Source organism: Olea europaea, chromosome 15 (assembly GCF_002742605.1).
Source record: "Olea europaea var. sylvestris chromosome 15, O_europaea_v1, whole genome shotgun sequence".
NCBI lineage: Eukaryota > Viridiplantae > Streptophyta > Magnoliopsida > Lamiales > Oleaceae > Olea > Olea europaea.
The window spans coordinates 12,477,202-12,549,290 of record NC_036251.1 but is presented as its reverse complement, the minus strand read 5'-3'; the positions used below and the strand labels follow the sequence as shown (position 1 = coordinate 12,549,290).

The 72,089-nt window shown below is 35.2% G+C and overlaps 4 protein-coding genes across 9 annotated transcripts; 1 reads left to right on the top strand and 3 right to left on the bottom strand.

Annotated features, from left to right (window-relative positions):
- Positions 1-13,163: 13,163 nt before the first annotated feature.
- Positions 13,164-13,877, bottom strand: LOC111411254. The gene has a single exon (XM_023041803.1). It carries the CDS (start codon positions 13,875-13,877, stop codon positions 13,164-13,166), a length of 714 nt encoding a protein of 237 aa, XP_022897571.1.
- A 20,507-nt stretch (positions 13,878-34,384) lies between these two features.
- Positions 34,385-35,675, bottom strand: LOC111410210 (protein PELPK1). 2 transcript variants are annotated; one of them, XM_023040455.1, is made up of 2 exons: positions 34,957-35,675; positions 34,385-34,890 (listed from the first exon to the last, which is right to left on the bottom strand). In XM_023040455.1, the coding sequence occupies exons 1-2, from the start codon at positions 35,611-35,613 to the stop codon at positions 34,627-34,629; spliced, it is 921 nt and encodes a 306-aa protein (XP_022896223.1). In that variant the 5' UTR covers positions 35,614-35,675; the 3' UTR covers positions 34,385-34,626. The 2 variants fall into 2 exon arrangements, with proteins under 2 accessions (XP_022896223.1, XP_022896222.1); XM_023040454.1 differs by having other exon boundaries at positions 34,385-34,895; positions 34,962-35,675.
- A 2,133-nt stretch (positions 35,676-37,808) lies between these two features.
- LOC111410208 (probable ubiquitin-like-specific protease 2A) lies at positions 37,809-48,523 on the top strand. Of its 4 annotated transcripts, XM_023040453.1 has the most exons (17): positions 37,809-38,162; positions 40,036-40,319; positions 40,405-40,489; positions 40,578-40,642; positions 40,928-41,116; positions 41,194-41,269; positions 41,618-41,729; positions 42,940-43,080; positions 43,333-43,533; positions 43,614-43,669; positions 43,752-43,845; positions 44,667-44,757; positions 46,167-46,286; positions 46,913-47,143; positions 47,284-47,325; positions 47,764-47,992; positions 48,105-48,193. In XM_023040453.1, coding segments are annotated over exons 1-17 (2,352 nt in total). In that variant the 5' UTR covers positions 37,809-37,828; the 3' UTR covers positions 48,107-48,193. The 4 variants fall into 4 exon arrangements, with proteins under 4 accessions (XP_022896221.1, XP_022896219.1, XP_022896218.1 ...); XM_023040451.1 differs by having other exon boundaries at positions 37,811-38,162; positions 47,764-48,523; XM_023040450.1 differs by lacking the exon at positions 47,284-47,325 and having other exon boundaries at positions 37,811-38,162; positions 46,913-47,185; positions 47,764-48,523.
- Positions 48,524-50,060: 1,537 nt separating this feature from the next.
- Positions 50,061-53,613, bottom strand: LOC111410207. 2 transcript variants are annotated; one of them, XM_023040448.1, is made up of 6 exons: positions 53,177-53,607; positions 52,987-53,082; positions 51,283-51,323; positions 50,991-51,108; positions 50,632-50,712; positions 50,061-50,392 (listed from the first exon to the last, which is right to left on the bottom strand). In XM_023040448.1, the coding sequence occupies exons 1-6, from the start codon at positions 53,381-53,383 to the stop codon at positions 50,336-50,338; spliced, it is 600 nt and encodes a 199-aa protein (XP_022896216.1). In that variant the 5' UTR covers positions 53,384-53,607; the 3' UTR covers positions 50,061-50,335. The 2 variants fall into 2 exon arrangements, with proteins under 2 accessions (XP_022896216.1, XP_022896217.1); XM_023040449.1 differs by lacking the exon at positions 50,061-50,392 and having other exon boundaries at positions 50,662-50,757; positions 53,177-53,613.
- Between the last annotated feature and the right edge of the window lie 18,476 nt (positions 53,614-72,089).

Here is a 72,089-nt window from a genome sequence, read left to right as displayed (position 1 = left end):
ATTGCCTTAATAATAGAGAGGGGTCTTCAATCTATATTTTGGCATTTCCGTCCATGATGTCAATTTGACTCGTTGAATCGGGCTGCCAGTGGCTCAGGCAGGAATCTACTAAGCCAAGGCTCGAGACAAGCCCCATTTTAGGGAGTCAACCCGAGCTCGGCTCATCAGCTCAAGCCATTTTTGACTAGTGAAAAGCTAACCCTAATATATATATAGTGTAGCTGCCTGCAGGTAGTAGCTCTTGCATTTAAAAGGTAACAACATGCTGCTTTTAAAAGGTAGTGTGTTTTATTTAGAAAAATGAACAGGCTCAATTCTATAATGCCTGAGTCGAAAGCTCATATCAAGACTAAATTTTTTGGTCGAGCAATAACTCGGTCCAAAAAAAGCTCAAATCATTTTTACTCGGACTGAGTCCGAGCCTCAAGTTTTGACTCGATTTGTTAACATCCTTATTTCAGCCTCTAATTAGTCATTTATATAGCATTGCCGTCAGTTTACGGAAACCATTAAAAATGCTGTAAAAATATGAACTGTGTTTCACGTGTTTATGGAGGGACAAAATGGAAAACATATACAGTGGGGATTAAAACTATGATGCGGCATTTTTATTTCTTTTGAATATCATGTCCTCTAAATTAATTGTATTGATGCTACATCTATAGTTTAATTATGATAGTTACCTTTGTCGTGACTAATTATTTTGTTCATAGTAGTTAGTACCTTGAACGTTCTAGAATGCACCTATTAAATTAAGACTATGTTTGAGCCACATTTTTTCAAAAAATTAACATTTTTCAATAAAATAATATTACACGCAAATCCAAAACTTTTCTTTATTTTTTAACTATACATTTCCCATTAATACACTATTCAAAAATACATTTTTAAGAATATAATGTGGCTCAAACAAGGGCTTAACTTATGATATGTATTAATGAAATTAAAAGTAAATTATATTATTTAGTATTATTAGAAAGATTTAATATACACATGCATGATTGGAACCATGACCTATTCCTTATGTTAAGCAGTAATTGATTTAATTAATAGCAAGTCAATATTTTTGGCGTTCCCTTTGGTAATATAGCAAAGTTGGATGAGTATCAATTAAAAAAGAATTCACGATTTTACTAATTTAAAACCTCACGTACAAATCATAAATTACCTGTAAGGAATTTTTATTAAGGAAACATTATGATAATCAGTACATGTCATGTTGATGATGCATATTTTATAATGAATTGGCAATGAAATTATATTTTATGATGTAATGGACTTTTGTAGAATCATGAAAATAGCAAAAAAGTTTCCTGTATTTAAATATATGAGTTAAGTGTGATAATTGTTGTTCGGTCACTTTAATGCATTATTCATAACCTGTTATCCTATATTTACTTGTACAAGGAAATAAAATCAAAATATTTATCTTTTTCATTTTCGTAGTACTTGGAAAATTCTAATCACGAAAGCTTCTGTTTGAAATATGGGATTTCATAATTAGTGAAATGTTATTAATAAATATTCATCATTGTTTCAATAATTGGAGAGAAAAGGCGATAGAATATAGGGAAAATTGTAGCAGCAATCTCGAATCTTTTCATTTTTTGCAGGCTTTACCCTAACTTTTATTTCGTGCCAGCTTTCATAAATATGCACCTGAGGTCCAGTTGAGCCGAAACCGTTCAAAACACTGTTAGTTGACTAGGAGAATTAAAGAATTAACATCCAATAAACTCATTCAAAACATCGTCCAAAAATATCATCCAAAAAGGTATCAACATTCAATAAAATCGTCACGTTAATACGTAGTTCAAGGAATTTTTCTAGTCAATTGACGGTGTTTTGGACGGTTTTCGTCCAAATGGACCTCGGGTGCATATTTATGAAAGATTAGAGACATTCGCTGCTAGAAAATGAAAATTAAAGTAAAGTCTGTAAAAAATGAAAATGAATATGATTGACTAGGGTATTTACTACTTGAGCTTTGGTAACTAGCTACTTGTTGGACCTTGCGAACGTGCTATTTGTTGGATTGGGTCATTAAAAAAAAAATTAAAAACTTCTAAAAATGACAAATTCAGTTCCAAAGTCGAGAACTCACTGTTCCGATTCAAGTCAAGATTTGACACGAAGCAGGTTAGTTTTTATTTCTATTTTTTTTTATATTTTGGAATTGAATCAATTCCAATTTAAGAAGTTTGATTCCGGTTTAAATGTTATTTCTCTTTGCTCAAATATCATTAAAAAAAATCAAAAGATATAAACATAAAAAATCGAGCTATTTAAATTTTGTTTAGCTACTTTTAGAATACCTTGGACGTCATCTTGTCGACTAAATTAGCGCATATTAATCGAATAATTTAAATTATTTACTTCTGGAATTTGAATACAACCAAAATCTCTAATCAAATCATAATTATTCCTGTTAGTGGACTAATTAGTCATAAGTGCAAGTATTGTCTCAAATCTGTCAATTGTGGATTTCCCAATAGTATCAAAATTCGACGGTATCAATGGTCGGAAGTGACCGAAAAGTTTCCACAAAAGTAACCCAAAAAACTAAAAAAGTGTTTTTAAACTTCAGTGACCGTTTCTACAAGTTTTTAAACTTCGGTAACCGTTTCTGAAAGTTTTTCAACTTCAGTGACCTTTTTGAAAGCACTCCGAAACTTAAGTGGCCATTACTAAAAGTTTTAAACTTCAATGAACGTTTTGTAATTTTCGCGTAAGTTTAGTGACCGTTTGTGAAATTAATCCGATTAAGAAATGTTGGAAAATGGTTATTATTAGTGAAATTGATCAACTTTGAGCCCAAATTTTAGTGGGACCCTACTTGATTTTAACGGGACGTAGTATATTTACGTTCTATTTTGCGAGATGATTAACATGATATATTTATTTATCGAAAATCATTTAGAATTGAATGAAATATTTAATTTCAAAGTAACCCACTTGAAAGTATGAATTAATGAAGAATTTGATTTATTAAAAATTTGTCAAACACTTGTCCCATATAAGAAAGTTAGAAAACTTTGGTATAGTTTATATGATGGAAGTTTGAGAATTGTGTTTCAACTCCAAGAGGTACCAATAATCTTTGGAAGGAGAGAGACCTATATCCTATCGATTTCGGTCATGAGCCCACATAGGCACATTGTCGTCGTTCGGTCAATCGACTCAGCTCAATTCGACACGAGCACATATCTGAGTCCGCTGCGAGTGCAGGTGGGTCATTGCACTTTATTAGCATTTGGACAATTATTTGAATTTTTTTGGCTAAATTGTATGAAATTTATTTTGATTGGCTTATTTTTAGGTAATTTTTTGATTTGGATGGTCTGTTAACCGACTTAACAGATTCAGTATTGAACTAAGCTTTTTGTTCGAGTTTGGAGGCTGTTTGAATGGTACGACTGTTCTGAAAAGGCTTAGAGTAAGTTCGAATGACCACAAACAAGTTTATAAATAGCCTACCTCACTGCCAGAATAATTACACAATTTTCATTGCAAACATTTTCTGCTTTAAATCTCATTCTCCCTCTCTCTCGTTTTGATATTTTTCTCGAAGTGTAAAATACTTCTTGAGTTCGTTGGAACTCCTGTAAATTGTTGTGTTGCTTTTGTAGAAGACGAAATTCGTTCTATATTGAAAAATGATTGTTGAATATCTTTAGCACCCGTGAAGGCCGAAAATTCGTTTTAAGGATATATAGTGAAGTCGGTGGGCTCGAATTAATTTTTTTATCCTATTGATCACATTGTTAGCTTGTGCAAATTACGTTAGAGTAATTCTATCAGTATCTATATATTCGGATTATTTGAAGGAGAAACTTATACTAGAGAAACAACAATTGGGCGTTCCATAAAATATATAATTATAATTAGTTGTTGAATTTGACTTAGATTAAAATTTAAATTTTAAATTCTACTAAACAAGAGCATAATTTCACTTAAAAATAAATAAAATGTAAATATTCGAAAATTATTTGATGGTCTTTCAAAATCCAAGATTTTTGAACGATTTTATATTCGAAAATCATTTCATGGTATTTCAAAGTCCAAGGTTTTTCATAGAAGTGAATCTTAAACTCAATTTTCCAAGCATAAGAGTAAAGTTTTTAACAATGAGGAGTAGGGGAACTAGTTGCAAGAACTGTAGAGATTGCGTTGGTGAGGGTAAGGAGTGATGGCGCAGGTAGAGAAAATCCTAGTACCATTGGCGTATGGAGTCACTATTTAATTGGCATGTATATTAAATAGCTGAAATACATTATTTAATTGGGATCAGTAATATGCATGTCAATTAAATAGCGAAACTGAGTATTGAATTTCTATATTTCAGGAATATTAAAAATTTTCTCGGGACAAGTGGTGAGAAGGGCAAGACGTAGAAAATGAAGTTTTTTTTTTCCTTTTCTTTTTCTTTGTGTATTGTTTTTTAATTGTTTGTCACATAAAAATAATATAGAATTCTCTAAAAAAGTTTGTAATAGTATTTTATTTATTTATTTTTTGGAAAAATGTGTGATAAAAAATAGGAAAAGTTTGAAGTTTAGGTGTAAAATCATATTATTGAAAAAATGTGTGGTTGAAAATGAGTTTAAGGAAAATAAATTTTTAAATAATGAAGGGCTAAAACTTTGAGTTTTTAACAGTCAATTTGATGGTTTCCTTTAAGTGAAGATCTGGTGCAATAGAAATGATATATTGGGTACTTAAATTCAAAAATTACAGAATGAGGGTTTTTTTACTATTAAATCAAAAGTGGAGACTAATGCTACAATTTTCACTAGATGCTATAATAGATTGATTGACGTCCGAAGAACGTTCAACCAAAAGAACGAGTCACAATGTGAATTGTAAGCCCCCTTGTCTAGTAACAAGGTTTTTGGACTAGAGCACAAATTCTAGCCTACCTTAGATTGATCCATCTATTCTTTTGGCCATGTAATATTACAATTTCATATTTACGAGCTCATCTTCATAAGCTTCGGTTTGACCTTCATTTTCTAAAGTTTTTTTTAACTCTTTTTTAGTCATACATTTCATAGGATCTTATCATTTTTTCAACCACTCGTTTTATCAATTTTATCTAAATATACTAAGCCCACTTTGGTTTGGATTAAAATTCAATTAAAATCTCAAATAAAAGTCAACAATTAATTTTAACCACACATTTTATGGCACTCACAACTTTTCAATCACACATTTCATCATCTTTTATCAAAATCTACTAAAAACTGATTTTATCAAAACCAAACATAGGTTAATACTTAATATTAGTTAACTGAATATTATTTAAATCTTAGCCCTCATTTGGTGTAGTTAAATATCAGATAGTTAGTAAATTTTGATAAAAATTGATCAAATATGTAGTAAAAAATTGTGGACTCGATAAAATGTATGGTTAAAATTAATTATTGACTTTGACTTAAATTTTTATCAAAATTATTATCGACTCAATTATAGATAAATAAAAGAACTAAAACTGTCTTAGTCGCGGCATTCTCGTGTTTTTGGACTGCATCAGAAGTTTACTATGAAATCTTGCATGAAATAGTAGGAGAATTTTCCTAACATAACGTACAAAGTTTCACGACACTAAAAGGGCTTTACAAAGCAGAATTTAAGTTCCAAATCATAAACATATCAGCAAAGAAATTAAAACAAGAAAATACGCGTCACAGAAACAATAACCCAATATTATTAATATAACAGAAAACATAGATCATTCTTAATCATCAGTAGAAAACACGAGAACGAAGAAGATAACAAAGATACAGCAATACATGCACACATTTACACCATCATAATTTAAATTGTAACGTACTCAAACTATTTATTTAAGTAGATAAGAAAGCTACAATCTTATTTTCGAGTCATGTCGAGTACTGAAAACAATGCCTTCATGGACTAGTAGTTGCTGGAGGTGGAACATTTGGAAATGGAACATAAGGAACAGTGGGCCGACCGGTGGGAGGGAAAGGGAACGGAGGATATGTAATTGGTGGCAAGTTGGGGATAAGAGGCGCGAACAAACTGGGATAATTTGATGTTTGTGCCAAGTGACGAGGTCGACCTGCTGATACTTTGTCAAGACTCGACAAAGATAGAGCAATGAGAAAGAAGAAGATGAACCACTTGTATGAAGCCATAATCAATAGAAAATTAGGCCTTGTAACTTGGGATTATAAGCAAAAATAGCAGTTGAGTGATTTTTTTTTGTAGTGAGAATGTAAGGACTGGAGAGCCTTTTTATTGTGTTTGTTTGATGAGAGTGTGGTACAAAAAGGGCCCATATTGCATTGAATTTTATGATAATTTCAACTGCTCGTGAGTACACTTTTAGATGCCGTCAAGTTGGTTGTATATTATTGAAGGGTTTCTAATTAGGGCACATTTAAGATTGTAGGTAAAATTGTGTACGTACCATGTTTCGATCAATAGGAGCCGCTCAAAGCGACTGTCTTGATCAGATGTGTATATACACTTGAATCATAGAGTACTCTCTTGTATTGATGATATTTTGGTGATATCGAAACTTTCTATTTCTATAATATTTGTAAAAATTTATGTTAATTTGAATAAAAATTATAAAAGGTACTATTGACAAGAAGTTTTCGAATGTTGTGAGAATCATTTGTTTTTATAAGAAAAACAAACGATATTGTTCATCGATTTAGTATTAAAAATATAGGGATTAATAGAGTCTCTTACTTTTTCACGTCATGTTGAGGGTTTTTCACACAAAAGAAAAAATTGGTGACTTTCTTTGTTATTAATTTATTTCATTAAAGTGATAATTTAATTTTAGAAAATTGCTGATAAGTGCATTTTCTGCACTTATCCAAGCCTATTTACTAAGCTTTTGTATCGTTTTAAGTTTTACTTAATTGAGGTTAATTTTATCTTATTTCAATTTTGGACCCATTTCTAAGCAATTGAAAAAGAAAGAAAGATCAATTGGACATTAGATGGAAGTCTGGAGACTAATATGCATCTGAGTAAAAGTTGAAGGACCAAAATCAAAGTAATTTAAAGTGGATGACCAAGATGGAAAAAATAATGAAGAAAATGGCCAAAAAGAAACTTCTTAAAGTTTTTATAGCAGGGCACCGGCCTAGTTATATGCCTAGCCCTTAACTTCAATAACAAGGGCTACCTAATAGGGTCGTTCTACCTTGCCAGGCCCCCTCTGCCAGAGGTCTTACAGGGCCTCACACAAAGGCAGAGAGGGTCAGTTTTTTTTACAATTTTTTTTTTTTTTGCATGTGGGTCCGACATGGGCCCACCTCATTGTGAGAAACATGTACAAGGTCTGGTAAGCTTCACCCTGGTAGACAGCATTACTCTACCTAATATGCCGCGGCAGCCCCCTTTCCTATTGGGCACCCTCCTAGGCCAATTCGGCAAGATAATTTTATTTCATTTGAGAATTTCAATCCAACAAAGAAGAGACTTTTAGGGCTCCTTGAAGACAAGTATAAGTACCAACTCACATATATAGGGAGAGAACTGATTATAAAAAGAATTGAAGAACACATCAAAATTGAATTTCAAGAATTTTCGGATAATGAACAACTTTTATTTATTCATTTTTGCTATTTTGTTCACAACAAGTTAGGCTAAACAAATATAGTGCCAGGATTACGATGAATCTTGTATCATTAATATTTAATTCTTAGTTTTTCTTTTTGACATTCAAACACATTTTCAATTATTAAACAATTTTCATAGAATTATCTTTTTTACAATTATGCGCACAATGATTGTATGGATATTGTGGCCTGTTTTACCTTTGAAAGATGGAAAATAAGTTAGACATGGCGTTAATCATCGTAGATCCGATAGGGATAGAAATATACTTATATACTCCACGTGATCTTTAAATATTTATAAATCTCTAATAATGCTTGTACACATGCGAGAAATTGTTAAACAATTTAGGAATATTGATCTTTGTAATTAAATCGTATTGTCAAATTATAAGGTTGGGTTAAAGGGGGTTGATACAAGAGAATTCTGAATCCTTATACACTTTTTATCATTATATATTAATCAAATTTGTATTAATAACATCTTTGCATTTTAATTTAGGTCTTGTGTTCATAATTGAATTATTTACTTACAAATTAGTTATAGAAAAAAAATCACAAATTTCTATTGTTTCGGTCAAGATTAAGTTAATTCGAATTTGAACTAATATAATCTCTGTGTGTATGATACTTGGACTCAAAAATTCATTTTATTAACGAGTAGTGCATTTGCAATAATTTCAAACGAAACAAATATTTTCGTGACAAAAAACCATATTTTTTCTTAGTTAAAAACATGTCGAATCCTTAATTTTTTTTCTTTTTTTATTAAGTTATATTATCTCATAAATTATAAGAATCATGCTACAAGTACAGAATTTTTTGACAGAAAAATTTTACAGATAATACATGGCGTGACATCATTGGAATATGAGAAAAAAGAAAAAAAACAGTCCACTTATATTTTGCCATGTCAGTGTTGATATAAGTTCTGTTAAATTTTTCTGTAATTATGACTTTATTGAAGCTATAATAGGGGTCATGAATCACTTCATTCTGCACAATCCGTACAATGGACCGAAAATTTCAGTTGGAAAGTAGTTATTGAATCTGATTTATCGGAAAAAGGTTGGTGAGTAACTTTAAGAAACTTTATGTAGACATTAAAAATTATATGAAATAATTAAATGAATTTGGTCGATTTCAACTAGCTCAATTGAGTTTATTGAAGTCTAAAAGTCCATTAAGCCATGTCATGTTTGGTGACTTTTATTTCAAAAAAAAACTATATTATTAGTATATTTGGAGAACGTGTGGTGTGGTTAAAATGTAGAAAAAAATTTAAGTTTATATATAGAATATTTTATTGTGTAAATGTGTAGTTAAAAATAAATATGAAAAATAAATTATAATGTAAAGTACCACTAAACAGAAACTAAGTCCATTTATTTAATTTTTATTTAATAGTAAACTTAAATATAAATAAGGATTGTTACAAATTTTTTTTCCTATAAATAGGATCTAATGTACAAGAAAAATCACAAGTCAAGTGCATGAGAAAAAGACCCACGTTTAGGAAAAATCAGTCAAAGAGAAAATTCAAAATCTGAAGGAAGAAAGGAAGAAAAGAACAAAATTTTTCAAGTCCAAGTTCGGGATTCAAGAAGATCAAAGTTTTCTTTACATCAAAGCAAGTTCAAGTCAAATTCTAGATATTAAAGTCTTCAACAAGTCCATATTTATCAAATTCAAGATTCAAAATTCAGGAAGCAAGTCATTTCGCCCCTTGTCTTCAAGACTTGAAATTCCGGAAGAAAGCCTCGTGATCAATCTATCTTGTATTTCAAAAAAATAAAAGTTTTGTATTTTTATGCACGAAATTTATTGTACACTCTTAAAATTAAATTTCTAGTTCACCTTGAATGTATCCTACCAAACTTTATTTATAATCGGAACCAAGCAAAGTAGAGAATGGGAGGGAAAATTGTGTAGGAAATAGAAGTGGACTTAGGAGGAGGAAATGATTTTCTATTCAATTGTGGACTTACATTCAACTCAAGATTACATAGGTATTTATAGGACTTCCTATCACATAAGTTCATCCCCTCGATTTAATTCTACTACATGCACCACAATTTACTAGGTACACATTAATTAATAATACATGCATACATGAACCACAATTAACTAGGTGCATATTAATTAATAATACATGTATTTCAAACTTCTAAATTCATGAAACTAAATTAAATAGGTTAAATGCATGTTTATTTTTCTAACACACCCCCCCCCCTTAAATATGAAGTTTGCATACTCCAAGCAAGTTTCTTAATGCCTTGAAAGTATTGAACTTGAGAGCTTTGGTGAAAATATCTCCAATTTGGTCTTGAGACTTCACAAAATTAATCTTCACTACCTTGTTTGCAATGCATTCACGCAAAAAGTGATATTTGGTATCTATATGCTTGCTACGTTCATGAAACAACGGATTCTTTGCTAAAGCAATGGCTGATTTGTTATCCACACTTACTTCGGTAGGCTCTCTTTGTGCAAAATGAAGCTCATTCAACAAATTCCTTAGCCAAACTACTTGTGTAACACAAGAACTGACAGCAACATACTCAGCTTCACAAGTTGACAGAGTAACAATTGGTTGCTTCTTTGAGCTCCAAGTAAAAGCTATATTACCTATGTAAAAAACAAATCCACTGGTACTCTTTCGATCATCCATGTCGCTACCCCAATCACTATCACTGAAACCTCTAAGTCTGAAAACATTAGAGGCATAATAATGTAACCTGAAATCAAGAGTACCTTTGATGTAACATAAAATTCTCTTCGCAGCTTTCAAATGTGTTGTCGTTGGAGCCTCCATATAACGACTAACCAGTCCTACTCCAAATAATATATCCGGCCTTGTACAAGTTAAATATCCCAGGCTTCCAACTAAGCTTCGAAACAAGGTTGGATCCACCTTTGCACCATCATCATATCTAGAAAGCGTGATGTTACATTCTACTGGAGTGTTAACTAGATTGCAATTACTCATGTTGAATTTCTGTAGAACTTCTTTTGCATAATTTTCTTGTATGATGAAAATGTCTTCCTCCATTTGCTTCACTTCTATCCCAAGATAATAGGACATAAGTCCTAAATCCGTCATCTCGAATTCATAACACATTTTTCTCTTGATTTCTTCAAATGTCTTTGGATTGTTGCATGTAAAAATTAGATCATCGACATACAAACAAACAATCAGAACACCATTGGCATTCACCTTAATGTAGAGAGCATGCTCATAAGGACACTTGGTAAAGCCATTCTCCTTAAAATATTTATCAATTCTACAATTCCAAACTCTTGGTGCTTGCTATAGGCCATAAAGAGCTTTCTTTAATTTCAACACTTTGTCCTCATTTCCTTTTACTACAAAGCCGGGGGGTTGTTGCACGTAGACCTCCTATTCAAGATAGCCATTGAGAAAGGTTGACTTAACATCCATTTGGAAAATCTTCCATTTGTTTTGAGCAGCCAAAGCAATTATCAGTCGTATGGTCTCTAACTGAGCTACTGGAGCGAAAACTTCTTCATAATCGATGCCTTGATGCTGTTTGTATCCTTTCACCACGAGTCTTGATTTGTATCTTTCCACCTCTCCTTTTGAATTTTTCTTAGTTTTGTACACCCATTTAACTCCGGTGGCAGCATGTCCCTTGGGAAGAGTTGTTAATTCCCAAGTATTATTCTTCTCAATTGCTTCGATTTCTTCATTTATGGCTTTTCTCCATTTCTCATCCTCAGCAGCTTCATTAAAACTTATGGGCTCAATATTTACAAACAGACAGAAGAAAGTAATATCATCAATTCTCTCAATTTCTCGATATATATCATCAAGCATCCTTGTACACAAAGGCCTTTCACTTGAACTTCCTTTAGAAACATCAATTTCACCACGTGATGGTGATGTTGGAGGAGTGGTGGTCTCATGTATTTTTTCATTGTCATCTTCTTCTTCTAAGAAAGGAAAAAAATCATAGTTATCTTCTTCAACATGGCAATTCCATGTTGTTTCCTCATCAAACTCCACATCTCTACTAATAAACATTCTCCCATCACTTGGATTATAGAGCTTGTAGCCTTTTGTTTTTGAATCATAGCCAACGAACACACATTTTTTACTCTTATCATCAAGTTTCGAGGGCTTCTCATCAAGAACATGGATATATGCAATGCATCCAAATACCTTCAAATGAGACACTGCTATTTTTCTCCCATTACATGCTTCAAGTGGAGTCTTGTGGGCTAAAACCTTTGTGGCACACCGGTTTAACAAATAGACAGCACAATCGACAGATTCTGCCCAAAATTCTTTTGGCATTTTGTTTGTCTTCATCATGCTCCTTGCCATATTGAGAATTGTTCGGTTCTTTCGTTCAACAACACCGTTCTGCTGTGGAGATCCTGGAGCGGTTAGGAACCAACGAATTCCATTGGCATCACAGAAGTCTTGAAAATTTTTGGAAGTGAATTCGTCTCCTCTATCTGATCTCACAGCTTGGATTTTAAATCCACTTTCTTTTTACACAAGAGTTTTAAAATTCTGAAAGCACTTAAACACCTCCGATTTTTCTTTTAGAAAATACACCCATGTTTTTCTATTGAAATCATCAATAAACAAAAGAAAATATTTGTTCTTACCAAAAGAACATGGAGTGATTGGCCCACGTACATCAGTGTGTATCAATTGTAGTTGCTTTGAAACTCTCGATTGAGATTCTTTTGGAAAGACCTTTCTTGACTGCTTACCAAAAAGACACCCTTCACAAAGCTAATTTGGCTGATGTATTGGAGGCAAACCTTTCACCACCCATTGCTAGCCATTATTTTGAGCCCTCCAAAATTTATGTGCCAAAATCGTAAATGCCACAATCATGATGAGTCTTTATAACAAGACATCAAACACTTAGCCATATCAGTTTGTATGGACAACACAAATAAACGATTTTTCGCCATAGGTACTTTAGCAATCAAATTTTCTGCATCATCCTTTAAAAACACACTGCAACCTTTTGTGAACAAAACATAACCTTTCTCCAATAATTGACCAACACTCAAAATATTACTCTTCATATCTGGAGCATAATAAACATTTGAAATAAATTGGTGATTTTCATCTTTCATACGTATCAAGATTTTACCTTTCCCCTTTACTGAGATTTTGGAGGAATCCCCGAATGTGATATTGCCACCAACCTTCTCATCAAGCTCTATGAACAAATCTTTGTTCCCACACATGTGATTACTAGCTCCCGTATCAAGGAATCAAGAATGTTTTTCTCCTTGCTGCAAGTCCTTGCAAACTATCAAAAGAGTAGACTCTATCTCTTCATTATTTTCTATATCTTCTTCATGAGAAAGGTTAGCTTTCGTACCATCGCCACTTTTACATTCCCATGAATAATGTCCAAATTGATGACAAGTATAACATTTAACTTGTGACTTGTCATACCTCTTTTGATATGGTCTTGCTCCTCCTCTGCCATGTCCTCTTGTTGAGTTGGATTGATAATTTTCATCTCTACATTGAAATGAAATATGGTTACCTCTTCATCCTCTTCCAAAGCCTCATCCACGCCCTCGTCCTTTGAAACTTGTATTTCCATTTTCTTCTTTGTTTTTCAATGTGAGCTTTGATTGTAAAACCTGCTCCAATGGCTCCTTCCTTCTTCGATTAAGCTTCTCTTCATATGCTTCCAATGATCCGCATAATTCTTCAATTGTCATATCTTCCAAGTCCTTCGCTTCTTCAATGGCAGTCACCACGCGATCAAATTTCTCACTAACCGATCTAAAGATTTTCTCAATCACCCTTAAATCGGTCACATCTTCATCAAGCCTCTTCATTTGGTTTGCAACGGTCACCACTCTTGAAATATAATCCGACACCTTTTCGGATTCCTTCATTTGAATAGCTTCAAATTCACCTCGTAGATTTTGAAGGTGAACTTTTTTTGCCTTCTCCTTTCCTTTGCAGGCAACTTGAAGCATAACACATAATTGTTTTGCTGTAGTAGCATTAGAAACCTTTTCAAAAGTGGCCTCATCCAATGCTTGGTGAATAAAAGAAACAACCTTTTGATCCTTCCTCTTAGTGTTTTGTAAAAGATCCCTTTGTGCTTGGGTGAGAGCAGCTAGATTGGTGAGAGCCTCATAACCATTCTCCACGATGTCCCATGCATCATGTGCACCAAGTAGTGCCTTCATGCGGATGCACCAATTATCAAATTTCTCTTTGGACGATTTTGGAACTTGGAAGGGAATCATGTTGGTATTTGCCATTGTTTCTAGTATTGTGGCTCTAATACCACTTTGTAGGAAATAGAAGTGGACTTAGGAGGAGGAAATGCTTTTCTATTCAATTGTGGACTTACATTCAACTCAAGATTACATAGGTATTTATAGGACTTCCTATCACATAAGTTCATCCCCTCAATTTAATTCTACTACATGCACCACAATTTACTAGGTACACATTAATTAATAATACATGCATACATGAACCACAATTAACTAGATGCATATTAATTAATAATACACGTATTTCAAACTTCTGAATTCATGAAACTAAATTAAATAGGTTAAATGCATGTTTATTTTTCTAACAAATTGCATATTCATGACTAAAAGAGTTCAACCAACAAAATAAGAAGAGAACTATACTACAGGTAACTAATATGAGTACAAGATTCCCGGCTTCTAGGCTTTCCACCCGGTTGAGAGATACGACGAGTCAAGCATTTGCAGTTAGAGAAGTTCCTTTCGTGTCTATTCGATAATCGACTATGTCAATTGAACTGCTCAATTCCTTCATAGATAATGTTGCATGTTACATTCCTTAAATCTCTCTCTCTCTCTCTCTCTCTCTCTTTGAAAGGTATATTCCTTAAATTTCATCGTCATATTTCAGTTGAAAATTGAAATTTTCATCCCATAACTAACATTTAAAAGACAAACGACTGAAATCAAAAACAATTCAACATTTTTTTGGGTAGTCTTGTAAAAGGATTACTTAATTATATGAACACTGTAAAACTAGTAAGCTGTAAAGATCAACTTGTTTGGCTATAGACGGTTACAGAGACCACAAAAGATCTTGTGTTTGTATAAACAGTAACTTTTGCAAGTGAATTCTTGTGCAGAATTTGGAGTTTCAAATTTATTTTTATTATTTCTTCTTTTATCTCCTTTTTTTGTTGTCAAACAATATTAACATACATGGTCAAGATTTATATTTTTTACAAAGTTGACATACGAGAAGATAACAAAGTTGACTATGAGTAAACAATGAATTTGAACCACATATTTTATGGGAAACACAATTTTTCAACAATATATTTCATCAATTTTGATTAAAATTTTCTAAATATCTTATTTTAATTCACCCCAAACATGAGCTTAACTGACAATGTTTTTTTCCATGCGACAATGTTGCCATAATATTTGACATTTTTATGCCAGTAGTCAACTTACTACTATTCATTATTTTTCGAACTTGAGACAGACTATAATAAATATAAGCGAAGATTTTTTCTATTGTCATAATACATTATATTATTCATTGATTGTTGACCCAACGCAATCCTTTTTTTTTTTGGGGCCTCACACCGACAAGGAGAAACATCGTCCAGAATTATCATGGGCATGTACATCAATAGCATCATCGTTGATAGCTAAAATTGAGCAAACTTGAAAATGTAGGAAATGTATATGAAACAAAAGCATACATGAAATTAATGGCACTCAAACAAAGGCTCTCATAAACTCAATGTTAGCAACAATGACAAGACAACATCTTATGACAAAGCAATAAGACAAGTCCAATTATCACACGAAAGAATAATCTTGAAAGATGATTCGATGACTCTTAAACCAATCCATCAATTTAATTATATGAAATCAAACTATTAGATATTTAGTTGAAATAAACTATTCATGGGGATTTTGGTACTTCTGGCGATGTGGGTTTGGATAGTTCAAGCTACTTAGGAATCGGGTTTTGGAACTATTGGCAATTCCGCCTCAGACAACAGAGGCAACTCAGATTTAGGTGGGAGCTTTGATTTTGGCAATGTTGACGCCTCAAGTTTCAGCACTGTAGGCACCTCAAGTTGTGGCATTGTGGGTAACTTTGGCTTAGGCAGTTTATGGTTTTGGTGGAAGCTTTGACTTTGGCACTATTGGGACCTCGAGTTTTGGCACTATTGGCACTTCGGGTTTTGGTGGGAGCTTTGGCTTTGATAATGTCGACAACTCGGGCTTAGGCAATTCAGATTTTAATGGAAGTTCTGACTTTGACAATGTTGGTACCTTAGATTTGGGAATTGTAGGCAATTCGGGCATAGGTAATTCATGTTTTTGTGGGGAGTTCAGGTCTTGACAATGTTCGTATCTCCGGTTTAGACAATTCAGATTTTTGTGGAAGTTCTAGCTTAGGGAATGTTGGCATCTCGGGTTTCAGAGGGAGCTCTAGTTGTTAAATGGGTTTCAACCCATGATGAATAAAAGGCCCAAACACTTCTTTATTTTCTTTTAGGTCAACAAAAGCGGCGCGCACGTACACATATATATGGTCCCAAAAGCATGGCTGTGTGTGCAAGAAGATAAAAACTGAGGTTGCTGGAAAGAAACTTAATCTGTGGCTGCTACATAGAAAATATAAAAGAGACTTTGGCCGGTAAAAAACAAAAGAAAACCAAGTTGTTGGAAGAAAGAAAAATAATTGGGAGGGAAGTTTTCTTTCAATCCTTTGGGTGTGGATTCGCACAAGATTTTTCTTCTCTACATAATACAAATTGGAATTTTCTCTAAGGTTTATTTTGGGTACTTCATAGGTGCTGTATTCAAAGTGGGTTCTCACAAATTTAATCAAATTAGTGATTTGTGGTGAGATAAAATTGTTATCTTAGAGATTAATCATTGTGGTACTTTCAATTTCTTAAGAATTCAAGTTTTGAGGCATAAAATATTATAATCTATATTTTTATTATAGTGGATTTTGAGGCATAAAATATTGTAATCTATTATTATTTACTTGCATATTTAATCACTCTAGTTGGTTGCTTGGATTGGTGAATTTATTCTGGCAATAAATGAAATTGCCTAACAAAGTGGTATCAGAGCTCAGGTTGTGTGGGTGTGATCTATTGCGGGAATAAATGGAAAATACTTCGGTCATTACAAATTATTCTATTTGAAAACCTGTGATCGAGAATATCCTTTATTGTAAAGATTTACATGAACCTATTGAAGGTGATGGTGCGAAATCAAGCAATATGAGTGATAGTGACTAGAAGAAGATGAATAGGAAAGCCATTGGATATGTTAGACAATGGGTTGCCTTAATGTATTTCATCATATATCTTAAGAGACAAATGCCCATAGCCTTTGGAAAAAAATTATAGAGTCTCTATGAGAGAAAGACTACTCAAAATAAAGCTTTTACTATTAGAAAGCTTGTGAATATGAAGTTAAAAGAGGGAAAATTAGTTGATGAGCATTTGAATGAATTTCAAGACTTGGTAAATCAGTTGACCATAATGAAAATAGTGCTATATGATGAGATGCAAGCACTATTACTTCTGAGTTCATTGCCTGATAGTTGGGAGACTTTTGTGGTATCACTTATTAACTCTACTCCGAATGGTGCGCTTGAACTTACTCTAGTTCAAAAAATAGTTTGTTTAATGAAGAAATATGAAGAAAAAACTTGGGTAGGAATGATGGACAGGCTCTTATCACAGAGAACAGAGGAGTGAGCAAAAGCAGATGTCCTAAGGGATGCGATAATTTCAAAAGTTAGTCAAAGACAAGAGAAAATGTCAAATGTTTTTATTGTGACAAAGAGGGCCATATAAAGAAACATTGCATGACTTGGAAAAATAAATTGAAAGAGGAGAAGAAAAAAGACTGATCAGAATACAGCCGTTAGCGCTTCAGATGAAGAAATAGTAGTGGCAGTTTTTTCCACTAATGAGTAGTGTGTCATGTTGCAGATTTATTTGTTGAATGGGTTATTGACTTAGCAGCTTCTTACCATGTTACTCTAAGACGGGAGTTCTTTACTTCATACAAATCAGTTTGCTAGTATTGTGGAAATTGGTGATATCTGTCTGAAGACAGATAGGATGCAGCTTAACATTGAATAATGTGCGACATGTTCCTGAATTCGCTATCTACATATGCCTTTGATGAAGTAGGGTATGACATTTATTTTGGCAAAGGGTCGATGGTATTTGTTAAAGGAAAGATTTGTTGCACAATTTACAAAACACAAGCAAAGGTGTGTAGTGAAGCGATGAATGCAATTGAAAGTGATTTATCACCAGACTTGTGGCACAAGCGGTTGGCTCACATGACCGAGAAATGATTACAGATTTCGGTAAGGAAGTCATTTATCCCTTTTACAAGAGGTACATCAATTCATGTCATTATTGTTTACTTGGTAAACAACATAGAGTTTCTTTTCAAAAATTCTCTAGTGAAAAATTTAATATTTTTTATTTGATTTATTCTAATATGTGTGGTCCCATTGAGGTTGAGTCCTTAGGTGGTAATAAGTATTTTCTTACTTTTATTGATGATGCTTCACGAAAGTTGTGGATGTTCTTTTTTAGATTAAAAGACTAGGTTTTCCAATACATCAAGAAGTTTCATGGCATCGTGGAACGGGAAAGTGGAAATGTTTTGAAGTGTCTCCGAACTGATAACGAATGGGAATACACATCTAAAGTGTCTAAAGATTACTACTCAGAACACAGTATTAGACATGATATGACAGTTTCCTGGTACTCCACAACATAACGGTGTAGCAGAGAGAATAAATCATACCATTGTAGAAAAGGTCAAAAGCATGTTAAGGATGGTCAGGTTACCTAAATCATTCTGGGGTGAAACAGTTTGAACAGCGTGCTACCTAATCAATCGGTCTCCATCAGCTCCTTTGGATTTTAAGATTCCAGGAAAATTGTAAACTGGAAAAGATGTTTTATATTCTCGTTTAAAGGTTTTTAGGTGCAAAGTATTTGCATATGTAGCTAAAGAACAACGGTTGAAGCTAGATGATAAAGTTAGTCCTTGCATTATTGTTGGCTACGGGATGCAGAATTTGGTTATAGATTATGGGATCTAGAAAAGAAGAAAATAATCAAAAGAAGAGATGTGATCTTTCATGAAAATCAAAAGTTGACAGATTTTGAGAAATTGAGGATTCAAAGACGTGTTAATAAAGGTGTCACTGACCTTACAGCTGTCTCTTTGTCTCCGGATGGTGCCACTCAAGGGGATAGAGACACCGTTGGTAATCATCTGATGAGCCAACAGGTATTGATGAGGATGATTTATAGGATGTTAAGCAGGGAGAGCAGCCTATTACATCAGAACCTTAGATCAGAAGATCTAACAATGAGCATTGTCCATCAACCAGATATCCAGAATTAGATTATGTGTTGCTAACAGATGAGTGGGAGCCACAATGTTTTAAGGAGATACAATCTCATAAGGATAGACAGAACTGTGTGAAGGCTATGCAAAAAGAGATAAATTCTTTGTAGAATAATAACACTTATGAGCTAGCAGAGCTTCCTAAAGGTAAAAAGGCATTGAAAAATGAATGGGTGTTCAAGCTGAAAAAAGATAGTAAAAATCTAGTGAAGTATAAAGCTCAATTGGTGGTAAAAATCTTTGATCAGAAAAAATGGATTGACTTTGATGAGATATTATCTCCAGTTATTAAAATGTGTCCATTCAAGTGGTTTTGGGCTTGGTAGCTAGTTTGGATCTTGAGCTTGAACAGTTCGATATTAAGATCGCCTTTCTCCATGGTGATTTGAAGGAAGAAATCTACATGGTTCAGCTAGAGGGATTTGAAGTAAAAGAAAAGGAACAAATGGTTTACAGGTTGAAAAAGAGTTTATATTGGTTGAAACAGGCTCCAAGACAATGGTATAAGAAGTTTGAATCCTTTATGGTAGGTCATGTTTATACCAGGACATATGCAGATCATTGTATTTATGTCAGAGAATTTCATAGTGATAACTTCATCATCTTTTTGCTATATGTAGATGACATGTTGATAGTGGGACAAGATGTTCAATTGATTCACAATTTGAATGTAGATCTGTTCAAGTCGCTTAACATAAAGGATCTTATTAAACGACTTGAACCAGTAAGGCAAATTTTGGGGATGCATATTTGTCCAGATAGGAAAGCCAGAAAAGTTATGGTTATCACAAGAGAAATATATAAAGAGTGTGTTGAAAAGGTTTAACATGAATAATGTTAAACCAGTTGTGACACCACTTGGTTGTTATTTCAAATTGAGTAAGGTAACTTGTCCTTCTAAGGAGGAAGATAAAGAAAGGATGACAAAGATTCTTTACTCCTCTGCGGTTGGGAGTTTGATGTATGTCATGGTTTGTACACAGCCAGACATTGCTCATGCAGTTGGGATAGTCAGCAGGTTTCTTGTTAATCCCTGTAAAGATCATTGGGAGGCAATGAAATTGATCTTTAAATACTTGAGAGCTACTTCAAAGATGTGCTTAACATTTGGAGGTTCAAAGCCAATTTTGGATGGCTTTACAGATGCATATATGGCTGGTGATATTTGATGGTAGAAAATCAATTTCAAGATATTTGATTACTTTTGCAGGAGGAGTTGTCTCATGGCAGTCAAAATTACAAAGTATGTTGCCCTATCTACAACTAAGGTTGAGTATATTACAGCAACTGAAGCTGGGAAAAAAATGCTTTGGACTAAATGGTTTCTCTAAGATTTAGGTTTGAAGCTAGATGTGTATGTACTTAATTATGATAGTCAGAGTATATTATACTTGAGCAAGAATGTTACTTATCATTCTCAAACAAAATGTCATAGAGTGAATTTTCTTATAAATTGTCATATATTTTCCTTTGAAACATTTACAGAATATATAGATACAAGAAGGAATTATTTCAAGACCTATTCTTAGCCTATACACTATACACGGCTGAACTCATGGTGGATCCTTGAATTAAGGGATTTGTTACAAGCATATAGATATGGTTTCTATTTTCTTGTGATTTTAATGACTCACGCCAGTACTCCCCTTCAAGTTGGTGCATAAATGTCTCTAATGCCCAACTTGTCAAGGGAGTCATTAAAGTTCTTGCTAGAAATTGCCTTTATGAGTATATCTGCCAACTCGTCTTCCAACTTGACAAAAGGAAATCGATCGAATAATCTTCTCCTCAAGATTTTGGTTAATGAAATGCCTGTCTATCTCCACGTGCTTTGTTCGATCATGCTGGACAAGATTTTGTGAGATATCAATGGCAGCTTTATTGTCACAAAACAAGTTCATCTCCATGCTAGGACCAAAGCCAATCTCCATTAGGAACCTTCTAAGCCATAGTAGTTCACACAACCCTTTTGTCATGCCTCTAAACTCGGCTTCAGCGCTGGACAGAGTCGCCACCTTTTGCTTTTTACTTTTCCATGTAACTAAATTCCCTCCCACAAATGTAAAGTAGCCTGAAGTTGATTTTCTGTCCAAAACATCCCTGCCCAACCCGCATCTGTGTACCCTTCGATATTCAAGTGATTATTCTTAGAGAACATCAACCCCTTTCTTGGTGAGGATTTCAAGTAGCGAAGTATTCGAATCACCGCATCCATATGCTCTTCACTCGAATTATGCATAAATTGGCTCACCACACTTACGACATAGGCAATATCAGGGTAAGTATGTGACAAATAAATAAGCTTTCCCACCAATCTTTGATACCTTCCTTTATCCGTAGGCACTTGGTCCCTGTACTCTATGAGTTTGTGATTTTGAGCTATGGGAGTGTCTATTGGCTTGCACTCTAGGAGCCCCACCTCCGACAGAAGGTCCAACACGTACTTTCTTTGAGACTAGAAAATACCTCTTCGTGACCTTGTCACCTCTATTCCCAAAAAATACTTAAGTCCACCCAAATTCTTCATTTCGAACTCAACTGACAATTGCTCTTGTAGTCTTGAAATTTCTTCGGCATCGTCCCCCGTAATAATCATGTCATCTACGTAAACAATTGGAGCAGTTACCTTCCCTTGCTGATACTTTAGGAAGAGAGTGTGATCTGCATTACTTTGATCAAAGCCATACCTTCTCATAGCCGAGCTAAATCGCCCAAACCATGCTCGAGGTGATTGTTTCAATCCATATAATGCCCGTTCCAACTTGCGCACAACCTTGGTTCCAGAAGAGGATGTATAGCCTAAAGGGATATCCATATAGACTTCTTCTGCAAGATCGCCATAGAGAAAGGCATTCTTTACGTCTAGCTGGAGTAATGGCCAATCTAAATTCGCTGCAAGAGATAGTAAAACTCTAACAGTATTTAGTTTGGCTACGGGTGAGAAAGTCTCCGTGTAATCTATACCGTATGTCTTGTGTGAACCCCTTCGCCACCAGCTTTGCCTTGTCAATGGATCCATTAGCTTTGTATTCAATTGAAAATACCCATTTGCATCCTACTGTCTTCTTTCCTTCAGGCAGTGGTATCAACCTCAACGTATTATTTTTCTATAAAGCTTCCAATTCCTCTTGTGTGGCTTGAGCCCACTTAGGATCACCTAAGGCTTCCTCCACACTATTTGGAATGTGACAGGAGGATAATGTCTCTGTGAAGATCTTAATGGGCTCAGATAGATGTTGAGTGGACACATAATTTGCAATGGGACATTTAGACCACCTCTCTTCTTCATCAGGGGAGTATCTGTTAGGTGGCTTTCCTCAATTTTGCCTGAAAGGCAACATATATTCCACGAGAGCATTCGAGTTAGCAGCATATGGAGCAGTAGTAGGAGAGCTTACCTCAGGATTGTTCTCAGTAGAAGAGTCAGGTACTATCGAGGGAAGCGGTTCTTGACTTTCTTAGTTTATAGACTCTCCATTGACAGGAACTTCTTCACTCTCAACTTCAGCTATGTTCAAATCCTCCAGCTTTGTAGTTTCATTATTTTTGGTTCCTTCAACTTCAGTTTGATGCTCTCCTATTTGTCTCTTCTCATCGGTAGCAGGAGCCGCCGTTAACCAATTCAACTCTTCATCCATAGACTCTCCCTGAAGATCTGAATTGGGTACCATAGGAGAAAAGAAAGGCTCGGATTCAAGAAAGGTGGCATTCATTGTGGTATATGTTTTGTTAGTAGTAGGGTCAAAGCAAATGTAGCCTTTTTATGTACCTCGTAGTCCAAAAACAAACATCTAACAGCACATGGATCAAGCTTGGGACATTGGTTTTTGTGGAGGTGAACAAAGACCACACAAACAAAAACCCGAGGAGGGAGCATCAGCACAATAGGTAAAGAGACATGAGAGGAGAGCACTTGCAAGGGAGTTTTAAAGTGCAAGACTTTGGAGGGCATGCGATTGAGTAGGAATACAGCTGTAGCCACGGTACTACCCCAATGGCGTGTTGGAACGTGTGTAACGAGAAGAAGAGCACGGGTTGTCTCCAGGATATGGCGATTTTTTTGTTTGACGACGCCATTCTGTTAGGGGGTCTGAGGATATGAGGTTTCATGGAGGAGACCATGCTACTTGAAGTATGCTTGGAAATGGTGATTGACAAACTCCCCTCCATTATCTAACCGAAGAACTTGAATCTTGGCAGAAAATTGGTTTTGAATCATTCCATGAAAAGCCTGAAATATTGGAAACAACTCATCTTTGGTCTTCATAGGGTAAAGCCATGTCATTCAGGTGTAGTCATCCACAAAAATTACAAACCGACAGTGACCAGATAGAGTAATTCTAGGGGAGGGTCCCCAAACATCAGAATGTATTAAAGCAAAGGGAACGATACTTCTATTCAAACTTGCAGGGTAGGAAATTCTATGGCTCTTAGCCAAAATACAAGTATCACATTTAAACTCAACATTATGTAAATGTAAGAATAAATTCAGAAATAAGTGCTTCAAGTAACCGAATGATGGATGCCCCAAGTGACGATGCCACAACCATATTTCCCGTTCTTTGCTACTGATCTGATAATGCACGTGATGTATTGTTCCTCAGCTGAAATCATCTAAGTAATATAACCCCCTCCTCTTAGTACCACGCCCAATAATCTCCTTGCTGAGAACATCCTGGAGAAGACAAAAGGTAGGATAGATCAATACTACACAATTGAGTTCCTCGGTTACTTGACTTACAGACATTAATTTATTTGATAATGAAATGACAAGGAGAGTATGGGATAAGGATAGTGAGGGTGATAATGGCACGGTTCCAGCCCCTGTGACTGGATATGTAACTCCGTTTGCATTAGCAACGCAAGTCCACCGTGGTTGAGTTGTATGTGAGAAGTCCTTGGGGTCAAAAGTCATGTGATCTGTAACCCCAAAGTCTATAATCCAAGCACCCGCATCCTATGAATTAGAACTACAAAAAACTTGTCCACAGTTACCTTGGTCTACAGAAGTGGAAGAATCAGTTAAAGGGATAAGCGAGAGTTGAGACCCGGCCGTGACTACAGCAGCTTTGCTCGTGCCTTCCTCAAGTGCTGTGGTGTTTCTTTTCTTCCTAGCTTGCAGCTCATGCCACCACTCGGGATACCCATGCAACTTGAAGCAAGTATCACGAGTGTGTTTGGTATTTCCACAGTGTGTACATATTTCTCCATCGGATGGACCCTTCAACTTGGAAAATGAGTTGTGTTTCCCAGTCACCAGCTTTGGTTGTTGGCTAGGTTTCGAGCTTTTAGTGGCCATAACAGCACCACTGGCTATAATCTCAGTCCCAGATATCATCACAACCTGGCGAGTGTCCTCCCTTTGAACGTGTGCATAAGCCTGCTCGATTGTGGAAAAGGTTTTAGTTGGAGTACATCGCTCTGAATGTTATCGAGTCGGTCATCTAATCCATCTAGGAAAATGTGGACTCTTTCCTCCTGTAGTAAGGAATTGTATTTTTGTATATCTGTTGCACACTCAATAAGATTAGGACGTCGGAAGTCTATCTCACGCCACAGCCCTTGTAAATCATTGTAGTATTTTTCAATTGATCCTCCTCCTTACCGCATCCGAGTTACCCTACGCCGGAGGTCATAAATTTGTGAAGTATCAGTTCCATCAAAATATGTAGTAGCAATGGAGTCCCAAACCTGTTTGGCCATTGGGAAGCGGATGAAATTCACGACCAGAGACGGGTCCATTAAGTTTATCAGCCATCCTTTCACTATCGCATTCTCGGTACGCCATTTACGAAATATCGGATCTGTTTCAGAAGGTTGAGGAAAGTCTCCATTAATGTATCACAGTTTGCCCTTGCCTGAGATGTACATCTCAGCCACCTGGGACCATATAGCATAATTGGATCTTTCCAACTTAATGCTAATCGGCACAGTAGGGGAATCGGTATTCGGCAATTGTGATGTGGTCTGGACCTTTGTCAAAGCCTCTGTCGTTTTGGTTGTAAGGTTGTCAAGAATTGAATCAGTGGAGGTGTTTGGTGGCTATACCAAATCGGTGGAGTCAGCCATGGATTCCAAGCTATTTGGGTTCCCTTTCTCTATCAGTTCACAGGAAGCCCAAGACCATGCTCTGATACCATGTCATAGAGTGAATTTTCTTATAAACTGTCATATATTTTCCTTTGAAACATTTACGGAATATATAGATACAAGAAGGAATTATTTCAAGACCTATTCTTAGCCTATACACTATACACGGCTGAACTCATGGTGGATCCTTGAATTAAGGGATTTGTTACAAGCATACAGCTAAGGTTTCTATTTTCTTGTGATTTTAATGACTCATGCCAACACATAACACATTTATGTGAGATATCATTGGTTAAGACAAGTAGTAGCAGAATAGTTGATATTGTTAGAGCTGAGAAGAATCCAGCTGATATGATGACAAAGATTGTGACCAAAGAAACGCTTGAGCTTTGTGCCGCTTTGGCTGACATAGACTCTAACTAACTTGTTAGAGGATAACCTCTTTCTCGGTGGGCTGGAGGGGAAAATTGTTATATAGGCTCCAGCCCATGACGAATAAAAGGCCCAAACACCTCTTTATTTTCTTTAGGTCAACAAAAGTTGCACACACACACACATATGGTCCCAAAAACGTGGTTGTGTATGCAAGAAGAGAAAAACTGAGGCTACTGGGAAGAAACTCAATCTGTAGCTGCTACATAGAAAATATAAAGGAGACTTTGGCTAGGGAAAAAAGAGAAGAAAACCAAGCTGCTGGAAGAAAGAAAAATAATTGGAAGAGAAGTTATCTTTCAATCTTTTCGGTGTGGATTCGCACAAGGTTATTCTCCATACAAGGCAGTGTTGGCAACTTAGGTTTTGGCGAAAGATTTGGCTTTGCCAGTGTTGGAACCTCATCCGAAGTTTCTAAGAGATGTATGCCTCGACTTGAATCTTGTTCCGCATATCGATAGCAATGCTATCAACATTAACAAGAAAAAAGGGATGTGCTTATTGAAAGCCTTTTTTTCTAACGGATACGAAAGTGACTGAGCAACATTTTCTAGAGAATTGTTTCAATCTTGATCTGATTTGTGCATAAATTTTTATGTTCTCAAGTGTATATAGATATGACATGTGGTGAAACTGCAGAAATGTTTGCTTGGTTGGTAGAAAGAAGCAAGCATTAGTTCAACTTCTCAATGTTTTCCTTCCAAATTTCTATCTGCTAATTCATACCCTAACTATCTAATTGCTACGGACAAATTGTCCCATTGGGATCAAGATAAAAAAATTGTTTTAATTTGCCAGTTATGGACAATTTACCTAATCAAATCCACAAGGATTCAAAGCTCAAATTGGTAAGTAGTAATAGACGAATGTCATTGTTAATTATGCAATATGTTAAAGAATGGGATTCGTGGCTCTATATGACTTTCACAAGGATTAAGGATGACTTCGAAATGTCGACTTTGGTCCAATTTCGATCAATAATGTTAGACTTGGATAAATTATAGTACCATTTCGAGTGTCGACCGATTATGAGGTTCTTGCAATTTTTTCAACTTTTCTTACTAGGGTTTTGATGAGTCACATTATGAGACAAGATTGTTTTCTTTGATCAATTGATGTTGAAGTAAAATTCATATATATGAGAGAATTGTGAAATTGACTCACATACGTGAGAGAATTTGTCAACTTTGTCAAATTCTTAACGTTTTTATTGAAGGAAATAAAGAAAATTATGAAAATTAAAAAAATGATTTTTCTAAGAATGCACGATCGAAAATAAAGTGAAAAATAAGTGACATCAACTAATCAAAATCAAATATAGACTTTCTGCATTGTCCTTGGTGGAGATTAGTTAAGCTTTATTATATGAATTATCAAAAGGTAAAATATATGGAGGGGAAAAGGTAGAAATTTATTTATTCGTATTTTTTTATTCAACATGGCCTTTGCGGGTAGGTTGAATTGTTTTTTTGTGGTTATATTTGGAATCACATTTTTCATTTGTTGTATCATATTTTAATTGAACTCAATGATCTCAAGCTTTAATCATTATAGTAGGTATATTATTAGCTTTTTCATCGAATTTTTATCTTCAAATTTTCACTATCTTATTGTTAATGATAATTTCTTGAAAAAATATTCCATTTTCATACTTCAAACTTAGGGTGTGTTTGATTGTCAATATTTTTCATGAACAATGTGTTTTTTCATACAAATTCCTACTTTTATATTGTTTGATTGTCATTTTTTTCTACGAAAAATATTTTCTTACTTTTGGTCATGTGGCCATATTTTCCTCAAAATCAAGGAAAATATATTCTTTAGAGAGAGTATGATTTTATTTTTCAGGGAATTCCCTTTTCTTTCTCTCTTATCTATTAACTCTCTTTCACTTACCCACCAATAAAAAACGAAAAAGTATAATATTTTTTAGGTTGAAAATTAAATCAATCAAACAAATTTAATTGATAATTTTCATGTAAATAAGTTTTAAGCAATTAAATTACCTAAAATTTATTTTTTTCCATGCAAATTTCATGCTTGCATTCAAACGCGCCCGTAGAGAAAAATATTTTGACGCAAGTAAATATGATAGGTAAATAAATTTTTTAATGTTCTCCCCCGCACTTTTTGGACTGAAATACTTAACAAATATGAGATGTCTTAATTAATGAAAATTTGAATATAAAAATCAATGGAAAAAGTTAAGAACATAAATGTTATAATGAGCCAACTCTGAAAACTTGTGTATTAAAATGTGATGCAATAAGAAAAAATTGTGATGTGAATATTAATACTTATTAATTTTTGTTAAAATTTTTCTTAATTACCTTACTATCAAACTTGGAAAAATCCTTGATAGAAGAATTCCAGATACTGAGTAAAATAATCCAAAAAATAACTCACCCACCCCATCCTATGTGTATTCTGTAAGGTGTCTGTAAAAAAAAAAATTTATGTACGTGAATCGTCACTCGTCAAACTTTACCACTTTAGCTGGTGGACATAAGAAGCGCATCTACATATTAAAACTCAGTCCATTGCCACCCAATCCTCACCTTCCCAACTAGATTTAATGATACTAATGTTAAACCAAATAGAGCCCATAAAAAGTGAGCGTATATAACATTTTGGAATGATCTTGATGAACAACTCTGACTAACATTGAACATAATCAAATATAGACGAATGCTCTTATTGGTTCAAGTAAAGATGAACTTTTAGAGACACACTTCCATACACGCGAGGGGGCAAAATCAACCTTAAAATTGTTAAGAAATATAGAATTATTTATTATTTATTAAGGGTAGAATAGTCCTTTTAGTTTCCTTTGTTTAGCCTATATATATTCTCTTTGTATTTAGCTTAAACTATCTTTAGCATTCAATTAATTAATGTAATATCAATGAAATCCTAGCCTCCTCCTTTTTCTTCTTTATATTTCTTTGGATTGTTTAACATGGTATCAGAGCCAAATTTCACGAGACAAAACTTAATCTCAAACACAGCTTTCGTGGATCCAAATTATTTTTGGCATTTCTGCAATCTGTTAAATCTGGTATTTCTGCAATCTGGTATTTCTGCAATCTATTATTATTTTTATTATGGCTACTGAAAGAGACGATTCCCTTCAGTCTGTGAGTGTGAGGTTGGATGGAAAGAATTATTCGTATTGGAGTTACGTGATGAGAAATTTTCTTAAGGGTAAAAAGATGTGGAGATTCATTAGTGGAACTTCTGTGAAACCTGAGAATACTAATGAGGGTTATGCTGCTTTGATAGATGCCTGGGAATCAAATAATTCAAAAATTATTACTTGGATTAAAAACTCTGTGGAGCATTCCATAGGTAGAGAGTTGGCGAAGTATGAGACAGCAAAGGAGGTTTAGGATCATCTGCAAAGATTATTCACTTAGTCAAAATTTGCAAAGCAGTATCAATTGGAGAATGATATACGAGCTCTTCATCAGAATAATATGGGTATTTAGGAGTTTTATTCTGCTATGACAGATCTTTGGGATCAATTGGCCCTTACAGAATCGACAGAATTAAAGGCATGTGCTGCCTATATTACTTATAGAGAGCAGCAACGGTTGGTACAATTTTTAACGGCACTTCGCAGTGATTTTGAAGGACTCAGAGGTTCAATTTTGCATCGTTCTCCACTTCCTTCTGTTGACTCAGTTGTCAGAGAGTTATTGGCTGAAGAAATACGTCTTAAGTCTTATGCTGAAAATGGAATTCTTTCTGCTTCTAAGCTTTCTGTATTAGCAGTGTCTTCTAAGCCATCCTCTAATAATCAAAATAAGCCTTACACAAGGGTTGCCTTTGACGAGTGCAGTTTCTGTAAGCATAAAGGTCATTGGAAGGTTTAGTGTTCTAAGTTGAGACAGTCAAATCAATTACAGCAGCAATCTCAAGCTTGGAAGCCTGGCAACCAATCACGATCTAATGCTCATAGACCACCACAATCTAATACTGCAGCAGTAGCTTCATCAGGTCTTATCACTGATCCTAGTACTTTGGCTGAGCAATTTCAGAAGTTTCTCTTCTTACAGCCTCAAGCTATGTCTGCTTCTTCCATAGGTCAGTTGCCTCATAGTTCTTCAGGTATGTCACATTCTGTATGGGTCTTGGATTATGGTGCTTCACATCATATGTCTCCAGATTCTTCGTCTTTTGCTTCTGTGTGCCCTTCGTCCTCTATTGCTATCATGACTGCTGATGGCACACCTATGCCATTAGCAGGTGTTGGTTCTGTTGTCACACCTGACTTATCCCTCCCTAATGTTTATCATATTCCGAAACTCACATTAAATCTTGCTTCTGTTGGTCAGTTATGTGATTCTGGCAATTTAGTCACATTTTCCTCTTCTTCTTGTTATGTGCAGGGTCTGCAGTCTCAGAAGCTGATTGGGACAGGCCGTAGGAAGGGTGGACTATATATTTTGGATGAGCTAAAAGTGCCAGTTGCTACTGCCGCTACTAGTGTTGATTTGTCTTCATTTCGTTTGAGTCCTTCTTCTTCTAGTTTTTATTTATGGCATTCTCATCTAGGTCATGTTTCGTCATCTCGTTTGAGATTTTTAGCTTCTACAGGAGCTTTAGGAAATTTACACCCTTGTGATATTTCTGATTGTAGTGGATGCAAACTGGCAAAATTTTCAGCTTTACCTTTTAATCGAAGTATTTCTGTTTCTTCTTCTCCATTTGATTTGATTCATTCTGATATATGGGGGCCTTCTACTGTTGCCACAAAAGGAGGGTATCGATATTATGTTTCTTTTATTGATGATCACACTCGTTATTGTTGGGTTTATTTAATGAAACATCGTTCTGAATTTTTTGAGATATACTTAGCCTTTCGTGCTCTTGTTAAAACTCAACATTCTGTTGTTATCAAATGTTTTAGGTGTGATTTGGGTGGGGAATACACTTCTAATAAATTTTGTGAGCTGCTTGCTTTAGATGGAACTATTTACCAAATTTCATGTACAAATACTCCTGAGCAAAATGGTGTTGTTGAAAGAAAACAATGGCACATTGTTGAAACTGCTCGTTCTCTCTTGTTGTCTGCATCTGTCCCTAGTGTGTTTTGGGGTGAAGCTGTTCTTACTGCTATACGTTTGATTAATACAATTCCATCTTCTCATATTTCAGGGTTTTCTCCTTTCGAAAAGTTGTATGGGTATACCCCTGATTATTCTCTCTTTAGAGTTTTTGGTTGTACTTATTTCGTTCTTCGTCCTCATGTAGAACGCAACAAGTTGTCATCTCGATCTGCAATTTGTGTCTTTCTTGGTTATGGTGAAGGTAAAAAGGGGTATCGTTGTTTTGATCCAATAACTCAGAAACTTTATGTGTCTCGTCATGTTGTTTTTCTCGAGCATATACCTTTCTTTTCTATTCCATCCACTACTCATAGTCTGACTAGATCTGATCTTATTCGTATAGATCCTTTTTCTGACAATCCTGATAGTTTGTCTTCTCAGGAGCCTACTACTTCAAATGTCCATTCTCATGTTCCTACGCCGTCATCTTTACAACCAACTCGTACTAATCATTCCGCAGGTACTGACACTTTACTCTCCGGCACACCTAAAGCGTCCTCTTCTCCTACGGTCCCTCAAGCTCCGTCTGAGATTGTGGATCCGCCTCTACGTCAATCCATACGCATTTGTAAGTCTACAAAGTTACCAGATTTTGCTTATTCTTGTTATTCTTCATCATTTTCTACCTTTTTAGCTTCTATTCATTGTCTCTCTGAGCCATCTTCCTATAAAGAGGCAATTCTTGATCCTCTTTGGCAGCAAGCTATGAATGAGAAACTTTCTGCTTTGCATAAGACTGGTACTTGGAATTTGGTTCCTTTACCTTCTGGTAAGAGTGTTGTTGGTTTTCGTTGGGTGTATAAGATCAAGACTAATTCTGATGGGTCAATTGAGCGATACAAAGCTAGGTTGGTTGCAAAGGAATACTCTCAACAGTATGGTATGGATTATGAGGAGACATTTGCTCCTGTTGCAAAAATGACTACTATTCGTATTCTTATTGCAGTAGCTTCAGTTCGTCAGTGGCGTATCTCTCAACTTGATGTTAAAAATGCCTTCCTGAATGGAGATCTTCAAGAAGAGGTTTATATGGCACCCCCTCCTGGTGTTTCACATGATTCTGAGTATGTTTGCAAGCTCAAGAAAGCATTGTATGGTCTCAAACAAGCACCTCGTGCTTGGTTTGAGAAATTTTCTGTTGTGATCTCTTCCCTTGGATTTGCTTCTATTAGTCATGATTCTACTCTTTTTGTTAAGAGCACTGATGCAGGTCGTATCATTCTATCTTGATATGTTGATGACATGATTATTACTGGTGATGATATTGATAGTATTTCAGTTTTGAAGACAGAGTTAGCTAGACAGTTTGAAATGAAAGATTTAGGTTCTCTACGATATTTCTTGGGTATTGAGGTAGCCTTCTCACCCAGAGGTTATCTTCTTTCTCAGTCGAAATATGTTGCAGATATTCTTGAGCGGGCAAGACTTACTGATAATAAGATTGTTGATACTCCAATTGAGGTTAACGCGAAGTATTCTTCTTCTGACGGTTTACCTTTGTCAGATCCTACTTTATACCGTACTATTGTTGGGAGCTTGGTATATCTCACTATTACTCGTCCAGATATTGCATATGTTGTTCATATTGTTAGTCAGTTTGTTGCTTCTCCCACTACAATTCATTGGGCAGCTGTTCTTCGCATTTTGCGATATCTTCGGGGTACAGTCTTTTAGAGTCTGTTACTTCCATCCACCTCCTCCTTGGAGCTGCGTGCATACTCTGATGCTGATCATGGCAGTGATCCCACAGATCGCAAGTCTGTTACTGGTTTCTGTATCTTTTTGGGTGATTCTCTTATTTCTTGGAAAAGCAAGAAACAATCTATTGTTTCTCAATCTTCCACCGAAGCAGAGTATCGTGCTATGGCATCTACTAATAAAGAGATTGTTTGGTTACGTTGGTTACTTGCAGATATGGGAGTTTTTCTTTCTCATCCCACTCCTATGTATTGCGACAACCAAAGTTCTATTCAGATTGCTCACAACTCGGTTTTTCATGAACGAACTAAGCACATTGAGATCGATTGTCATCTTACTCATCATCATCTCAAGTATGGCACAATTACTTTGCCCTTTGTTTCTTCTTCTTTGCAGCTTGCATATTTTTTTACCAAGTCGCATTCTATTTCTCGTTTTCATTTTCTAGTTGGCAAACTCTCGATGCTTGTAGCTGCCGCATCATGAGTTTGAGGGGAAATATTAAGAAATATAGAATTATTTATTATTTATTAAGGGTAGAATAGTCCTTTTAGTTTCCTTTGTTTAGCCTATATATATTCTCTTTATATTTAGGTTAAACTATCTTTAGCATTCAATTAATTAATGTAGCATCAATGAAACCCTAGCCTCCTCCTTTTTCTTCTTTATATTTCTTTGGATTGTTTAACAAAAATATCATAGTCACATATCAAGTTCAATTACACGTGCTGTACATGTCAAAGTCGCATACATCAATAACTTACGTTCTGAAGACTAGTATATCTTGATTGTATAGAGAAATTTCAATCATGTTTCTTGATTAGAATGAAATTGGGTAAACAAAAAAGTGCATATTTAACATTTTGGGATCATCTTTAAGCCCCAAAGTAAATTATAGTCTATAATCTCGATGAACAACCCTGGCTAATATTTAACATAATCAAATTTAGACGAATGATCTTACTGTTTCAAACAAAGATGAATTTTTCAGAGGCTTCCATAGACGTGAGGGGGGGAAATCTATCTCAACACATACATCGATATATATAATTTATGTTTTCAAACTCGTTAATCTTAATTGTTTAGAGAATTTTGAATCGCGTTTCAGATTAGAATGAAATTGGGTAAGCACAAACTATACGTTATTGATCTTTTAACAAAATTTTACTTAATCAATTTGTCACAATGATGTCGATGAATTGAATTTTTTGTCATAATAGTCACTTCGACACATCCAATATTTCACTAAATTAGTATTTATTTATCAGGAAATTCAAGTCGGTCGTCAATATGTCTGATTGATTACATTATCATAACTGGATCATTTTTTTTTTCTATAATTAATTGTGCTACAAAGAATTACATCATTAGAATATAAGTAAGAACTAAATTTTCGATAACAATATTTAAATAAAAAGGAACTTTTTCCGCTTAAGTAATATATTACAACATCAATCAGGGGCAAATTACTAATTCCATTCCATAAGCAGTATCTAAAATACAACGAATTGTGAAAATAAAAACAATTCAACAATCAAATTTACGTTTATTTTTCTTCTTGTTACAGGTGAGATGGTCATATTGCAGAATTTTCTACAGAAATGACATACTAAAAAGAATTATTCATCTTGTACAAATTACAATCGGGGTTGACAACTCCAGTTGACAATGCACTCACAGGAGGGGAGACTCACGATTTTTTTATTTAACGTGGGCCCCTTCCCATGTGTCTAATTGTCAACCGGGGTTGTCAACCCCGATTATACGCATAGCACAACTGTACTAAAAAATAACTCTTACAGAACTTTTTTCCTTTAATATTGTGAAGATTATTTGATAATTTTAACCCCCTTTGCTCGAGTCTGGGGCCAGCCATGAGAGAGATGGAGACTTTTTTTATCCATACAATAATATAATAGTTCTTCAAGTGAAAAGATACTATTATTTTGGAAGAAAATTTTGTCCAATATTGAAAATAACGAAATTGATCAGTATCAAGAAAACTCAAAACTCGTATGAAATAAATGAAACAAAAGCATATATAAATCGTAAATGTATAAATGACAATCAAACGTAGGCTATCTGTAACTCATGAATAACCATTACAAGATAGTAAATAATGACAAAACAACAACACAAGTATGACTATGACATGATATGATGAAATCATCCTAGAAGATGAAGGGATGAATCCTAAACAAATTCATCAATATAATTGAATGAAATCCAACTATGATTACTTAATAGAAATTTGTAGTTTATGGGGATTTTGGTACTTCTGGCAGAGTGGGTTTAGGAAGCTCAGGTTGTTTAGGTACTTCAAGTTTTGGCAAAGTTGGCATTTCAGGCTTTGGAATTGTTGGAATCTCAGGTTTTGGTAATGTAGGTAACTCTGGCTTAGGCAAAGGAGGCAACTCAGGTATTGGTGGGAGCTCTGGCTTTGGTAGTGTTGGCACCTCGGGTTTTGACACCTCAAGTTTCGGCATTGCAGGCAACTCTGAGTTAGACAATTCGGGTTTAACTGGGAACTCTGGCTTTGGCAATGTTGGTACCTCGGGTTTGGACTCTATAGGTAACTCAGGCTTAGGTGGGAGCTCTGGCTTTGGCAATGTTGGCACCTCGGGTTTTGGAACCGTGGGCAACTCGGGCTTAGGCAATTCGGGTTTTGATGGGAGCTCTGGCTTTGGTAGTGTTGGAAGCTCTGGCTTTGGCAAGGTTGGCATCTCAGGTTTTGGTGGGATCTCTGGTTTTGGCAATGTTGGCACCTCAGGTTTTGGCACCGTGGGCTCCTCGGGCTTAGGCAATTCATGTTCTGGTGGGAGCTCTGGATTAGGTAACTTTGCCACCTCGGGTTTTGACACCTCAAGTTTTGGCATTGTGGGCAACTCTGGCTTAGGTAATTCAGGTTTTGCTGGAAGCTCTGGCTTTGGTAATGTTGGCACCTCGAACTTTGGCACAGTAGGCAACTCAGGCTTAGGCAATTCAGGCTTTGGTGGGAACTCTAGCTTTGGCATCGTTGGCAACTCAGGTTTCGGTGGAAGCTCAGGCTTTGGCAGCGTTGGCACCTCGAGTTTAGGCAATGTAGGCACTTCAGGTTTTGGTGGAAGCTCTGGCTTTGATAGTGTCGGAACCTCAGGCGAGGTCTCCGAAAGTCGTCGTGCTCCAGCTTGAATCGTGTTTCCAAATATAGATAGTAAAGCTATCAGCAAAAACAAGAAAAAAGGGGTGCGCTTATTACAAGCCATTGTTCTGACCAAAGACAAAGTGACTCAATAACACTTGTGTAGCAAATTGTTTCAGTCTCAATCTGATTATACGTAAAACTATATGCTCAAGTTTATATAGACATGAGACGTGGAGAAGCAGCACAAAATTTGGCTGGGTTGGTTGGAAGAAGGGTGTGTTAGTTCAACTTCTCAATGTTTTTCCTTCCAATTTTATGCCTGCCAATTCATATCCTAACCATCTAATTGCCACGTGTAAGTAGGTAGTAATATCCATTTTTGACAGTAAGGAAATTGATACATTCACAAGAAAAAGACAACTGCCATTGACAATCCAGGCAACACGAAACCGGTTGGGGGATTCATTCGACAATAAGGTGGATATGGCGTGTTCCATACTAAATTATTTATTGCAATTTTTATGTGACAAGCACTAATCTATAGAAAATATTATTTACGATAATATATTTATTTTTTCATTTATTGTTGTAATTGATATTGATATTTTTTATAGTGAGAATACCAAATGCTCGAAAGGTTCAAGAATGACATTGATAGGTACTGAATCAAGCTATGCTCAAATTTGGACGATGAGAGGACTTCTAATTGAATCTCGAAGCCTTAGCATCTATTTGGTGAGGATTAAAATTAAATTTTTAGTTGATTTTGATAAAAGTAGATAAAATATGTGGTTAGAAAATTGTTGAAAATCTATAAAATATGTGATTAAATTTAATTATTAACCTTGATTTAGATTAAAATTTAAATTTTAACTTGCACCGAGGTTTAATATAGTTGGGTTTTTTCCGAATTCTTAGACAAACACTTGTTTGTATCATAATGAATTTTAAAGAATTTGTATCAAAATATGTTTAATATAAATTATACAATGTCACCTTTGGGGAATTCGTATTAAAGAAAAATTGGTCAATATCTTGTGTAGATTAAAATTAAATTTTTAGTAAATTTTGATAAAAATTGATAAAAATGAGGTTAAAAAGTTATAAATTACATAAAATATGCATTGAAATTAATTTTAAAATTTTATCAACTTTTAGAACCTTTTGGCCCTATTAATTGAAATTTTAATGGTTGGAATAGTATTTTTTTTTTAAATATGTGGTTAACAAAGAAGAATGATTTTTGAGATTATATATAGAGGGGCGTTTGTTTCTCATTTTTGTAAAAATGATAATGAAAAAAATAGTTGTTATGGGTCCCACACAAGAGATAGAAATTCAAATTTGATGGTTTGATGTGATGGATAACGATCATATTTTTCATTTTAATGTAGAAAGAATGGAAAACAAATAGGGACATAATATTATTTTATTAAAAATGTGTGGTTAACAAGAAAAAAAATTATAATTTTGACATGACCAAAGAATGCTTACTTGAATAGTATTTTTTTTTTTTTAAATGCGTGGTTAACAAAGAATAATAAGTTTTTGAGATTGTATATAATATTATTTTAATAGAAACGTATGGTTAGTAAGAAAAAAGAAAAATTATAATTTCGATATGATCAATGGACGCTTACTTGTGTTGCGGCCACCCGGTTCATTTGTACGGATCCCAAACCAATAAATTTCGCAATAAAACTTTATTTTTCAAAGAGAAAATTACACTTAAGGTCTCTAATCTATTGGAAATGTTTCAAGTTTGTTTTGCTATTTGAGCCCCTAGAGCAACGTTTTACCTTTTCTTTAAGAAAAATATGATTTTATCTTTAGTTCAACTAAGGAAAAAAAAGGGAGAGAAAGAGAGAACAAAACAATAAAAATCGGAGTAATGTTATGTGAACCCATTATTTAATTGATGTTAAATAATAAATAAAAAGAAAGGTAAAATTAAATAACTCGTTTAATTTCACTTATTATTTAATTCTACATTAGTGCCACCTAAACTGGAGTTATGTACCTAGTGGGACTAAATAATATTACTATAAAAATTATTCACCAAGAGTTGGGAGCAACACTAGTTACTAGTTAGGTTACTATTGATTTTTTTTTTTTTTCCGTTTATTTCAACTTTAGAGTAAAGTTATATTTTTAACAAAAAAAATTGAGTTTTAATTAATAATTACTGAAATGGGTGGTAAATTTTTCAATTAAGGACCCAAATGTTACAAAATGAAAGGTTGGGCATTCAGCTTCCAAAATATCACGTTGGGACATGCTACATTTTTAATAGTTGGGAACCCCATCTGTAATTTCTTCTCTCTCTCAAAAGGAGAATGCAAATGCTATGCCTGCGTGGGCAGAACTTCAATCTTGATCCTGATGAACTGAAAAATTCGTCAATAATCTCTATATCAAACCCACTTTTTAAATCTTCGCTACTTTTCGAAACCCCTTTTTTTCCCTCCCAAATTACGATGATGAAAAAAAGAAAATCAAAGAAGAATTCTACTATCGAAAGTAGAAGCAATTGCAGCGGTACTACGATGAGCAATAAATTCTCAGTTTTCGATTTCACGATCGAAGATGAGAGTACCGAGGCCCACGCTGAGAGACTTATGGCAAAATTCAATAATAACACCAATGATAAGTACAATTTCCTCACGTGCTGTAAGTTTCTAGCCCCCCCCCCCCGGGGCCCCCCAAAGTCCTTTTATATATGTGTGTGTGTGTGTGTTTAGGGTGTTACTTATTCTGATGGATGACATTATATATTTAGGAATAGTGAATTTAATACTGATGGTGCAATGTTTGATACATTTTGGTATGTAGTGGATTTTTATCAATATAACGAGGATTGAATACTAATAACGAGGTTGTCTGAGTTTGAGGCTGGTAATGTGTAGGGTTTTAGATCTTATGTATAGCAACAGTGTGAGTATTGTTTTCCTTGTATTGATCGGCTACCTTGATTTTTCAAATATTTTTTTTCTTGATTTTTCATTTCTCGAGGTGATTATATAATGTTCATGAATTCTAAATAGAAAAATGTTAAAATTTTGGTTGGTGGAGGAGATCACACTTTAATCTAGACTTGGAAATTTTTATGACCACTAATTGCCGGTGACCAATTTGCTATCTGTTTACATTGAATACTATGAAGAATAGGAGGCAAGGTCTTTTTCAAAGGAAGACAAGAGGCATTGAGGTTGATCTTCCATTGTCTTGTCGTATGCCAGGATTTTCTAAATTTCTATAGGATTACTAAAATAGAACTTTCGAATGATATAATAAATAGAAACATCGAAGTAAATGCTAGAATAGGGGATTGATGACGACTATGAGTGGTATTTATATATGGAGAGCTAATATACTCCAATCATTTTACACTCCTCACGCTAAAGTGTTGGTCAGTACACCCTTGTGTAAAACTGAAGATCTCAAAAAATAGGTTGATGGCTGATGTTTCTATGTTGCTTTTGATAATGTTGTTTCTTGGGTTTTCCTTCTTTTTTTATGGAGGCCTGGAATTAAATAGGGCTGTAGAATTAGAAAGATTTGCATGGCCCTTATAAGTTTTGTAGAATGCTAGCTGCATCCTTCTTCTTTTAAGAGTTCTTTCGAAGCCCCTTTCTAACACCATTGTTCAAAAAATGATTCGCAGAGAAAAGATATATTTTGACTTTACTGATTTTTGAGTAGATAGAACCAATGGGCGACGCTTGGTTACAATTTCGAATCCATTATTAGATGTTTGCTCTCACTCATACCTGGTAATGCAAGGGAGGCCATCGAAAAGCTATTTCTTGAAATCTCTCTTCTAATTCAAAATTATGGTGTAACGTGTATCCTCGCTTGTTCTGATCATCCTCTTCATCATAAATGATTTGTTTGTCCCGAAATGACCTGGACCAATAGGGTTCTCCCAATTTGTGTCCTATCATATGATCTGTTATATAAATAGGCAAATATTCCTTATTCAGACAAAAAGCTGACAGGTGTTATGGGTAGAATTTTGTTCACATCTTAGATCTAGGAATTTACTCATCTTCCATCACCGTTACTCGCGCATCTTTCCCCTTAGCCATGAAACTCCTTTTGTACAATAAATATGAACCTATTTGTCTCTCATGGGGTAACCGAGTTGATGGAGTAGGTGAACGCAGAGGTCTTTGATCACGAGTTCGATTCTCCCCACCAATACTTTCTCGGTCGAGCCTATTGCATCGGGCTTGCTTAGTGCGGTTTACCTGACTGACGTAGTTTGCAAGCTATTGCGTCAGCTCGAGGATTTACCTCGTGTGCACCTGAAGGATAGCGGCTGCGGGTTCTCCCGTCATCAAAAAAATAAAAAAAAATAAAAAAAAAATATGAACCTATCTTTTTAAGCACTTCAAAAAGTTAAGATTTTGAAGAAGTGCTTTATTTTTATATTCTTCAAACTTATATTTTTTGTTTTGTTGTATCTTGAACTTGTATGATCATGTTGGCGTAGAATTCTAATTTCTTATTTTTTTTTTTAAAAATATATATATTTTTGTAGTTGCAAAAGGTTCCAAGACTCAACAAAATGATTATGGAAATAAATTATTAGTCATCGATGTTGATGACAGTCTTGCAGACGACAGAAGCATTCAGTTGGATGGCACTCTATCATCTAGTTCTTCAGACTATATACTATCGGCTACTTCTCCAGAACAACTTGATTTCAAATGTTATTCTGATGGTGCAAAATCCTGTTCACCGAGAGCCAGACAACCTGGAGACAGCCTAACTGATAAGAAGCGTACTTGCTTCGACAGTACTCTACCTCAAAGTTTAACTGATGTACCTGACTTCTTAGTTTGTTCTTTCTGCAAGGAATCATAGACCTTTAAATATTCATAATCGATCAATTTTATTTTTCCTGCAGGTTAAGGTACTTGATGTAGATTCTGATGATGATCTAAGAATTGGATTAAGATCGTCTTCTTCCATTGCCAGAGCAGAAAATGAAGGTTTTTTATTTTTTCAGACGTCTTTTCAAGCACGCAAATTTCCTTGGATTTCTTTAATTCCAGAAAACTCTTTAAGGATTGCAGATAGTTTGCTATGTTTCAGGTTCATTAGAAGAACAACCATTTGAGTATGGCGTCAACACAAGTGATATTGTACGCATGTTACCACTACATCATTTGTCAGTAGAACTAAACTGTATAAATATTTGGATGCTCTGGGAAATAATTATTTTATTCCTATCTCCATTTCAATGCAATTGAACTCAAATCTAGAGCCTTTTCCAATTTTTCAATCATTCACAATACTATGCATATGACTTAGTTAGCCTATAGGAAAGCTTTAATAGAATGTAAATTTATTTCCTCGCATTCAGATCTTTGTTTGCTCTTACGCAGACATCTATTTTTTTCCCTTACTTTTTTGGTTTTGATATGCAGGAAACAATGGTGGTTGTCATTCCCAATTATGTTAAATTTGGGAATACATATTATACAAAGTGTTTGTTGACATTTTCTTGCAAATCCATCAAACTAGAGGGTTCACCCCCATGGCAGACAAAGGAACCTTGTTGCCATGAATGGCCTATTTCTAATATTGTGAACATCGAACATGAATTTTGTGAAACTGTGAGTATGGCTAACTTCCCTGAATTTCGTCTTACACAATGGATTTTCATCCCAAATTTTAAGTTTCGTGACTGTAGGTTAAAGTGGCTGTTGTAACGTTTAAATTAATATGCAATGAAGGAAACACAGCTGAAATTTCTAGTAAAGCTGCAGGTTTGTACGTTTCACCTGAATGCCTTCCTCAATGATGTTTTCTGGTTCTATACAACACATTCAGCTTTCATTTGCCCTTCCGAATGGATGAAAATTCCTAATTGCTGCTTGCTTGCTTGCTTACTTATCGCAAAAGGGTCATGTTGGCTTAAAAATTAAAATTGTTTGGTGTATTACCCTTGCTCTATTTTTTTCTGTCTTTCCTGTTCTTTATATTTCCTCGTTAGTTCTTGATGTATGCATCTTGAGTCATTTTTCTTCTAAAAAATTGAGAAACGTGGGCATTCCTTATGCAATAAGTTGGTTTCCGCTGATTGACGTTTAATTTTGTTTTATGGAGGAGTGCAGGCACGGTGAAGTTGGAGTTTGTAGTTTCTAATGACACTCATTGGTCTGAAAAACTAGAAGAAATTAAATCCTTGGACATGAAATATAAAATCTCTTGGAGCACTGTTGAAAGGTTGGTACTCATGCATTAGTGAATCATTGCTTCTTCCTGGATCCTCTTATCTTATTAAGTTATTGTTTGTTTGTTGGGTAAACATGTGAAGCTCATCAAAGAAACTGTTGCATCATCTTTTGCATGAAGACTTTACTTTGTTATCTTTGATTTGCGATGAATCTTACCATTTTATCTGTTCTCTTATGTTCTTTTCCAGTTTGGTGCTTTGAACCATACTTTTCCAATTTCCTTTAGTGTCTATTTATTAATTACTTGGGCATGTTAAAAGAGTAAAAGTCCTAATTTTCTAATCTATCATTTTCCGTATTAGTTTAATCCATAGTCAAGATGATTTCTTTAGCTGGAATAACATTTTTTTCCAAAGTCACATTGAAAAGGAAATGTCATTTTTTGTGGATCTTCTGGGACAATACTATTCCTCATCAAGCTTGCTCAGACCATTTTCTTGCGTTTGAAGAAAAAACCTGTCATCCCATATTGAATGAGGAGAACTAACAGCTCAGAGGTTCACTAGAGATCTTTCATAAGTTCGGGGATTTGGTCCTGGTTTTCCATGTCTTTTTCCATAGGCTTGTGCATGGGTGCAATAATTATGGATGTGTAGAGTATCAAGTAACTATATCTTAAATCATAGTGCCTTGATCTAGTGGGATATTTCTTTTCTTCATTATCCTTGCTTAATACTTCATGTGTCCATAGCTGCCCTGTTTTCCTTAACAGAACATTCAAAATATGAATACTATTGCACGTGTTAACTTGCTCGACTTTTATAGATCTTCTAATTCTGTATTTTAACATCCTTCTTGGATGAACACAAGTTTATTCTGTGCTTATTTGATAAAACCTTACTAAAATTTTATGAACTTTTCAACCGATCAAACATCAATTTTAACCACAAATTTCGTATGACCCAAAACTTTATCAAAATATGCTAAAACTTTTATCAAAGCCTTTGTCAAACAACCCCTCTATTGTATTTTGCTGATTTTGATGTACATACTTTCTTCATTTTCTCTTATTTTTGTTCTTTCTGTGACCTGGTTTGATTTTTCTTCTCTTTCTCAATTTATCAATAAGATAATATTGTTGACCTTTTAGCACATGATTGAATGCAATGTCAGCTATTTCTGAATAAGATCCGGGAGCCCTATTTTATTTTGTGTCAAAAATTTTACTGATTGGATGACATTTGTTGCTTGAATTTCAGTGAATATAGTTCCAACCAGCCCTTTGAAGATCTAATATATCCAGATAGGGATCCGGATGCTATCTCCATACGCAGTAGAGATGTTGAGGTTTTGCAGCCAAAGACATTCATCAATGATACTATCATTGACTTCTATATTAAGTAAGAACTTGAAAGCAATTATATTGATGATTTTCGTATTTTGGATGGTTTGTTTATGATGCAAGGGTCTAGCTTACCAGTATCATGTTTAGCTGGCGTTACGTGAGTAGATATTGCAGTGCCTATTTTTATTGAAATGTTCTGGAAACTCATACTCATCAGTGCATGTTCATATAATTATTGTAACTTATCCTGTTTACCATTTATATGGACGTTGTAGATAATTAACCTGTAAAGGGAACTAATTGGCAGGTATCTTGCGAACAAAACCAATCCAAAGGAGCAGCATAGGTTCTATTTTTTCAACACTTTCTTCTTTCAGAAGCTGGCTTGTCTGGATCAAGGTTCATCTAGAACCTGGGAAGGAAGAAAAGCTTTTCAACGTGTTTGTAAATGGACAAGGAATGTAAACATTTTTGAAAAAGATTATATATTTATTCCTGTTAACTCTAGGTAATAAGCCATTAATAAAATAATTTAAATATCGAAATTGTATTTTGGCCCTCTCTTAGATTCCCCCCCACATTTGACAGTCTTCATTGGAGTTTGATCGTCATCTGTCACCCTGGAGAAGTGGAAAATTTAAGAGGTATGACTACTTTGTGCCATTCTTTGCAGTATTTGTTATTTAATCACTGCTGTCATCGCACCTAAAATTATCTCTTCTGCAGACGAAGAAATGGGCGAGTTATATAAGAAACCGTGCATTTTACACATGGATTCCATAAAAGGAAGCCATACCGGACTGCAGAATCTCATTAAAGGGTAAGCTTCTGAAAGTTGATATTCAAAACCAGTCAGTGGCATTTACTAAAGGTGAATGGAGGCCTACTATAACGTCATATTTCAGAATTCCTTTGGGGTCAACATAGTTTCACGAACATTTATTAGAGATGGTTGTGAGTGGATGAAAGTTGCTAACTGGCCATGTTAACTGTCTTTTTCTCAATGTTATAAATTATATAAATTTGTTAAGTCATTTATGGCGAGGTAAAGAAACCGTATTCAATTCACTTGTCCTCTCCTCACTGATTGAACTTCCAACCAATTTTCTTTCAACAATGTCTTAGTATTAACTGCTTCCAAAACTCTTTGATTATTATTTCCCAACCACCGTTGTTCAATTTTGTCAGTTGAAGTTAAAAAATTAAATGGTCCTCCATTTTGCTTTATGTTTGACATCAAGAACAAGATTGGAAAAGGAAGCTGAATCCATATGTTCATAATTTCTACATGATTTTCTATGCCAAGTTAAACTACAAGATATGAACTGATAGAAAAGTTGATGTTTTTGTTAAATAGATAAGTTGCTACCATGCATCTAAATTTCTGGCATGAGGGGGATTTAGAAGGCATTCAAATCTTTAGTACTTTTCCTTTTGGTTTGGGAGGAAACTTTGACCGTTTCTGGAACTACTTAAAGTGAATGCCATCTAAACTATGTTATATTTGATATTATTTGTTGCAAGTATTTGGTTGATGTTTTTTTCACTTAATGTTGTTTCTGGGTATTGCTTTGTATGTTTGCATGATTTGAGTCTTACGATACCACGATAATGTAAAATTTTCTTGTCATGAAACATCAGTTACTTGTGGGAAGAATGGAAAGACAGACATTGGGAACTGGCAGAAGATATTTCAGCGAAGTTCTTCAATTTGCCATTTGTCGCACTTGAGGTTCTCTCTCTTTGTCTCTCTTGCCTGTGTGTACCTCTGTAACTATCTATAAAATCATTATTGTGCAGGGGTACAAGCAGTTCAACGTGCACTTTTAAAGAAACTCAGCGAATAAGATTGCTTGTATCCTTCCTGTACAATTATATTTCCTAATTGAATAATAAATGTACAAATTTTCTCCCATAATGTCTAGATGAAAAGAATTCACACGATTTAAATGTGAATCACTTTGAGGTATGTTTACCTCAGAGTCTCTTATGTCTTATTTTACTCAAATTAGGTTCTGAACGTTTCATATTTAAGGAATGCATTTTAATGTTTTTGGAATGGAATTGAGCCAAAAGGGTGGAAGAATGAAGTTCAATGTGGTAGATGAGTGTAGATACTTTTACAATTCATACTCTTCTGGTTTGGTGAAGACAGAAGGTGGAGCAAATATAAAGAAAAAAGGAGTGAAAGGAGCTGTTCATCATCATTGTTAATTTGTACATTTTTCATATTTTCTCATCCTTCATTGAAGAATATTGAAGAGGAGAATAAGAGTGTGTATGATTGCAAACATAAAATTTACATGGAAAGAAAATAAATTCTAAGCAATTAAATTGTCTATAAATTATTTGCATGAAAATTGTCAATTAAATGTGTTTGATTGATTTTATTTTCAATCTAGAAATATTATACTTGTCCATTTTTTATTGGTAGGTAGAGAGAGAGAGAGAGATTGAGTGAATTACTTAAAAAATAAAACCTATTACCTTGGAATAAGAACCTACTCCCCCTAAAGAAAATATTTTCCTTGTTTTCAAGAAAAATATGGTCACAAGATCAAAAGTAGGAAAATATTTTTCATGAAAAAATATCAATCAAACAACAAAAAAAAATAGAAATTTGGGTGGAAAAATGACATTTTCAATGGAAAATTTGGGCAATCCAACGCAATATAAGAAGAAAATAAAAGATGGAATAAGGAAAGAGAATATGAAGTTTATTAACATTACCGTGTTCATAAAAAAATTAGAGTTTATAGATGCTCTCTCCTTCATTATCAACTAGTACCAAAATGTAAATGTAGCTTTTACTCTCTCAACAAATGTTATCTTCGCAAATTAACATACATCGTTTGTCTTGGAGATGTAGACATGTCAGTGGATAGTACTTTAGCTTTCTTGTCATAGTAGATCTGGACAGATAGCTTTCTTTGACTTTTCTTTTTGCCATCAATTTATATGTATACGGATTGCAAACTGTTCTAAGGTGCATGTAACTAAAGTTACCACTACTAAATATAAGAATGCACACTGCTATATGTTTTTCATCATTTTAAATGTTTCATCTTCCTCCTTTCCTTATACAGGACATTAATACAGATCATTATTGTCAATATTAGTCTTTTGGTTTTGTTTTTCCAGCTTCCACAGCAGGAAAACTGGTTCGATTGTGGCCTTTTCTTGCTTCACTATGCAGAACTTTTTTTGGAGCAGGTTCCCAGTAACTTCAGCCTAACAACCCTAAACGAATGTCCAAACTTTGTAAGTTGTTTTCTCATTGGTTACCTGGACCTCGAATATTAGTAACGGCCCATTTGGCAAGGCTTCTACTTTTTGTAAAAGAGCTCCATGAGGAAATCACATTTGGCCAGCTTTTTTAAAAAGCTTTTCTAACCGGATAAAACACCACTCCCAGAAAATTATTCAAACAGAACCAGAAAGAGCTTCTTAATTTCAGAAGCAGCTTGTGCCTTTTCAAAAGCCTTGCCAAATGGGCTCTTAATCTCCCTAATACATTAACTTGAATAGTCTTGTGTTCTCCCCTTTCTGATTGTAAGCCCAATTTTTAGCGAATTGCGGTAACAATATGTTCATACTTGGAGAGTTATCTTCTGTTCTGTAGGAGGAAGAAATTTTTTCAGTTAGCATTTCAAAAGATAAGTGACCCTTGAGCGATTGATGCTGAATAGCTTTATTCAGAGTGGAAGCTAATTGTTCTAACATGCTAGAGTTTCCATATTAACACAATATGTTTCTGGACTGCTATAGTACTGTCCATTTGTTTGATGTTCAATTATCTATGGTCATTACAGTAGAAAGGATGGATATATGCTTCTCACATTTTTTGTCAAATTATAATTTAGGCAAACATCTATTTGCCTCTGCAGCTTAAAAAGAACTGGTTCCCACCTGACGAGGTGTCCCTTCGAAAGCGTGATCATATCCGAAAGTTGATCTGTAAAATTGTAAGAGAGAATGCCAAGAAAGATGCTCCATATGTTAATAACCAAAACGGTATATCAAGGGAACCAATAGGTTCCATTATTAGTGGGCAGCAAACTTTTGGAGAATCGAAGTTTGTTCATGGCGATTCTATGCATCCAAGTATATTTCAAATGGTGTCAATGGAACAATATAATAACCCCACATTTCCAATTGAGGTAATTCTCTATGAGCAATTGGCATTTACTTTTTAATGCATGGAAAAAAAAAATCTTGGACCATTAGTGCGTTGTTTAATGTTGATATATTTCAAATGGTGTCAATGGAACAATATAATAACCCCACATTTCCAATTGAGGTAATTCTCTATGAGCAATTGGCATTTACTTTTTAATGCATGGAAAAAAAAATCTTGGACCATTAGTGCGTTGTTTAATGTTGATTTGAAATGCCTCATTCCTAAAAGTAACAGTATTCTCGTGGTTTTCTTTCTGTGGTGAAGTGGTCTTTGTGGCATAGTAATTAAAATTGCAACAGATACATCAGCTCCTGCAACTATTTACATGGAATATTTGAACTTTGAAATTTCTCCATTCATGTGGCATCTTTGAACCTTTGCGCTTTCTGATTACAGCAAACATATGCAGGCCTTTGAGTTGAAGATTATTAATGTTTTATATGAAGATTTTTGCCACAAGATTTTGTTGTTTAATTGCATTATATACGTGCTTTTAACGCTAACAATGTATTTTGTGGCTGAGCTTTTTATCCTATTTTGACCTCTTATTCCAAACAGGGTGCAGTTGGGGAGCAAGTTGCTTCACCGGAAGATGAAGCAAACAGCCATGAAGACACTAAATCTTTGATCATCCTGAGTTCACCTAGTAGTTTGAGAGTGGTGGAGACAAAGTCTTCCTTGGAAACTTCAAGGAGTTCCGGTGGCGCGTTTCAAATCATAAGTGATGAACAGATTGAGGAAGATTGGGTCCCAGAAGTTGCAACCCATTCTGGAAACGAGGACAAATGTGAGTACTCTTCCATGTCCTTTGCAGAACTTGCAGCATGTGTTGTTGAGGATTCTGAGGACGAAAATGAGAGACAAGACATTAGTAACACTGGGAATCCTCCTTCCTGCAGAGATAAATTTCCGGCATCATGCTATCGAGAAGCTGAATCCACCACTAGGATCAGTCACAGAATGAATCCGGTGCAATTTATATCAGCAACAGAAGAAAAGAAATCTGCAAAAAAACGAAGAAGCTCGTCTTATTCTGAGGAACAGCGTGAAATAACCATATTATAACAGATGTTTTTGCAGAAGGCCGTTCCAAATTGCCTATGATAGATGTTTATTGAATCATGTACAGCTCGGCTAGTTTTTTAGTTTTAAGGCTAAGAAGAGGGTTAAGACCCGTTATTCTGAAACCTTTAAGAACATGAATAGGTTTTATTGGAGCAAGGGCATTTTGTTAATGTAATTTTACTGCTCTTCCTTCTCAGGGTACATAACTGTTAATACACATTGACATTATAATACATACAGGTTTTTATATCTCCTACAGGAACTTGTTCGAGTAATGTTTCCTTTCTTTCCTTTGGAAGCACATTTGGCTTAGAATGTTTACTCATTAAATTATTTTTTATTAGTGAAGGCCGAAAATAAATTAAGATTTTGAAATCATGAAGCCTTGAAACTCCATGTTCTTGTTTTGTTCCTCAATGCTATTCTGCAAGTGGACTCAACAATATTGATTTCTATTAAAAAAGATAATGAAATCATATTGGTTAATTCTGTGTATTGAGAGTCTGTTTGATTGCGAAGATGAAATTTGGGTGGAAAAAAAATGAATTCCAAGGAATTGAATTATCTAGAAATTATTTTCCTACAAATTGTAAATTATTGTATTTGAATGGTATAATTTTCCATGTGAAAAATGTTAAAATAAAATTGTTTTTTGTTGTTCGTTTGATTTTGTTTTACATGAAAATTGTCAATTTAAGGAATATCTACTTCTACCTTCCTAGAATTTGTTTCCATTGCCCAAAAAAAAAAAAATCATCTATATTTTGGTGTACATTTGACTTTGTTTTACATGAAAATTATCAATTTCAGGGATATACAATTGTTCCTAGAATTTGTTCATATTGCCAACAATTAAAAAAAAAGGTGGAAAATCAAAAACAACCTATCCTAGGAAAATAAAAGGTGGAAAATTACGCTTTAAGGTGTTGTACCTAGAAATTCATGGAAAATCAGTTCCCTAGAAAATTTTGTCAATCAAACAAGCCAAAAATGAAAGTTGGAATTCGAATTTCAAGTTCTATGGAAAATTTTGTGTAATCAAACGGGGCCTAAGTATCTGTAAGTGTATTGCTCAAGTGTATCGAATATCTTTATTCTTTTTCAAATCAATGTGACGGCTCTTAGGATTGTCATACATAATTCAAATTACCTGATTAGAATGTGAAACGTCATGGTATATATTTTTCACTCTGTTTGAATCTCATTAAGATCTCATTTTAATGACGTTTTTCATTTTGCAATAGTAAAATAATTGTTAAAAAATTGAGGCGTGCACGAAAATATTGTTACTACACTTTAATTTTGACAGAACACGTTGAAACCCATTTGGACCAAAAGACCATTATTATAAAAAGTTAATTACGGAAATAACCCTCCCAAATGCAACCAGCATAAACATCGTAGAGGAACCATTTAATGGAAATGTGAATTGGGGAAGAGAGAGTGTATGTTTTTCTCACCACAATCAACAAATGCATCAAATATGGTTCCACGGAGAAAGAAAATGAAATTGGCCGATTCTAATTCTCATGAGTCTCAAATATACATTTAGTGAGCAGTATTGAACACACGACTTAACAATGGTTAAACCCTAAACTTACCGAATCATTTCAAGTTCATTGTGGATCAATTTGAATCATTTGATCAACCACATAACCTAGAAAACCAAATAAAGAATCCCACAGATAACCTTAATAATTTCATGAAAATGCATTCGTACTCATGTTAGGCCTGGCGCTTCAAATACAAATAGCAAAGCAAATGGCAATCAAGCAAAGTTACACAAAAGATGTAAAATCTCTTTTTCATTGATCCTTTGAACTCAAAAAATAAATAAATAAATAAAGGGAACAGAGTTCTATCAGGTTAGCGCAACTTGAACTGCAGATTAACGCATGTAACTGTACAACAAACAGCAGTAAGCTATTAGATAGTGAAAATTAATCGCGGTCAAGAAATTATGCAATTATACAAATAGGACTTAGATTATCATTCAAACTGAAAGTCTTGCTCGTCTAGTTTGAAGAATGGGATGTTCTTGTGGGTCTATAGTCTCCAATCTCATTCAAGCACCCTCTACAATCAACAGTGACTCGAGCTCTTCTTTACGGCGCTCCAGATCCTATAATTGTTATAGAAAGATAAATATCGTGCAAAAACACAGACGAAGGGGAAGAAAACATGTATCAGCTAGACCAGAAACTAATCTGTACTTCTTTCTTCCTATTTTTTGATGGGAAGGGAACTAGAATCAATTAAAATGAACAAAACTGCATGTTTCAGTAATGGATTTACACTAAGGGCAGGTAGATGCACAATAAAGTAGATATGATGTTTGCCTTTTTGCCACGAGATGGTTACCTGGAGATCCTTAATTGCTTGATCCCTAGAAAATTCTTTCTTCTGGCGAGCACGCTTAAAAACACCAATGCATAATATTCCCTAAAAAACAATAAATAACATATTGGAAAGATATTTACCCTGCATCTGAAATTAATATGGGTACAGTTAGACATGAAATGAAATAGCACATCGTTTAACTAGATGAAATATCAACTTTGATTCACCTAAAGAAAAGAAATATATAACTATGGACATGTAAAATGGTGATACTTAGAGAAAAATATTTCTGAGTTGCAGCAAGTGATTAACAAGTAGATATGTTATCACCGATTGGAAAGTAAATTATCGTCTATCATAATGATGATTCATGAACTTACAGATATAATATAAATCACACCACATGCAAGAAGCAGGTAGCTGGCTACGCTCTGGAGAAGAAAGAGCTCTTGATGCTTTTCAAAGTACTCGGGATAAGCCCTGGTCATTACCGCAACACTGGAAAAAGAAAATAACATAAAATAAAAATAAAAATAAAAAATCCCCATGTAAGATCTATATGACTTCTAACTAAAAACCAAAATTCAGTTCATAAACAAGTGAAGACTAATGGAAAGATGGGCACAGGTGTGAGTTTGTTCTATTAAATCTTCAATTAGAAGTCAAACGTACAATATCTGGAGCATACCCCTCCCAGCCCAATACTCTAGGACCTGCAACATAGTGATGAAGATTCAAATCCATATATTAAATGCTATATGAAGTTCAAGCAGACAATTTAAGCTGGAACAATATAGCAAATGAGAAGGACCAAAACAAACATCAGTTCAAAAACCATTGCAAACTTTCCAACACATCACAGATACAGTACTAGACTACTAGTAATATGTGCTTCTTCTATGCCTTTTATACTGGTTTAAAAACAAGGTAGAGTGATCTCTTAACATCTCCCAAAACCCATATCTGATTCCAGGGTTCTTACATTGTTCTCTCCAATCAATACCTGGTAACCCTGATTTGAAGGTCCCCATCTAGTTTTCCTTTCATAATTCACCGCCTTTCTCCTCCGTGCTACAATCTGTCTAATATCATTCATCTCTTTTCATTTGTGTGCCTACCTCTTTGTGGTATTTCTCTCTCATTTCCAAGTTCTTATTAATTCTTGGTTTCTTTAAATTGATTACCTTTTGCTATGTAAAATCCACAGTCCCTATTATGTAGCTAAATGAGCATGCATTCAATATTTCTTTGCAAAGGGGTATCCACCTTCAACTTTTGCATCCAGCAGATCTCTGCAACGGATTCCATCAAAAAGTTCATCAAAATGCCACATGTAAAAGGTAATGTAAAATTGGGCAACAGTAGGTTGGATGAGGGCAGGGGTGTGAAAAAGGCAGGGGCAGCCAGGCGCGAGATGGCCTGATCCTCATTTTGCCCAGCACACTGGGACGGTGTGTGGGCTCTTTGGGTATAGCCGTATAGGAGATGAGGCCCATGGCCCACATTGGATGCCAGAAAAAGAAAATAAAAAACACCAAAACTTGGATAGGTTGGCCTGGTAAACCCAAAAATTGTGGAGTATGCCTGGTCTATAGGTACAATGGCGAGCCCATCTGACAAACTACCTCTATATGCTTCAACGCAGTTTTTCTTTTTATTATTTAAATCCTTTTTCTGTTATTATTAATGATTTAACTAATAGCGAGCAAACGATGGGGCAAAAATGTTTACTATTCTGATGGGTCTAAAAGTCATCTGATGAGTTCTATGCACCAAGATCTCAGAAGCCTGCTTATGTTATAGTTTTCAAATTTTACATCTCTTAGTTTTCTAATGATTATTCTGTTCTCTATAAAAGGGAAAAAATGATACATCTAGTGATGCGTAACCACAGGGAAGCACGCAACGCAAAGAAAGAGAACATAAGTAGTTCACACATTACATGTTATTCCTAATATGATTTTTGCAAACTTCAGAATCACCAGTGATACATATCCCATTTGAAAAGTGGAAATTATAAGGAAACAAATAAAAGTCTTGATCTTGAGACTCAAGGAGCATGTCTCGTTGTGCTTAAAAGTTACTTTTCATAAGTTCGGATTTGTTCTGTTGGCAAAATAAGTAACTTTATTAAGCTTAGAAGGTAAAGGTAACTTCTTATTTGATGTATATTGTCATACCACAATGTGGGAGAGTTATATTGCAATTGCATTTGCACAAATGTGAATAATGTATCATTCCCTCACTCAAAACATTATTAAAACAACATGAAACAATAAATAATTTGCCTTACATGGGCATAGCTCAATATGCAAGAATCAGTCTCAATATACCAAGTTTGAACAATAAATAAAAGGTTGATAACAAAAATCGAACCTTCCAGAATTTAATAATGAATCCCCATTCAGTCTCCGCCACCACCACAAACATTGCAATCACCACCGCGTAACAACGGAATATTCCATCGAATATCTACAACAATTAAAAGAAAAAAAAGGGAAAACTTAGACTTACCTAGATTGCATAACAAATTATATTGAGACATAGCGAAAGAATTCAAAATTACATCTGATCCGTTCTTGAAAGATCGGACGGCAGAGAGAACATTGACTGCAATGCAGAGAATCGCGGCCAGAGAAGTAATCACGCTGAAGCATCGCCAGAGGATCAAGAAGGAGTCCGGTCTGGACCGGAGCCGGATAGATGATGCAGATGGACCGGAGCCGGTATTATCAACTCCTCTGTGCAATGGCTGCGAGCTTTCTCCCTCCATCCTCTGTTCGGACCTAAACAGGTTTCTTCTTTGGAGCTCAAACTGGGCCCAATTAACTCTATGATGGGTCCATAAAAGTGTTTACGTATGTTACCGTTGGAGATTCGACGCCTACCGCTCAAGAAAACTTTTTGAATTGTGGGGTTCTACATTTGAAGTAATCGTTTTTCGAAAATTGGAATGTGGAAGTAAGGAGATTCTTTAGGGTTGGCTATAATCTTCAAACGTAAAGTCTCCATTATGAATTTGAATTTTTCATTATCGAAAACATCAATATTGATGATAAAAGTTGATATGTTAAACTCGAAATGTTAAAACACATTAACGTTTCTTTTTAATACTATTAAAATTCTCATACTATTTTGACATCAACATCGATAGTTTCGATGATGAACGACCCATATTTACTTGTCTAAATAATGAGGACTCTGAATCTTACTTTTGAAGGATAGAAACCCATAACCACACTACATGAAAGGTTGGGAAACTCCACCCTAACTATATAATTAGAAAGAATTGACATTAATATATTATCGATTTGCACCTTTTCACTTTCTCTCTCTAAAACACTCTTCATTTTCTCTACAATGGAATAAATGAGCCCAATCTCCCATACACTCGATTTGCCACCAAAACCACCGGATTCCTCTATCTCTAGCAACAAAAATCCAACACCATCACACCACAATCCTTCTCCTCAAACACCAACAGTAAAATCCGACCCAAAATCATCAAATTTACAATTGAAAACTCATGGAAAACATCAGTCGAAAACTCGGAAAGCCCAAAAAGCCATAGGATAGAGTTGTCGGCCTCCAATTTGGTCGAAATTATTGTATTGAAAAATGTGCAATTACACATTAATTGAGAAATTACTTCCAACCTAGCCACCTGAACATCACCTATGCCTAACCATCTTGTTGCCCATCAAATTCCGACCAAACCGATAAAAGCCAATTCCATTACAAAGACGAACGCACTTGAGGCCTACAATAAAAAAGAGCCACTGCCCACAAATCGAGGCATAACTCCTTCCATGGATCCCCACTTGCTACACGTCTATGACCATCAGAATCAACATGAAATTCCGCATCAACTTGCAAATAATAAAAAATTAAAAAATAAAAATTGGCAAGGGACATGCCTAGGGTCGATGTATAGCCACCAACACGTGGGCCATATGCACCAACACAAAATCTCCACGGTGTCCTCCAATTAATCCAGATTCATTTAGCATCGATTTTTCCACATGAGCAGTGGCAGATCCAGAGGGCGGCCAGCTAGGGCAGCCGCCCTAGCTGGATCCGCCGGGATTTTTTATTTTTATTTTTGTTATTAATAGATTAAATTTTTACATTATATTTTTTATAATTGATTTTATTCTCAAACATCCCATGTAGCTTACTTGGTGAGAGTCAATCTTAATATGCATCAACTCTTAGGTTCGAATCCTTGTCAATGGATTTGTTATGTATTATTTTTATTTTATAATTTTTACCAAAATTCTATAAGGGAGGGACAATGAGGATTTGAACCCATGATCTGAAGCAATAATTGTGGTAAACTTAACCATTATGGTACCTCTTGAATTGGATTACTAAATTTAACAAAATGATATTTGTTAGATTTTAATTGTTTTGATGCAAACAATTTTAAATACTCGAATTCACACTCTTCCTTTGAATTATACAAAATTTAGCAACAATGTTATTTGATGAATTCTATTTATTCTTATAACAGAATTATATATATTCAGTTTGAATAAAATAATTGTTATATTTATACTTTAGACCTTGTTCAATTCCCCCTTTTTTAAAACTACTTTTTTCTTTCATCTTTTCATGCATACGTTCTTCAATAAAATAATATTACACGTAAATTCAAAATTTTTCTTTATTTTTAATCACACGTTCTCCATCAAATCACCATTCCAAAATACATTTTTTTGCAAAAAAAAAAAATATAGATATCGAAGGATTTTTAATATTTTATTGCGACCAACGTTAGATGGTCGACGGTCGCCCGTGCTTACTCAAACTCCTGGATTTGCCCCTGCACATGAGGCCCACTCTTTGCTCAATCAGCATCGAAAGACCTATGCTAATGCAATTTTTGGTCTTTGGTGTTTCATGTAAAAAGTAGTCAAAGAAGTCGTTTACTTCAGTTTTACAGGCACCAATTACAAATGAATCCTATACATACTTGGGATGAGCCAACCATCGATTTGATAAATTTGAAGGAAGCTATACTACGTGAACACTACAAGTTCACGCTTATAGGGAAATTCTGCTATCGCAAGCCTATCATGAGAAAGATAAGTGAGAATTTTCAAAAGTTAGGTTTCCATGATAGATTTGAGTTGGGGCTTAGTGATACTTTACACATATTGATACATCTTACACATGAAGAAGACTATATTAGATTATTTCTTAAGACTTCATGGTATATTGATGGGTGCCCAATAAGAGTCCTTAAATGGACATGTGATTTTGACCTAAACATGATATGCTTGTTACTCCAGTTTAGGTCTAATTTCTTTATTACCTATTCATATGTGTAGTAAGGGGTTCCTATTTACTTTATCTAGAGCTATAGGGATATACCATTGAGGATTGATGAGGCCACCTGGAATTTGTCATGACCTAGTAAGGCAAGGTAATGTACTGAGGTAAAACTTGGAGCAATGATTACCAGGTACAATTTGGATTGAGTGAGGTGATAATTGTGGCTTTTGGCAGTCGGTGATCTGTGAGAAGAGGCCAGTATTTTGCTTTTATTATAGACATTGGGGCCACTCTTCAAATGAGTGCATTTTGGGGACACCTCCCGCCTTCCAATACCTCCTCCCTCTCAGTTCCCTTCCCTATTGAGACCACTTCTAGCAGGGCTGATAAGTGTAAAGACAAGTAGTCAAGGTTAGATAGAAAAGATCTAAATTCTAGTGAGAGAAAATCCCACTTGAATGCCTTGTTTCTTGAGTCTCCTAATGTGTTTGGTTCGATTTTTACTTTTTCTCAGTGAAAATTGAATTAAGCATACTGGCTTTAATCCGTCTTTAGGTGCAGATTTGCTAAGTTTGAAAGTTACAGTTTGGTATTTCAGTTCAGTTTCGATCAATATTCAAGGCAATGTTCAATGTTCAAGCAAGCTACCTTCAGTCTAGTTGTCGCTGCCTTTGTCAGATTCGGTTGCTGTGTCCTTACAATTCGTTCAAGGCAGTTTGAGGTCTACTGGGGTTCTAGTTAGCTTCAACTTGTGTTTGGTTCCTTGAGATACGGCCAAGTGCTTCTCAGTTTTGTCCAGCTGGGTTTGGACTGGGGGCTACTTCGGTTGGATATTCCAGGTTTGATTTGGCTTCAGGCAGTTGTGGTTTCTACTAGTCTTTTTATTTAGTTCCAGCTCGTAGTTTTGGTTATCTTTTTGCTTGTTCGACTTGGTCTAAACTTTTCTTGTAGTTCGGTGTTGAGTACTTCAGTTTTTCGATGTATTTTTGGGCAACCAACGGTTCTTCATCTTATTTGGTTGTTTCTGTCCAGTTTTGGATTTTATCCTTGGCTATCGAATTTTTCCAGTTCATGTTCTTGGTGTTTCTCTTTGTTGTGTGTTCTTGGTGTTTTTACATATTGCATATTGTGTATGTATTTGTGCAGGTTGAATCAAGGTTGAATTTTGAATTTGGTTAGCCTACCTTTCAGATTTCTTTCTTAGGTCAGTGTTTGGCACTCCGAATTCGCAGCCTTATGGATTATTTGCAGTTTCCTTTTTGGCTTTTCTGGATTCCCTACTGACCCGACCCAAATCCCCTCCTTTTAGGCTTGTTTGGCCTGGTCTTTTGGGTTATTTAAATTTCCCATTGGGTCTTTTCATCTGGACATGGGCTTCCTTGCCCAGCTATCTCTCTTGCTAGGCTATTGTGGTGTCGTTTTCTATTTTGAATGGGCAAGAAATTGGGCTAGCACCTCTCAAACCCCGGAAAGTTCGGTAGTTGGATGTTAGAAATGGTGTTGACGTCCCTTTGAAGCTCAGTTTGGTTGAGAATAATAAGAAGAATTTATCCTCGCTTAGTGTATCATTAACACTTGGGAAAGACGATACGGAATCTGAGAAATCTGATTTTGAGTCACATACGACAGAATTGAAGAACCAACAAGGATAAAATGTTGTCGGGGTTGATGGTGTAAAAAAATGATAATGCACCATAGGTAAACCTCTTCAAGGACAATAAGAAAGTGGAGGAAAATATTAAGTTGAAGCCCTTCGAAAATCAATCGGAAGAAGTGGTTTTGGGCGAATCGGATGAAGATAATATCGAGAAGACTTGGGGATATGGTCTTGTTGGGTATTTTTTCTAGGAAAACGACCTTACTCTAATTGTGTGATTCGTGGAAGGTTAAATACAAATATTATGTGCACTCATGCGGGTGGTTGGTGTTTAAGTTTAAGACGAATTCGAAAAGACTTATCTTGTTGCATGGTGGTCCCTACTTGGTATTTAGAAGATCGTTAATGTTAAAAGTCATGCCCTTTACTTTGATTTTGATGACAAAGATGTTAGCACTATGCCAGTTTGGATCAACTTACTGGGACTGCCTTTGGAGTTTTAGAACACAAGTACTTTGGGTAAGATAGTCTCCAAAGTGGGTAAACCCATCTCGACCGATATGGTCATGGAAACTAGAGGTTGACTATCCTATGCAAGAGCACTAGTCGAAGTTGATACATCTATTAAGCTTGTGCAGGTAGTAAAAATAAGGCTTCTAAATAGCATTTTGAGGAAGCAAGAAATTCTTTTTGAGAATGAGCCAAAGTTTTGTAGTTCTTGTAAATTGTTTGGACACTCTACTCCTGGTTGCAACCACAACAAACAGGATGTGGGTGACAAAGGGAACACCATAAATGGCAAGACATTGAATCTTCCCATGCCGGCGGCACAAATGAAGAACATGTGGGCTGGGCAGACTTATACAGCTTCTAATTTGCTGCGATTTTCATCTAAGACAGCAATACAATCTCAAAAGTAAATCCAGCTAGAAATGAGGGACAACAGGCTATGGACATGGACAATCAACAGGGGCAGCCTCTGAATCAAAAGTTTACACAGCTACATTCGAATGTTGTAAATGCCCAGCAGGGGCAGATTCTGGACCAAGTAGACGGTCCATTCATTGAGGTAGTTAATAAGAAAATAGGGGCTGGTCATGGGAAGAATTCAACAACTATTGTACCTTCTCAAGTGCCGACAAGTGAAAGCTGTCAAATAGATAATTGTGAGGCAGATTCTACGTCCAACGTGAGAAGGGCGGCCTCCAAACAAACATGCAATGAAAAGCTCAAAGGAAAGGTTGATGAGATGAGAAAAGGGGAGACTTAATTTGACAAGAAGAAGGGTACCTCCCTTGCTTCAACATCATGAAGATTACATCGTGGAATATTATGGGTTTGGATTTCCCCTGCCACCAAAACAAAATGGGATTCAGGATTTCATTAAGTTACATTGCATTGATGTTATTGGTATTTTGGAGACAAAGCTTGGAGAAACTAAGTTGAATAGAGTTATGTGGAACAAATTTGATGGTTTTATGCAAGTCAATTATTTTTGTCACAGAGCCGAACGGATTTTGATCTTGTGGAATCCATCCAATGTCAAATTGAAAGTTTTGGAGACCACTCCACAAATCATCCATTGTATCGCTACTTGCAAGGTAACATTTTTTACCTTTCTTGTTAGTGTTGTTTATACTTTTCATACAACTATTAGCCGAAGGCTACTTTGGAACAACATCATGGATTTTAATGCAAATGTTTCATTGCTTTGGATGATTCTTGGTAATTTTAACAACGTACTCAAATTTGATGAGAAAAGCAACAGTACGGAGGTAACCCCTTATGAAATTAAAGATTTTGCTAATTATTGCCTTCATGTTGGTCTCATAGATGTACAATCCATTGGTTGTCTTTACACATGGACTAATAATTCGGTGTGGAGCAAAATTAATAGGGCTATGGTGAATGACATTTGGGTACAAAATGGTGCATATGGCCTTGCTGATTTTTTACCTTTCGAGTGCCTTTCCAACCACTCTCCATGCATAGTGTCTATTAATGACTATGAGGTAAACACTAGGAAATCATTCAAATTCTTCAACATGTGGACAAATCGTGAAGATTTCCATTGACTTGTTCAAGCAAGATGGAATTTTGATGTGGTGGGGACAAAACAATTTGTTCTTTGTAAAACGTTGCACAAGTTAAAAGGAGCATTGAAGGAGCTAATGTTAAACACTTAGGGCACATTTCTACTCGAGCAAATGAGTCAAAAGGAGAATTGGAGGCTGTGCAACTCAAGCTTCATGATCAGCCAATGAACGAGCATTATCAAATTATGGGGACAAGTTTGAGAAAAAAAAAGCCATGGGATTATGCGAAGTAGAATGTAGATCAACAAGCAAAGTGCATTTTCTTTAAACAAAGTGACAAGTGTACAAAATTCTTTCACTCAGTGGTGAAAAGGAACACAATGAGAAACTTTATTGCTTCTGTGCTCAAAGAGGATGGGATGTATACTACTTCACAAGACCAGGTTGCTCGACAATTTATCCAATTTTACACCAAATTGCTGGGCACAAGCTGTCCAGTTCAGACTATTGAGCTGGACATTATTAGTAGTGGGCCTTTGGTATCTTTGGAACAAGCCAACTAATTGATTCGAGACATTTCTAGTGATGAGATCAAAGAAGCACTTTTTGGTATAGGAGGTGATAAATCTCTCGAACCAGATGGTCACACCTCATGTTTCTTTAAAAAAACATGGGGAACTATTGAATATGATTTTGTGGTGGCTATCATGGAATTCTTCTCATCGGGATCCATCCTCAAACAAATCAACCACACGGTTATTGTTTTGGTGCCAAAGTCAAGTCACGCACCTAACGTTGGGGATTATAGACCTATATCTTGCTGTAATGTTATCTACAAAGTGATTACTAAAATTCTTGCTTCTCGATTAAGGCCTCTTTTGGGGAACATTGTGGATCATGCACAAGTCACTTTTGTTGATGGTAAGAGTATTACGAAAAATATTCATCTTGCCCAAGAACTCATGAGACAATATAATAGAAAGAGGGTTGCTCCGAGATGCCTCCTAAAGATTGATCTAAGGAAAGCTTATGATTCTGTAAGTTGGGATTTTCTTAAATGAGTACTTGAAAGGTTGCATTTCCCTTCGAGATATATACAATCCGTTATGGAATGCGTTACTTCTCCAACATATTCCATAACTTTGAATGAGAGTATACATGGCTTCTTCAAAGATGGGAAAGGCTTCCGGCAAGGTGATCTTTTATCCCCTTTTTGTTCGTGCTTTGTCTTGAATATTTTTCTGGAATGGGTAGGGCTGCCACAAATGATAGTGTATTCAATTATCACCCTAAATGTGGCCCTTTAAAGATCACTCATTTAGCTTTTGTAGATGACTTGATGCTCTTTGCAATGGGAGATGTTATGTCGGTGCAAATTCTTATGGATTGCTTCTCAAACTTTGGTCTAGCATCGGGTTTAAGGATGAACATTTTAAAATTTAGCTTGTATACAGTTGTTATTCATGGGCAAGAGGTTGATGCTATCCTTGAACTCACGAACTTCCTGAAAGGTACTATGCCATTCCGTTACTTTGATATACCTTTTACTTCAGAGAGGCTCAAAGTCAGTTGTTATGCTCCGTTCCTTGATAAAATTGCAGCTTATATTGGTGCTTGGAACTGCTCGTCTTTATCTTATGCCGATAAGGTTAAACTTATTAGGGCGGTTCTTCAAGGTGTTGAATGTTTTTGGCTTTCTATTTTTTTTTATCCTGGCTACAATTATTTCAAAAATTATTAGTTTTTGTCGAAAATTTCTTTGCGGCTCCAAAAAACCTTTAGTAGTTTGGAAGGACGTTTGCTTACCAAAAAATGAAAGGGGTCTCGAGTTGAAAGACATGAAGCGTTGGAACACAACTTTACTTGCTAAATCTCTTTGGAATATTCATCAAAAAATGATACCCTTTGGATACGTTGGGTTAATCAATTTTATCTTAAAGAAGCTAGTATTTGGGAGGTTTCACCAAAGAAAGACGACTCCCCTCTATTCAAAAAGCTACTGAAAATCAGGGACGCGGTGTTAAAATCTAATGTTTCTGTCCAGTTTTGTGCACAGGGATTGCTTGTGGGGTCCAGCCAAGTGGAGGCCAGGAGTTGCTTAGTTTTTCCAGGCTGTTAGCCTCAAATCAGCTTAATGGTGTTGTTCGGACAAATGCAATACCACAATCGGATATTAAGCTCAGTCAAACAGTTTTAGACAGATTCACAACTTGGTCTTCAAGTGAAAATTGTGCAAGAGTATGGCATACGATTTCTTCCAACCAAGAGGAACAAAGAAAATCTGGGTGGCGGATGTTTTGAGCTCTTGCATTACATCGAAGCACTCTTTTTTGCTTTGGTTAGGAGTTCAATCAAAACTCCTCACTAAAGAAAAATTGTGATACTTGGACATTGACTGAAATTGTGTTCTATGCGGACATACAGTGAAAACAGGCTAGCACCTTTTCTTTCAATGTACATTCACCTCTACCTTATGGGGAAAGATCAAATAGTGGCTCGACATCAGAAGATCCATATCAACACTTGCTAATGCTTTGAAGTGGATGAAAAAAGAGGCTCATGGGACATCATGGCTCAGCAAGGCTAAGAAGATTGTACTTGCAAGTACTGTATACTACATTTGGTTAGCACGGAACATGAAGATTTTTCGAAGACCTTTCACCTCACTTGGATTGTATTGTGAGACAAATCAAGACACGCGTATACAAAGTTATGTTCTCTTTGTATCCAAATGTTTTGATTTATTTCGAATCCTTAATGTTGGGTCAGTGATTTTCATTGTACTTCATTTATTTTTGGTTCACCTGGGTATGTCAAGAGTAATTGTATATAACATTGGCTTTGTTTTGCCCAGGTATATCCGGTGTACTTGTGCATGAAATTTACATTTCCCGATATTAAAAAAAAAAAAAAGTATAAAGACAAGGTGACTTTTGTTGATCGATGAAGTAGTGGGTACCAGTTTTTGTTGTTCATTCTATATTCTCCACTATTTCAATTGCAATTCCTTCTATTATACTAACAACACCTGCTCTTACTACACTAATAACAGAGCATCCTTCTACATCTAGAGTGTCTCATTCGGTACTTTATCCAGATCCTAGCCTCCTACATAGTTTTCTACAGATTCTCAAAGACACCGAGCCAGCTCCATTAGCACTTATTGAGGTACCCCATCCTATTACTTCTACACCTGTTATTGCTTCTCTTTGCACTGCGGCATCCTCGAGCCTACACATATCAATTATCCTTCATTGGAGACACCTTTAAAGAAGATTCTATCATCACAGAGATCAAGTTCCAGCCTCAGGAGCGATACAGAGATATTATCCCAAGCCTTTACTGAGGGCTTGTTGGGCGACATTAGTACAGATGAGTTCGTCATCAAAGCTTGTGTTGACAGATCACGTCAATAAAAGGCATCGCATAAAGGTTGGTTTCACTATAAAATTTACCATTAAAGACTTGGTTTCCAACCTAGGTGGTAGGAAATCTAAGTTTTTATCTACCGATCCTATTGTCCTTAGTCTAACATTATCTACAGCTAGAATTTAGGATGGGTCTTGGTGATTGCAAGATTAATGTTGAGGATGACCATTCATTAGTTAAAAAAGGGGCACTTACGGGACACGAAGAATAGAGTCAGCACCTACTCCTACCAAGATGAGATCATATACACCTCATTTCTTTCCACCATGAAGTATATTGTTCCCATGCACAGCAAGATATCCATTGATTTTGTGGGACCAGAGGAGTATTATTTTGACATTTACTAGAGTAGGTGCATGATTCGTTCTATGTAAAAGAAAACGGGTACGAGGCCACATGACTATGAAGGAGTCTGCATTTACTTTCCTCCATTGTATTTATTGCTTTTGCTTTGGTTGTTTGGTACATTTGATTGATTGTTGCTTCTTTTATTTGCTGGAGGCCAGATATATGCATACTCCTTTTATTATTATTATTATTTATTTATATATTTGCTTTATTATAATATAAAATAGCCACATTAGTGACATTGATTAAAAATAAAAAATTGACACCAATTTATTAAAAATCGACTTGATTCTCAATTTCAAAAAAAGAAAGGGATATGGATTTTGGAGATGAATCAAGAGTTAAACAAAAGATTATTTGGTGAATCAGCTGGTTTATAGTTATTTTGAATTTTTTGAACCTTTTGATCTTCATTTTATAACCAAATCAACTTAAAACCATTTTCAAGCTTTCTAGTTGAAACAGTTCATTCTAGTCTAGTTTTGAAAAGAATGGTTGAATTGTTTGAGAATAAACGATTAGGCTTAATTAATCTTTTCCTCTTTGAGTGGAAGCCCTGCCCTGCAATCCAGTCTTGATCGACGAAAGGAGTTATTGTCTTTTCATTTTGATGGAAGAAAGGAAGAGACTGGAGTTGACAGGTGCCCCGAAAGAAGGGTCGAAACTTTTTAGCCTGTAGCTTTCCCCTCCCCCCCCCCCTTCGTCCAGCAGGAAAGGAAGAAATCGCCCCAGCTTTTTTAGCCGAATTCTTTTTTATTTTGCTGTTCGGCCAGAGAAAGAGGATGATCTCATTTTCCTTATCTCATGCAATTAAAGGGAAGGAGACTGGAAAGCCCAAACGGAGCCCGTTCGAAGTGTTTGGCCTTTCCTTCTCCCCGCCCGCTCACGCTTCGCTGACCTATTGCATGGTAAAAAGAAGAAAGTACGAAAGAATAGTAAACGGAGCACACCGCAGAAAGATTCTAAATATGATAGTGTTTTTCGCTAAAGTAAATTAAATTGTTCAAATCAATCCAATTCAAAAAGGGTTAGATACTGGATTATTTGGCCTTTGAAGATTGTAATTGAGCATGCACTGCTCAAAATAAATAGAAAAAGCTAAAATATACTCCTTCGAGCTCAATGGCTCGTCCACAATCCAACTCGAGTCCCTAATTAAATTTATCTAACTTGGACATGGCCAATATTTTGTGTCTGGCATGTGTCTGTTCATTATACACCACCACTCTTATTCGTTCTAAGTGACTTGATTCAGGCTTTAATGTCAAAATTAGAAGTTTGCTTTTTGAGAAAAATTGATAAGTCAATTGTCTTGAATATTTATAGATGCATTCGAAGGTCAATACTTAATGGCCAAACCTCTTCCGTGAATTATATAAAATTCTCTAATCGATTTCACCCAATTCCCCACTAAGTCCCTGTTTGATAAGAATTAAAATCTATATTTTAATATAAGTGAAAGTCGACAATTAATTTTAACTATATTTTTCATAGGATTTATAACTTTTTAATCATACATTTCATCAATTTTTATCAAAATATATTAAAAATCTGATTTTTAACCCCCACATAAAAGGGGCTAAATTTGTCACATTTTGGCTGCATTTTAAAAAAATAACAAAAATAAAAGATTTGATGAGAAAAATATGACTTAGGTGTTTATACTATAAGTGCTAAGAGCATGTTTAGTAGCTGGACAAAATAAAATAAAATAAAAAAGTGGAAATTATACAATAACCTACCTTTAAAATCTTGTATTCTAAAATCAGATGGGTAATTTAACATTTCAAAAATCAAATATTTTATATTTAAATATTAATTATACAAATATCATTTCAAAACCTTAATCAATTTCTTCTCTCTCCTCTACTCTTCACAGCCTCTCTTCCTGATCTGGTGCTGCACCGTCTTCTCTCTCCGAGACTTCAAACCTGGCGCAACCGCAACATCACCGTTGTACATGATCGCTGACTGCAACGATCATGTGCAAAACCACCAGAGTCTATCTCTTTTCATTCAACTTCTACGGTGGCGTCATCCTCCAGGTGTTGCCGACTCTCAGCGACGATAGTGCTTCTATCGCTCACACTGCAACTAGATCTATGGCCTCATCTACTTCGACAGCATGCATGTCGAGTTTGGGGATTTTTTGGTGGTGCTGTGGTGTAGTGGTGTAGCAGTGGCAGACATTGAGTTTAGGGATTTTTTTCGTTGTTATGGTGTGGTGTGGTGTGGTGTGGTGTGGTGTGGAGATGGAAATGGAGATGGTGATTCTTGGTACAGATGGTGATCGTGGTGCTAACTGTGATGTTGTTGAGATTGTGGTAGCCTTTGACAATGTGGCTCGAAGCTCACAAGTTGCACAACTGAGTCGCCGTGGCCGAGATCTACTGTGCACTGTGGCTGGAATCTGCAGCTCCACGATCTGGTGGGTTTTTGGGTATGCTTTCAGTAGGTACATGGGGTTGTAATGGTGGTGGTGTTTGGGTGGCGACGGCTTTGTTGGATCCAACGGTGACGGCGGTTACATTTGATATAGTTGTGATTATGGTTTTGTTGGTGGCGGTGGCGGTGGTGGTGGATATTGTGGGTGGTGAGATGTTGGCAATGGGTCTATTGAGGTGGTGGTGGATATGGCGCGACAATGTTTTGATTTGAGGTGGTGATGTTGCCGTCGGGAGGTAACAGTGGTGGTAGTTATGGCGACGGTGATAGCGACAATGGTGCTACTGCAAAAAGTGGCTAGGTGATGGTCACAAGTGTTCTAGGGTGTTTGTGACCTACCAATTGGTTGAATGTGACCAATAATTAGTTAATTTGTGATAAATAAATAATATGTGACCCAAATTTGTGCTTGTGACTCATAATATATTAAGTTGTAATCAAAAAATTAATCGTGACCAATTAATCTAATAATTTGTAATGAATAAATGAGTTGTGACAAGTAAAAGTTCTGATTATGTGACTGAAAAATAATATGTGATCTATGTGACTAATAATTATTCTGTGATTAATTAATCTTTTGATTTGTGACCGATAAACAAACTATGACCTATAAAATTTTTGAATTGTGATCATAAAATAATTCGTGATATACAATTTTTGATTTGTGACCAATAAATAATAAGTAACTAATTAAATTGTTAATTTGTATATAGATCTGTTATCTAAATATATTTAATTAATAAAATAATTAATATCTAAATATATTTAATTAATAAAATAATTAAATCATAGATAAATTCTAACAAAAAATTGATTTTCGAAGTTTGAAACTTATTTTCTTAATTTTAAAATGTGTGATACTTAAACATTTAATTATGAAATTTTCCACAATTACATTAGATTTTTATCATTATATGTTGAGTTATTTTAATTTAACGAACCAAATGTAAGTGGCACTAAATTAGAATTACATGTCCAATTGAGCCCTTTTCCCCAGCCTCACTAAACATTGATACGTTATAAATCGCGTTCCAATTAATTTTTCTTAATTAACGTAAACGTGTCGTCTTAAATAGTATTATGGCAAGTAAGGGTCATTTCCCGCAAATGATTGATTCAATTATGTCAATTACGTACTAAAAAGTAAAATTAATATTAATATGCGAAATAGATTAAATGGGGGGTTGGTTTGTTGAACTAAGGAAAGCGATAATTTTAAATTAGAAAAGACTTGAAATTTAAAATAAACAAATTGGCTATTGATTGAATGTGAGAAAATGTGATTGGGGGATATTTTGTCACCACGAGAATGATTTTCATGTCAATAATCACAATAGATTTTCGTTATCAAGATTAACAACAGTTCGAGAATAATTACAAGTTCAATAACCTCAATTTCTTCTTACATGTTAGTCGAATAAAACAAGCTCTTTACTCAACCCTATTCATTAAACAACTTAGAACAAGCTCTTTAAATTCAATTTAACAAAAGCATTACGACAAAAGAGATTAATTGAATTAAGGGTAAACTCGCAAGCTCGGTTTACTAAATTAAATGTTAATCCACATACATTCAATTGAAAAATTTTCATAATCTATCGAATGTAATTACTACTAAGTTTTAGAATCAATAGTTATTATGTACTACTAATCCCAAAATAGCACTCATCGAAACAATTTAATCATTTAGTTATACACCTAAATAATCAAGAAGAACAAAATAAACATTTAACACAATGGATTAAACACATTAATCAAGAGAAATATAAAACACAAATTAACTGAAAATCATAACTCGGGTTTGAAATAATCCCCAATCACAAATATATTAGTTACCCATGAAATATTCACAAATAACTAATAATTTCTTACAAAACATTGATGAAAAAAGTGAAAAGAAAAACTTATTGATAAAGAGAGAAATGGTAGAAAATTCTTCAATTTCAGTTGGTCATCTTCTCCAAGCTAATGTACCATCTCCATGTTCCAATCTTTCCCAAAATGTCTAAAAATGTTAAGTGAAAGGAAAAAGAAAAAGAAATAAAACAAAAGACAAGAAGAAGAAGAAGAAGAAGAAGAACCAGCTGCTCCTCTTAAGTTTCAAGAATGAGAAGTCTTATGTTTGGTTGAATGTTTTAAACTAAAACCTATAGGAAATTGTAGCATTGGTCCCTGAGATTTTGAAAACAATTAAAAACGGCTCGGGTGGCGCCTGGCTCCCAAGCGCCATAGTTTCTGTTTTCTCTTCGGCGCCCAACTCGCTGAATTTTATTTATTTTTTGAATAGAAACATCCTCTTTCAGTGTCGGGTTTTCACCTACACAATAGAAATAACTAAATTAAGTAATAAATCGCTAATGAAACTCATAAATATCTAAGTTTAATGGCCCGAAATAATGCAAAAACCCGTACTTATCACACCCCCAAATTTAAATCTTTGTTAGTCCTTGAACAAAGCTATACAAACAAGCATACAAACACGTAAATTAAAACCAAATAATAATACTATAATAACAAACACTTCCAAATGTTAGATAGTTTGCCACTTTACTTCAAGTCTTAGATTATGCAACTAACTTATGTAATGTTTACAAAAATACTACAACAAACACTCTTTAACTTATACCATGCTTGACTTGTGTGTGTGTGTGGCCATTCCAATTCATCGCAATACATAAGTTGGTGATTTTCCTGACCCTCGTGGTCAAATTTTCCTTTCTCACTCGTGGGATACACATTCTTCCAAACTTGATATTTTCACTCTAGCCCAAGGTGTCAAAAACTTAAGATTGCCCTTAAGTCACTCAATCTTTCCCTCTCAAATTTGGTTGGATTGAACCAATAAAATAGATCATCTAGTCATGTATTAATTCGCCAAAAATTTTAAGTGCTTAAACCACAAATTTGTGTTAGGCAAATTACTCACAATCCATCAATTCTTCAACAACATCACCCCTAGATGCTTATAGCATCCCTTTTCTTTTTCTTCATTTTTCCAATGTAGGTAGTTCTTGCTCTGATCCCTAAGGGTAGCATTCTTCATTTGTAGATCGTTTCCTACACATTAGTGATACATAAGGCCAGATTACTCAATGTTGACTCACACTCCTTAGGGTAGGCAACTTTTTCATATATATATTGAATTATCAATAGATGGAAAACAACATCTAACTTTCATTTGAAATCTATGAACATTCCACAAAATCAATCACTCAGTCAATAATTAATACAATTCTAAATAATTTCTTTCACCGGTTCAACCATCCCCAAGCCTACCCTTTCATTGGTAGAGTAATTGAAGAATTTCTAATAGTATGGTCATTTAAGTTCGTTAACAACCTACAAGTGCAACCAACAAGTGTGTGTGATGAATCTCATGACCCAAGTACTCAATAAAAAGTCAATCATGGAATAAGTGGATGAAAATAAACAACACTTAGCATTCATGTTCCCAATTCATAAATCAAAATGCAATTGGCAAAACTATCAAACAACACAAACAAGCATAAAAACAAGTGTTTAACCCGAATTTTTTGAGTTTTAGCGAGAACAAAATTAGCACAAACCACCAAATTTCACAAAAAAAAAAAAATTTAGCACATACCACTTCATCCCCAAACTTAAATTGCACATTGTCCTCAATGTAAAAGCAAAAAGAAATAGAAAGCACAAGTGGTTCAAATACTCCCCTAGTGGTGATGATGGTGATGGCTGTGATGATGGTTGGGGACCATTAGCGACAAAAATTCACAAAAAAAAATGTTGTGTGGTTCTTTATTATGATCACAGGTGTTGTTTCCCCCTCTCCCAAACATACTTCAAATGCTCGAGAAAAAGTTTGAGTTCCAAAGTGGGGGCCTGCATCACCAAAGGTAAAAGTTTCTCTTTAGATATCGAAAGAGTAATACAGGAGAGATTGTACCTTGGTGGAATACTTGGTAGTGACTCAAGTGATGCTACGGTTTCAACAATATCCTCACACATTTGTAGATTCTTGATCAACCCGGTGAGATTATCAACATCAATGCTTTTAATCAAAGTGGTGTCCAATGTATCTCCGTTTGATAATTTGAATTTTTTTTTTCTTTTTTTGCACTAATGAATTCATTATATCTATTGAAAAACAAGCATGAACATCACTAGGATACCTCATTGTTTCAAAGATATTGAAGCGAATAATCTCACCGTCAAACTCCATTGTCAAAGTACCGTCATGTACATCTACCTTTGTACGCGCAGTCCTCATAAATGGTCTTCCCAAGAGCAATGGTGGCATTAGAGATGTTGATTCATCTTGCATGTCAAATCTATTGGAAAAATCAATTGTTTTACCTGCACCAAAACATCCTCTAACACACCTTTTGGAAATACATTAGATCTATCAGCAAGTTGAATAATAATACCGATTTCCTTAAGTGATCCCAAATTTAAAGAAGCATAAATAGAATATGGCATGACATTAATAGATGATCCTAAATCTAGCATTGCTTTTTCAAACCTAGTGTTACCAATAATGTAAGGGATGGTAAAACTTCTTGGATCCTTACATTTTGGTGGAAGTTTCTTTTACAAGACCGTCGAGACATTTTCTCCTATGCTTATCACTTTATTACCTTTCAATCTACGCTTGTTAGTGCACAATTCCTTGAGGAACTTTGCATAACGTGACACTTGATAAATGGCATCCAAAATTGGTATGTTCACTTGAACCTTGCGAAAACTCTCCAATATTTCCTTCTCATGTTCATCCCTTTTGGACTTTGCAAACCTGTCAGGAAATGGAGGAGAAAGAACATAAGTAGGAATAGGACTTTTAGAATCTACCTTAGATCCCGAGGTTGGAGTCTTAGCTTCATCTTTCTCACATGCTAAGTTCTTCTATTACGTTGACTCCTCAACTTGATCTTTCATTTTCCTTGGTGCCTCTTCCAAAAAATTTCCGCTTCTTAGTGTCACGGCACTAGCATTTTCTCTCGGGTTGATTGCTTGAGAAGAGAGTTTTCCCGATCCTTGAGCCTCCAATTTACCCACCGTGTTGGCCAATTGACTCACTTGTGTCTCCAAATTCTTAATTGAGGTTTTTGTCTCTTGTTGAAATTGCATTGTACTATAAGCTAAGGACTTCACCATATCTTCAAGAGACATCTCTGAACTTTGAGACAAAGTTTGTTGACGAGGTTGAGAGTGTTGTGGTAGCCTTTGTTGATTGAACCTCGAGGAATGATTAAACTGTGATTGTGGAGCTATGAAATGATTTCCTCCGTAACTAAGATTAGGAAGTGTTAGCATATGGATCATATCTATGTCCCTGTTGCATTGGAAATCCCCCAATGGCATTCGCTTGCTCTGAGGCTCGCATAGGTAGGATGTCCCACAATAGAACAATTTTCGCACACTTTTGCTTGTTGCATTGTACCAAGCGCCATTTGTTACACAAGTGATGTAAAACCAGCTTATTGTCGTTCAATTTGAGAGATTGCTCCTACCTCACTTGCTTGTTTAACCGGTGCCAATTCTCTACTATCAAATTGTTGTAAGTTTGCAGCCATGTTGGCTATCAAATCCCTAGCAACTACCGGTGTTTTATCCATTAAAGCTCCTCAACTAGCCGCATCCATCATGCTTCTCTCCATCGGGAGTAATTCTTCATAGAAGTATTGTAGAAGTAATTGCTCACTGATTTGGTGGTTTGGACAACTAGCACATAGCCTTTTGAATCTCTCCTAATACTCATAGAGATTTTCCCCTTGAGATTGTCGAGTGTTATAGATTTCTTTCCTGATATTTGTAGCCTTTGAAGCTGGGAAATACCTCTCCAAGAAGAGCTTTTGCATTTCATTTCAATTGGTAATAAGACCGATCGGCAAATAATAGAGTCATTCCTTAGCAGTGTCTGCAAGAGAGAAAGGGAATGCCCGCAATTTCACTTGTTCTTCCGATATATCCGTCGGTTTCATGCTTGAGCAAACCACATGAAACTCTTTCAAATGCTTATTTGGATCCTCCCCGGCAAATCGATGAAATGTGGGAAGTAGATGAATCATCCCGGACTTTAGTTCAAATCCCGCCTCTACTTGAGGACATTGAATGTATAGAGGTTGTTGAACAAAGGTTGGAACTGCAAGTTCCTTTAAGGTCCGTTTTGCATCCGTCATTTCGGGCTCTATGTGTTCGGAGTCACTTGAGGATTCAATGCTCAATCACCTTAGATGTCTAGTTGGAGAAATGTCTTCTCCACTTTCTGATGTGTCGGCCTCTTTTCTTGATCTTAGGTTGTAGTGTGTTATAGGTGCTCATTCACAACCTAATGACAAAGAAAATAAGAAAAATAAATAGAAAAACAACAA

Bases quoted from the DNA above. Each gene is read 5' to 3' on its own strand.
- LOC111411254 (XM_023041803.1), bottom strand. From the start codon at position 13,877: ATGGCAAATACCAACATGATTCCCTTCCAAGTTCCAAAATCGTCCAAA.
- LOC111410210 (XM_023040455.1), bottom strand. From the start codon at position 35,613: ATGGCTTGTAATAAGCGCACCCCTTTTTTCTTGTTTTTGCTGATAGCT. The intron at 34,891-34,956 runs CCTAAGCCTGAG...CCAGAGTTCCCA, and splicing joins TGCCAAAGCCAGAGCTCCCA to GTTAAACCCGAATTGTCTAA.
- LOC111410208 (XM_023040451.1), top strand. From the start codon at position 37,829: ATGCAAATGCTATGCCTGCGTGGGCAGAACTTCAATCTTGATCCTGAT. The intron at 40,320-40,404 runs GTACCTGACTTC...TTTTTCCTGCAG, and splicing joins TACCTCAAAGTTTAACTGAT to GTTAAGGTACTTGATGTAGA. The intron at 41,270-41,617 runs GTTTGTACGTTT...GGAGGAGTGCAG, and splicing joins AATTTCTAGTAAAGCTGCAG to GCACGGTGAAGTTGGAGTTT.
- LOC111410207 (XM_023040448.1), bottom strand. From the start codon at position 53,383: ATGGAGGGAGAAAGCTCGCAGCCATTGCACAGAGGAGTTGATAATACC. The intron at 53,083-53,176 runs GTAATTTTGAAT...TAATTGTTGTAG, and splicing joins CTTTCAAGAACGGATCAGAT to ATATTCGATGGAATATTCCG. The intron at 50,393-50,631 runs GTAACCATCTCG...TAACAATTATAG, and splicing joins AAGCAATTAAGGATCTCCAG to GATCTGGAGCGCCGTAAAGA.